The 72,089-nt window shown below is 38.5% G+C and overlaps 4 protein-coding genes across 4 annotated transcripts; 1 reads left to right on the forward strand and 3 right to left on the reverse strand.

Annotated features, from left to right (window-relative positions):
• Window positions 1-16,869: 16,869 nt before the first annotated feature.
• LOC109171181 (uncharacterized mitochondrial protein AtMg00810-like) lies at window positions 16,870-20,346 on the reverse strand. The gene is made up of 2 exons (XM_019320308.1): window positions 19,432-20,346; window positions 16,870-17,028 (listed from the first exon to the last, which is right to left on the reverse strand). The coding sequence occupies exons 1-2, from the start codon at window positions 20,344-20,346 to the stop codon at window positions 16,870-16,872; spliced, it is 1,074 nt and encodes a 357-aa protein (XP_019175853.1).
• Window positions 20,347-23,334: 2,988 nt separating this feature from the next.
• LOC109171182 lies at window positions 23,335-24,042 on the reverse strand. The gene has a single exon (XM_019320309.1). The coding sequence runs from the start codon at window positions 24,040-24,042 to the stop codon at window positions 23,335-23,337; it is 708 nt and encodes a 235-aa protein (XP_019175854.1).
• A 755-nt stretch (window positions 24,043-24,797) lies between these two features.
• Window positions 24,798-26,146, reverse strand: LOC109171173 (sorbitol dehydrogenase-like). The gene is made up of 5 exons (XM_019320302.1): window positions 26,065-26,146; window positions 25,908-25,975; window positions 25,222-25,807; window positions 25,058-25,187; window positions 24,798-24,987 (listed from the first exon to the last, which is right to left on the reverse strand). The coding sequence occupies exons 1-5, from the start codon at window positions 26,144-26,146 to the stop codon at window positions 24,798-24,800; spliced, it is 1,056 nt and encodes a 351-aa protein (XP_019175847.1).
• A 34,573-nt stretch (window positions 26,147-60,719) lies between these two features.
• On the forward strand, window positions 60,720-63,092 carry LOC109171192 (40S ribosomal protein SA-like). Its single transcript, XM_019320315.1, has 5 exons — window positions 60,720-60,984; window positions 61,435-61,697; window positions 61,794-61,991; window positions 62,258-62,456; window positions 62,851-63,092. Exons 1-5 carry the CDS (start codon window positions 60,852-60,854, stop codon window positions 62,946-62,948), a joined length of 891 nt encoding a protein of 296 aa, XP_019175860.1. The 5' UTR covers window positions 60,720-60,851; the 3' UTR covers window positions 62,949-63,092.
• Window positions 63,093-72,089: the final 8,997 nt, after the last annotated feature.

Below are 72,089 nucleotides of genomic sequence, written 5' to 3' on the forward strand. Positions count from 1 at the left end.
ATTTTTTCATTAAAAAATGTAAATTTTAAATTTTGTATTAGTAAATTTAAACCCTTATTGAATGTATTTTTTTAATAATTGTATAATACGTTGCATATGCCAATAATATTTATTAATATGTATATGCAACATGGTTTTTGCCATTTCCCACTCAAATGTGTTTGTCTCTTCATTTTTGATAAATTTTTTATTTTTTTTCTGACATTATAAATCTTTTATTCTTTTCATCATGTAATATTAAATTAGTAGTAATACGTCTCTTCAAGCTACGTTTTTATCTTCCTTTACCATATCTAATCATGCACATATTTAGATAACTTAGAGATCAAATTTACATAATTAAATTGATTTATTTCTAATTATATTTAATGTATATTATAATTCCAATAATATGAATAATAACAATAAATTATATTTTGAAATTTAAAAATATAAATTTTATTTTTTTATATGAGTAAGTTTAAACTCTTATAGGATACATTTTCTTACATGATTATATAAATACATTGTATGTGCGCATGCATAATATTTATTGATGTGTATTTAGGAAAATTCTATAATATAATTCTCCTAATTAACTGCCAACATCAAGGATTTTTACGAGTAAACAAAGAAGAAAAGAATGAATGATCTTAGACATAGATGGGATTGTTAGCCAATATTGAATGCAGATCTAGGTTGAAACTTGAAAGTGTACAGGGCTTTAAGAATCATCTAATCCTCTTGCTTTACTTTGAATGATCGCAGAAGAAGCCTCCATCCTTTTCACTCGATGCTAAATCTTTGTTTTCAACACTAATCTCCCCTTTCACCACCTATTTATTCACCATTAATGGAGTCCTCTCCACATTCTCAATCCCAATCCTCTCCTTAGCCTTTACTGTCAACTTCTTCAACCCATTACAAAACTCCTTCACCAGGCCTAGCAAAACCAAACCAGAAAACAAATTACATGCAGAGAATAGGTGCTTCTCAACCAAACCAGAAAACAAAATCCATCCAAAATTATTAGGATAAAGATAATCACATTTTCAAATTCCCGCGGCTCATCCCCGTCGTCTACCTCCTGTATTACATCTTCAAATGCCACCCAACGCCGCCAATTCACCGGATTCAACCTCCGGATCTTCTCCCTCTCCGCCACCATTGCCTCATGCTCAGGGTCAACAACCTCCTTGTCTCCCGGGGCACCTCCTATCTCCAGTCTCCACCTGCTCTTCGTTCTAGCATCTCAGCTTGTCCTTTTCTCTTTCTTTGATCTCTGCCATTGTCGTGAGACAAAAGATTTGAACTGCATCATCCTTCTAACGCTCGCCGCTGTCTTCCTGGCGTTGGATTCCAGTTGTGAAAAGCCGGACGACTTCACCAAAGCCAAGCATTTCGTCAGATTCTTTTGCTCTCTTTGGTCGTCCTTGATTTCGGCTCTAATACAATACCAATCGAGAGCTGCTATATATATCACTATCTACTTGAATGCAATGACTAATACAAATAATATTATGAAAAATTCAAAAGACACCTTGAAAATCACTTTCTACTTTAATGCAAAGACTATACAAATAATATTATGAAAAAACTCAAAAGACACCTTGAAAATAACATCTGGTCATTACTCTTTATTAACTTCCAGTCTACCTTGGATATATGAAAAAGCATAATAAATAGACTGCTTCTCTAGAAGATTCTTTCCTTGAGCTGAACACAATAAATGCATTCAGACTTGTTAACTTTGTTTGTATCAGTAATTTTACAAATTCATCAAAACTACGTAGTTTTTACTGGGCAGGAAACTGAAAATTATTTTTAGAGTAAATACCCAAAATGGTCCATCGACTATAGCTAAATTCACAATTTGGTCCTCAACTTTCAATTTCACCCAATTAAGTCCTTAACTTTGTAATTTTAACACAATTTGGTCCTCTGTCTATTTGACCGTTTGTTGACTGTGATTTTTGAGGATATATATGTAATTTCATGGTCCATCGTCGGTTTTTTAAGGTTCCGGTTGCATTTCTAGACCGCACTGTTACATTTGAATCCACTATCGAAAGCAATCTACCAAACCCGGTCACCTTCTCCATCCCCCCTTTGGATTCAATGTAGTTGAATTCGTACCAAAGCGAAGAAGACGACGTGTTTCTGAACCGGTGCAACGTCATCCTGGAGGCCTCCACGTGCTCCGACGAGAGCTGAAGGTTCTTCTAGAGATCGTCGATCACGGTCAACAAACGGTCAATTAGATGGAGGACCAAATCGTGTCAAAATTGCAAACTTAAGGACTTAATTGGGTGAAATTGAAAGTTGAGGACCAATTTGTGAATTTAGCTATAGTCGAGGGACCATTTTGAGTATTTACTCTTATTTTTATTTACCAAAAGTTGTGGCTTTATCTTACTACTATATAAACTAGTATTTGACCCGTGCGATGCACGGATGTAAATTAAAAAGTATTAATTGTGTGTATGTTATGTTACAAATGGTGTGAACTAATGCGGTTAAAATTTATAACATCTAAATGAAATATATTTGGGAATTCAACAAAAACCATATGAAAATGGTATGTTACAAATAGTTGGAAGGTGATGGTACTATAAAAAGACTACATTACAAAATTACAAATTATTGAAAACTTCATGATATACAACATTAGTGGTTGATGTAGTAGTTAAACTTGAGTCTTTTAGTATCAATATTTTGAGACCGTCTGGATTGTTAACCCGAGATGCAGCTACGTACAACTGATCGTGTACAAAAACCGGTTTCTTTAGTATTAAACCTACATGAGTCAACGTTTGACCTTGACTTTTGTTTATGGTCATTGCATATGAAAGCATCAATGGAAATTGCCTTCGTTGAAACTTGAATGGCAATCTTGGATCAGAGGGTGACATTGACATTCGGGGGATCAATACTTTTGTACCTTTGTTAGTGGTAGTACACATTAGGCAAATATTTAATTTATGCTTGTTATATTATAAATTGTGTGAAACAATGATGTTTTAATTTATAATTTTTAGAGAACCGAAAAGAAAAAGTATAAATTATTTGTATTTGAGAATTGAACAAAAAGAATTGTTAAATTTATTGTCCAATTGTGTGCAATAATTATAATTAAATTTATTTATTATTTTTAGACATGAGAACATAATAATAATAATTATGTAAATGTTACACAATAAATACTCAAATACAACTTATGTTATTAATAAAAACGAAGTGTTAGAACATTACTAATTATTCAAAACTTAATATGATATACAACGTAACATTAGTGTTATCTTAGTACTTTTTGAATATGATTTAATTTTTTTTTAAAAAAATCAAACATCACATCTTTTCCATTACAACATTAAATTTTTTAATACAATATTACAAAATAGGCAAATTAAGACTATTACCCTTTTCTGTATCAAAGCATAGCAACATTGCTAATAAAATCACATCTATCACAACAACAACAGTAAGCATCTTGGACCAACTTTCCTTTTCAACTTGAGTACCACCACTCATTGACATCTTTACTCTGTCACAATCTCTTTGGACAGATGACATATCATCTCTTAGTTGTTGAGTAATACAACTCAAATCTCTTACTACATTTTGTGTTGCATGCATCATAATCAATTCGGTGGTTGATGTGATATCAAAAAATACCAAAAATTCACAACCATTTTTCTATGATATCAAAATACTCATATAAATTAACCACATAACCAAAAGATTTTTATATCAATAATTGTAATCTACCCTTCCATTGTTGACAACCAAAGAATTTCCATCAACTATTACCACCCACGCATAACGGAGATTTTAGCCCACATTTGCAATACAAAGCAGACTCATATTGCAATTTGAAATTACACCTAGTAATGTCGGATGAAGATGAAGAAAACAATCTAGAATTTGACGAAGATACAATTGCAAAATTCACCAACGCCCTTCCCTATTGGAGAGAACTATCGCAATCTTTGTATCTCTTTTCGTAATTTTTCCTAAGCTTTATAAACAAAATTATTAAATTTAGATATTAATTTAAATTTTTAAAAATATGAAACTAAAAAATAAAATAGAATAAACTCACTACATTTTATGTCTTGATTTTCTGCACAAAAAAAAAAAAAAAATCAAAATAAACATTACTCTCTAAAGTAACAAAAAACGTGAACACCAACTATATTCCAAATTTGATTACAAAATCATATAATAAATGCTATATCATTTAAGCATATCTAACATAGCACCCGATATAATACACAAACGATTTTTATATACCTTTAGATAGTATATAATATATAGTTACCTATCTATTATTATTATTATTATTATTATTATTATTATTATTATTATTATTATTATTATTATATTTAAGTATTATAAAATCTTCATTAAAATATAAATACGACACAAATACTAATATTAAAAATAATGAAATATTGAAATAATAATAATATAAGATAATACGCATAATATATATTATTAATTAATTAATGCATGCTGTGATTTGCAGAAAAGGTGGAGGCAAAAAAGCTTCCACTTTATTATTTTTTTCACTCCACCTTCTCGGCATTCTCACTCACCAGTCACCACCCACCTTTCTCGCCCTCTTTGCTCTGCACCAAATTTGGTCAAGTAAATGGAGAAGAAGAAGATCGACTGATCGAGGAAGGGGACTTATCTATGGTTTCCGATCCGATGCTGGTGGCGGAGCTGGAATCTACGGCGATGATGGCGAGCGGTGGTGCATATATGCGGGCGATCTGATTTCTCTTTTCTAATTTTTTTCTTTAATCTGCTTTGAGGCCGTGACGATTTCTTCTCCCATCCCACTGCATGCACGAAGCAGCGATGGAGCTCCTCCGACGGCGATCTTCGGTTTTTCCGGGGACCAAACTATTGAAGTGGCGAAAGAGGTGATCTGGATTTGTTGAATCTATCGTGTCTGAACAACTCATTTGACACATAGTATTATGTTGCCTGCCTGTCTAAACAACTCATTTAATATCTAAACGGTTAAGAATGTCTGATTGTCTATGAATCTTGGGTTTTTTGTAATCGCATGTGTGATTTAAACTACATTTTCTTCATATCTTCAACATAGATAGATGCATGTTTGATATATCATCATATATGAGATTTTAAATTAGTATTAGCTTCTCCATTCCATGATTTTTAACTTTGATTGTAGTTCATAGTTGTTCACCGAGAAATTTGTGCGATCGCAGTTGGCTTTCATTTTTATTTTTTGTTTTTACTCCTATATATTGATACATACATCTCCGAATTTCTAAAATGATTTTTGAACTGCATCTCCGGCTTAGAGGTGGAAGAAGGAACAGATTCATCCACAATTTCCTTCTGACCTTTTCCTACAAATTTCTTCTCAGAAACTGCAACCCCAACTTTATTGTTATCACATTTCTCAGCTCTCCGCACATACCACTCTTTGTTATCAAACATGGGGCCATTAAGCACTTCCACCTACCAAGCAGCATCATTAAAGTTTACGAATCCAAACCCCTCTAATTTTCTGGCACCATCTTTCACAACTACAACGCTCACTACTGTTCCAAAATGACAAAAAACTTCCATAAGATCCTTTTCGGTTGTATATATAGATAAGTTCCCCACAAAGACATTAGTGAAGTTAGTCATTTGCATATATAGCCTTGGGATGACTGGTGTATATTATTGCTGTCAGATATGTTCTTGCATGTTATTCGAATACAGTGTAAAAGTTGGATATCATATGCTCTCGAATTTTTGTAGAAATATTACTGGCACTTCAATTTATTTCCTATAATTGTAGATGTTGTCAATTACTTCATATCTTGTTGACAGATTGCTCCCAACGGGCTATTTTTATTTTGTTGACAGATTGCTCTCAACGATAAAAGTCTTTTAGAAATTTGTTGTGGAAGTAATTTATTTATTTAAGGCCTATGAGTGGATGATGAACATCTCATGAAATACCATTTAACTATAATAGACAACTTTTTACCTTATTTACAATCTAATCTGCTAAATGCTAATTGGACTTAAAACTGCATTCACTTTTAGTTTACTTACTGTATACACAGGATCTAATGGATACAAATACTGTCTATTGGGAGTATACACAGGACTTGAAAAGCTTAGGTGACACATGCCATACTGTCAAGTAAGTATTGCTTGACTTTCATGATATAAATCTCTTTCTTGTGTATGCGTCAATTGTTTATTAGTTGAATTTACCATAAACCATAAAGTTTTTCACGGGCATTGCGTGATTGGAGTTTAGTGCAGTACGGTACATATAATGAACCTCAAATGTTTGGTTATTTTGCAAAAAAATGTTTCAGCATGGTCAAAATTTCATTTGATATATTATACATCGTTGTATCTAAATCCCATTATTCTATCCTCAACTTGTCTCCAGCTGGAGTTAATGAAAATTTCCATTCTCTCCAACCTTATGATAATTATAGTATTTAATTATTTTTTTTTCTTGGTTCATTAATACTATGCAAGAGTTGAAGCGGAAGGAAGATGCTGCTGCAAGAGGTTCTCTATCCTCTTATTTGAATTCTTTTCCCCTTTGTGCTCCTTTTATTGCTAATATGGGTTAGATCTAAATAAATTTCAGTATTTCCTTTTTTAATTTCCTCAACTTCATTATTTCAATTTTCTTGTTCCCATTTTTCTTCTCATGTATTTTCTATCTTATATAACATGCCTGCAGGATTGTAATGTAAGATAATAAAGCATTAATCTGGGTCTCTTATTTATTTGCTTAATGACTTACAAATCCAAACACCCTTGTTGCTTTGCAGCTGGTATTGTTCTTGAGGGAAGGAATTGGCCACTGGTCTTCCCAATAATCCATCATGATATTGCGAATGAAATACCAATTCATCTGCAGAGGCTGCAATACTTGCTTTTACAACCTTCATAAGTATGCCATATTTTATTGTACTACCTGGGAGTTTCAGTAATGAGGATCTACTTCCTTTGTTTGTTTGTCTGTTTTTTCCCTTTGCCTTTAATGGAACTCTCTTTAATTAGGCTTGCTTGAGTTGCTTTAAACGATAAAATGCTATGCATTGTCACAGAGATTTTTCCTGCTGGATTAAAGATTTTTGTGCTATTTGCATTGCTCCTTTGATCTGCTTAACTGTTTTTTTTTTTTTATGTTTACTCTTATTTATTATTTATTTTTGTACACGCGCTAAGAATATGTTGGTTGTCAGCAAGGCTATTTGCATGTCTCCTATGAAATATAATGTCACTACTGCATGGATTAAAAATGGAGGTTTGTTAATGTTGATTATATCTCAGTGTTTTCATCTGCACCTCATCTTGCATTTGACCAAATGAACTGTTAATACACTTCATTTTTTTTTTTGGGTAAATCTATCAGCTTTAATGAATTGTTACATGAGCCAGTTGGGCATATGGCCAATTCCATTTTTATTTTTTTATTTTAAATTTTAAATCTTGCAGATAGCATTGCCTTGACCATACTAACTTGTGCCCATTCCTTTATCTTCCCCGATGTCATAAGCTTTTCTTTCTTACCAAAACAAAATAAAGGCATAAAAGTTTCGAACTTTGATTTCTAATTTGCATGACAGTCAATACTATTATTTATAGGTGGATGCCTTCGACTTTCGGATTTCTTCTAGATATTAGTTTTTATAATCTAAAATGTAGAATTCCAGTTTATATGAACATAACCCTTCCAATATCTGTGTTACTCAGTTATATTCCATCTTTTCTTTCCAAGTTTAATTTGCTCACATTTACATCAACACCAAGCACCAAGAAAAAAAAAAACAATTTCTGCTCTAGAAGTGAAAGAGGATGCAAAGCGTTACCAAATCTGCAGCCCAACTTTTGCAGCAGTAACTACTGCTGGTCAGACCTTCTTTGTTTACTTTGCAGGTACTATACTTGTTATTGTTTTGTCAAATTGATGAACTGCAACTTTTCATGTGCTTTTAGTCTTTCATGTACTTGTGAAACTCTTCATTTAAACCTTAATTTCAGCCAGACTGCATCCAACCCCCTGCACAATCTTCAGAAATAGCAAAGAAAGTAAAAAATGCATACAATCAAGTGTATACCTTTCCCATCTATGTATATGCTTCTCCTCCACTGATAGTTCCATTGGCTTCCATGTGATCCGGCAATTGCTGGGGAGTAAATATATGAAAAGCTAAGTATATTTCTGCCTTTATTTTGTTTTTTCCATTTAATGTATAATTTATTTCAAAATAGCAGTGATCAAAAAAATTTAACAAATCCTTCACTCTTTACAAATCTACCACTTTCTCAAGCTTGACAATATGCATAAAACAATAGAACGTATAGTATTTATTCATAGAACTTACCTTCTGTCAAGAAAAACTACCTCTGATTTGTGATGAAGCTTTTTTGTCAGCAGACATTGCTAAAGAAAACTTGATTCCCAGAATATGAGATATAGTATACGATTCAATACCAAAATAGTAGAATAGTATTTATTCATAAAATCACCCCCTGGTCATGAAACGACCTATTTTGATTTGCAATGAAGCTTTTTCTGTTTGATTTGGGATGAAGCTTTTTCTGTCAGGTATGTCGTATGCTTGTGTTCATTGGAGAAATTCGAGTGGCAAGAATGAGCATTGTTCTTCAGTATACGCAGGGCTTTAATCTTGGCAGAGTTTGTATTGAATATTGAGATTTGTATTGAATATTATTGAGACTTGTTAGTGTTTGTATTGAAGAGAATGTAATGTATATATAGGACTTTAGATCTGATTTCTGCCATTTCGTTTACTAACAAAAGGTTTCAAACGATTAGTTGCAATTAATTATCTTGAAAAAAAGAATCCGGCTAATGGGTTTAATTATGTAAATAAATTTCGTATGGGAAACTGAAGAGTATAATAGGTTTAATAGAATGTTTTAATATCATTGGCTTAGAAATAAAAAAGATTGGCTAAAATCTAGGGAACTGATAAGGTAACACGTTTTTTAACACAAAGCCTAATAAATTTTCGGCCATCCATGGAACGGCGTCGTTGGGTTTGGGCGAGAATTTTTTGCTCCTATTGTTTTGCTTTAATATATATAGAGACTATATAAAAAAGCCACACACCTTGGGATGCACAATCTTGCCAAAACTTCCCGCTCAAATATTTTGGCTTACAAAAAAAATTTTGTAATTTTTTTTTGGAATTTAATAAAACCTGATGTTTTGGAAATTTTAAATCATTAATTAACTGTCTTAATTTAAAAGGTTATTTGCCTCTTCGTATACTTACATGTGTAAATACAAAGATGAATTTAAATCTTAAATGACTGATACAATCTTCAAAACTAACATTAAATATACATGAGCTTCTATAATCAAGACAACACTATAAATAACCACAGGTCCACAACCTTGCTATACTGCTATATTGTTATTACCACAAAAAAGGTAAGTTAAATTCATAATTCTTCACCGCATATATTTCATAAAGATTAATACAATTTTCATAAAGATTAATACAATTTTCAAATTAGTAATTGCGTATTAATTATCTTGCATTTACATGTTAATTTTTTAATTAAATTATTTAACTTATAAAATTACATTTTTTCATATAAATGTCAAACATTTAAAAAAAAATTATTGCCATATAAAATGTCATAATAATATTACTAATAAATAGTTCATGCATCGCATGGGTATCATACTAGTTATATATATAGATATAGATATATAGATTCCTACATGCATATATTTATTTATTTGATATATATGATTATTCCGTGCATTAGTCATATTTTTCTACAGAATTGAACATGTATTTATCAAATAATTAAATATGCATGATGATCATTTTTGATTAATAGTTCCTATAATGTCCATTGATTAATGGGAGATATGCCTTTGTATATGGCTACATACAGGCATACAGTGTATGTATTAATTGATCTCACCAACAATTTTGATGGAATGGCTTAACCTTAGCTTGTTAAGGTTGCTTTACATTATTGTTTATAGGAAAAAGATTTGAGTTTTTTTTTTTTTTTTTTTTTTTTTTTTTTTTTTTTTTTTTTTGTAGAGATGTGGTATGCTATGCACCTAGAGTGTAAACAAGTAAGTTAATTGCCATTATGGATGCAAAACTTGATGACAACTCTTAATTAAAGATAACAGTTTTATATATGTGAGCACTGTGTACATGTGAGACTTATTGATTCAAATATGAGATCAGAAGTTCAGGCAATTGATGGGGTATTTGGGTGTTACAAGTCTTGATTTACTTGATCAGTATAGTGTGAACACCCTTTGTAATTAAATTATTATTGGCCTACAATGAATTGGTCATTTTAAGATAATTGTGACGATTAATTTTGTACCACATAATGTTATTTCATGCTTATGACAATGTGAGTCATTATAAAGGAGAATTTATTGGTTTGTTTCTAATAGTAACAATTATTTGCTATAGGCCATATATTTTGAGATTCATCTTAAATTTTATTGGGAGCTATGCTCAGATGGTAAATTAAAGCCATTAATTTATACACTTATTATTATATGATAGTCCTTGTAGGATTGTCTTGATCAACAAGTGGTTATAGCATGAATTTTAAACATAGCATTGTCCAGAAGGCAAATTCATAGCACTAGTTATATGATAATAGCACTAGGACAACTTATATGACTAATGTCAAATTAACTTAATTCTGATTTGGAAGTCAATGATTTATTTGTCCAAATTCATGCATATTGATGGTGCTAATTTTTATCATAAAATTATATGGCATGAGTCTTGAATCTCGAATATCTCAAATATGAATATTTAAACAAAATAATAGTGCCTATTTTCAATATAGTTTTACCCAGAAAGTAAATACTTAGAGCACTAATTTTTATTTGATATATTTTGGTCTAAACCTTCGGTTATGAATATTTGATCGAAAAAGATTCATAGAGCCTAATTTGATCCCTGAAGGATCGTATGATTTTACGATCAATAAATTATTGTGTTCCATTAATGTATAAAATGGACGCATGATCTGAGAAGTTAATTCTCGTGGGTCACCCGGAATTATTTGACAATTCAGAATTTACTTCTCTATGTTTAATTTTCACGACGGGTTTTACTTCCCGGATGATACCTTTTGGATGGTACATGAATCCGTTGTACTCTAGTAAGAGTACATAACTAAAATTATTTTAAAATAGTGTGGGTCTCATTGTCATATGTGATAGTCACATTGTACTCCTGTAGTAGTACATGACCAGATTATAATAAGTATTTTGAATGTCATTGATTTTTTTTTAAAAAGACATCAAAATTTTAGTTTTTTTTTTTTTTTTTTTTTTTTTTTTTTTTTTTGTAGGAATGTACTTTATAAGTTCCGAGTCTTTCCTACTTGGTAATATGCTTGGTCATCGAATCGTTTTTAATAAAGGTCTAGAAGATTTTTGGATGACTAATGACTCGTGAAAAGTCTTAAATTTCTATCTTTAAGTGCTATGCTATTTAATCCAAAACATTTTATGATCATGTCACAAAGTAATACATGATATTTTTTTTTGACTAAGTAATACATGATATAGTTATTTAAAATGTTATGTGTTTGAAAGCTAGAAGTAAATTACGTCATAATAATTTGCCCGAAGCAAATTAATTAGTTGTATATATTTGATGACGATGACTTCTCATATGTTTATGAATTTTGAGATCCTGAATGGTCTCACCATCTATACATCTATTTGGCATTAAACCTATTTAAGATGATTGCGTACTCGTATAATTTCATTTAATTAATATGTATGCTTTCTCTATTTGGACATATATGATTGCATATACGTTTGAGTACTTATATGTTGCAATACTTTTAAAATTTTTAAAGAACCAATTTCTTTTAAATTATATCATGAATTTAGGGCAAACATACAGAGTCAGATATTGGAATTTCTTACCCATATATTAGTAAATTATAAAGCATGAGTGAATGAGAAATTACCAAATTATCTATTTTTGGGGATATTTGTATTAATTCAAATCTGACTCACTGCATATCGTAATTATTCCCCATACACATAGTACGTGGTAGAATTAAACATTTCCTGATCTGCGTTTCTAGTCTTAGTATGTAGTCCTTTTTATTGTATCACCACCTCAAGCGTATCTCTATGGGCTATAAACCTCTGTCCGCTGTTTAAATACCTAGAGCCCATTATAGGGGATTAACAAATACGCTGACTACATACTTAATGAAGATTGTTTCTTGGCATTAGGGGGAGATAATAAATTAACTTTTAATGAAATGCCAAGAAATTTCATAGAATGAAAACATCTTCATTATTAAAATTCCATGTACTAGTTAGACTGAATTGGAAGTTCAGAAGATAATCTCTATTTGCGATATTAGCAAATAATCTGCCAAATACATCTATTGATCATACCGATCATAAAAGAGTGACTAGGTCCCATATACTTTTCCCAACTTGGACCAAATGTATCCACCGATACTCCTTGACGCCAGAGGTGTAGGAGATATATCGGTGTAAAAGTTAAGAATCATAATATTAGATCTAGTAAATAAACATTGTCACTCTTGAAATGGTTTGAATAATTATGTCCTGCAGACGTTCGTCCAGATGACGAAAAACCCTAGTAAAATTATAGGTGCACAAAACAAACGTAATACTAGGGATGTGGGACGACCAGATCAAAATATCTTTGGGAAATGTCTAGAATCTGGTTGACTTAAATATTGCCATGAACAATTATAAATTTGGGAGAAATTCTTGAAAAATGTTTTAAGTTGTCGACAACACAATTGCCTTCAAATTGCTCATATTATATGACAATCTGGATCCAGAACTAGTTGCCAGAAGCGCCTAGATTGATTAACGTATAAAGTGAGCAATTAAAGGCATATACAGCTCAACTCGCTAATATATTCCTTTCGTATGCCATTGAGGTATTAACCCTGTAGGTTACAAATGGTGTGGAAAGAAAAAAGAATAATGAGGTGATAAGATATGAAGCGAGTCTGTAGCCTATGGGTTCACGCAGAAACCCTTAATTGATTTTAATCAAATATACTCTCCCACGATAAATGGCATAAGTTCCGCTACATAATATTATTGGCAGAATAATAATAATTTTAGATATGCAGTTAATATTTATTTTGAAAAATCTCAGATGGATTTATAATTCTCGAAATGAGAATTTAAGTGTCATTATTTACTCTTTAAAGGGTTGCAAATGAAGTTAATATCCTTATTGAATGAATAATATGTACCATTGTGTGCTCGATAAAGGTTGATAATGAACTTATTTATTATTTATTATCTAAATCAATATTGATGGTGGAAAACATCAATGAAATATATAAAGGGCTTGATGATGTCAGCCCATATCTAAAGACGGAGTTTTTGAAATAAAAGGCTTGTGAAAGCTAAGTATTATCTCAACTTGAAGATCGAGTTTTTCCATTGAATGAATTTTATACACCAGTTAACCTATTTTTCACCTATCTATATGGTTAAGTATCATGGTTTCGTCAAACTATAAGGTTGTCTAATAATCTCTTGAAGTAGATAAGGAACCGTTTGGACTCGAAGTTCTTTACTTCATTATCGTTGGAGCACTATTTTAGAACCAGAAGTTCCATAATCGCAACAGGCATGATATTTGCAATGAAATAGCTAGCAGAATCTAGTGCTCCTCCTACAATGAAGTACTTGAATAATGATTAACATATCATTCGGTATATTCAAGGTACAAAGACATGACATTTATGTAAGAAACTATGATACAATTTTAATAGGCTACTTGGGTACTGGCTTTTTGTTTGATCCCCGTAATGCCAAGTCCCAAACTAGTTATACAATGAATTTTCCTTAATGTTCAAAATGAGGAGAATAACACTTGTGTTGCACAAATGTTATATGAGCTCTAGAAGATATTTACTCTAGTTATACAATGAATTTTCCTTATTGTACAAGATATTTACTCTAGTGACAATCCAGAAGATTTGTCCAATCTATTTCTACAATTTTTGAAATATATTTTATGCGTGAGATTTGAAGATTGTTATCTTGAGGGGGAGTATTATCTTACATTGATCAATCCTGAAGATTGGATCTTGACAACTAAACGGCTGTACTCTTTTCCTTAGTTAAGTTTTTTTTTCCTCACGGGATTTTTCATTAAATCTAAGGTTTTTAATGAGGCAACTAATCTAAAACAAGAATACACATACATCATGCACTCTTTTTCTCAACTAGATTTTTTCCAAGTGGTTTTCCTAGTGAGGTTTTTAACGAGACGTGAGTATAATATAGTAATGACAATGGGGAAATGTCGCAAAATAGTTGTTTATGTAGACAAACCCCAAAAATCCTGAAGATTATGCCAATTGTGCCTTGAAGGCTTATGATTGTACTTTTTTCCCTTAACTAAGTTTTTTCCCACAGGGTTTTCTTAAGTTACGGTTTTAATGAGGCAATCAGTACAATATATGTTCTTACAAATATCATGTACTCTTTTCTTCAACTAGGTTTTTCTTCCGTGGTTTTCATAGTGAAGTTTTTAATGATGCATGAATATAATTACCCATAAATCTTGCACTCTTTTCTTTGTCTAGGTTTTTCCCACAGGGTTAATGAGACAAGATTATGGCAAAATAATGTTCAAGGGGGAGTGTTGTAAAATCTAATTATGGACATTATTATATCATTAATGATATGATTGGTAATGACTTTATATTTATGGTATGATCTTGTAATAACTGTTATATATATTGATGTAGTGATGTACAGAGTTATGAATAAAAAAGAAATCTCTTTCCTATGTTCTTTATGTTCTTCTTCCTGTTTTTACTGTTCTTCGCGAGCTAAAGGCCTGCAAACAAATTTGCATTACAACGAACAATATTGTCTAATAAAAAATAATAGTTTAATATTTTTAAGGTAATGTACAATTATATCTTTATTAAAACCAGTATTTCACCCGTGCGATGCACGGAATGAATTTGTTATAATATTTTAAGAATATTTGCATCGATATACAATTATATAAATTATAACATTGAATATTATATAATACAATTGAAGAATTGAGTTCGATCGATTGTATTTTATGATATTATCATTGCTTGAATTTGAACAAATAATTACCCAATTAATAGCTAATGTGTATATGTACGAACCGGTGCTGAAACTTTAGAGAATTTATATATCAGTGTCTAGGATTTGTATTAATTAGGAAAATTTGCTCGTTGTCTAGCAACTCAATTATAGAAATCATTTGTTATCCTAATTTATTTGTTTGGAATATATATTTTCTGTGTAGATATATATCGATTTTGTCATCTTCGTATAAAAAGAAAACATAATATCACTAGTTGGAATTACACATTATTGAAAACATCTTTGTAAACGACATTGGTAGTAGCAACAAAATCTTGTCCATGTTTGTCTAGAGCTAACACCTTCAGACCATCAGGATGGGTGACTCGAGAAAAAGCTATGTACAATTGACAGTGATTAAAGACCAATTTTTCAGCAATAACCCAACGTGAGTTACTAGTTGTCCCTAGCTTTTGTTGATAGTCATGGCATATGCGATCATCAACGGGTATTATTTACGCAGGAACTTGAAGGGCAATCTTGTATGAGGAGGAGTGAGAGACATTCGGTGGATAAGAACTTTGGTTCCTTCATATTAGTCCCATTAACTATTCTTGCTTCGACAATGTGATCAGACAATCTTGTGACAAAGAAGCACGTATCGTTGCAAAGACCAATAGAGTGATCTATATTTTCCAATAACATAACAGGTGCACCAACCTTTAATGCCAATGAATGATTAGGAAGCTAAGTCCAGACGATCTCAAACTATTTTCGAATTTAGGAGTGTGTACTTCTGATAGATTTTCACCATCTAATTCTGCCTTACACAAAGTGTCACAACTTAAATATGTTCGACCTTTTGCAATATTCATGTCATACATGTACTGATTGCAACAACTATTAGTCTAGTTGCTTTCGGAATAACGGGAAGAATATGTCTAAAATTGCCGCCCAAAACTACTATATTTCCACCAAATATCTTTTCATCACTACCCGGTATGGCGAACCTCAAAGATCCCTCATGGTTTTATCCAAAGCCTCAAAACAATGTTTGTGCGTTATCGCTGCTTCGTCCAATTTTATCAATTTGCTCCTTATTATAAGCTTAGCAAGGTCACGATATATTTCCCAAAGAGAATGATATAGCAAATCTGGAATGCACCGTCCTGCCACCTGGCAAGAGCAAAGATGCTATTTCACTCAAAGCAACGTTGAGAACAATATCACCGCGCCTCCTTATCTTTGAAGATAACGTTCTCCACACTAACGTCTTGTCTGTTCCACCTTAACCATACACAAAGAACAATCCATCTCCATTAGAATCAATATCATTCATCACAGAGTCGTAGACATTCTTTGTTTTTTTCTTCCGTCAATTATGTTACCTTCATGCTCTGTCTTCAACGATTCCTTGTCATACACCAACTTTTCAGCTATCAACATGTTTTCCATCAAACCCATGCTGCTTTCGTTTCGAATTGGCATTTCTAGAAAGTCCATCAAGCTCTTCCCCCAACAGAGATAGCAACTTCTCTAACTCCACCAGAGCGAACTGTTTCTTATTTGAATTCGATAACACCAACTCTTCATACACCAAAAAAGAAAAAAAAAATCAACAAATTAGTTTATTTAGAAATAATGATAAGGAAATAAAAAAGTCGATTAAATAGATTGGATGCCGATATACCTGGATTTTGCATGAGACGTCGACGCTAAACTTCTGCATCCTTCGCAAGAAATTCCCAAACGGCATTTCACACCACCTCTGGCCTACTGATTGAACTTGAAGTGAGAAGCGTAGCAAACAACCGTTGCAAAGCATACACAGATGCCCAGTAACTCGAGTTAGTAATGCCATCAATGTACTCATTTTCATCATCTAATAATCCATATTCATAACACGCATCCCTAAACTATTTGTGAATTACACCCGCAACAGTATGAATAATATCCTCGTGGTTAGAAGGTTCACGTACCAAATTTAAAAGGCATCTTAGATGGTATAATTCTCCACACCCTGACAAAACATAGAACAATTGTCCTATGGAGAATTCTTTCTTCCTTGGATGTCATTTCACGCAAATCTTGTTTCCAAACAAAGGGGACTCTGCATAAGTCAATTATTCCTTTTTAATACATATTAATTAGTTAATTATTAATTAAAAAATTCTTTTTAATACATCTTAATCAGTTAATTAGAAAAAATCGCACTTTTGGTCCCCCAATTAGTGCCCAAAATGCAATGTGATCCTCACTTTCCAATTTAGACAGAATTGGTCCCTTAATTATTCCACCGTTAGTCAATTTAGTCCTTCTGTGAGTTAATCCATTTAACACCGTTCACAGAAGGACTAAATTGACTAATAGTGGAATAACTGAGGGACCAATTCTATCCAAATTGAAAAGTGAGGATCACATTGCACACGGAGCACTAATGGGGCCAAAGGTGTGATTTCCCCTTAATAAAATTTACATTAGTTATATATATAACTTGTAAAAATTGCACTTTTGGTCCCTCAATTAGTGCCCATATGCAATGTGATTCTCGCTTTCCAATTAGGACAGAATTGGTCCCTCAATTATTCCATCGTTAGTCAATTTAGTCCTTCTGTGAGCTAATCCTTTTAACATCGTTCACAGAAGAACTAAATTGACTAACGGTGGACTAATTGAGGGACCAATTCTGTCCAAATTGGAAAGTGAGGATCACATTGCATTTTGGGCACTAATTGAGGGTCCAAAAATGCGATTTCCCCTAGTTAATTATTAATAACAGTTTTTGTTTTAAAAAAATAACAATTTTTTTTATATTTCCAGTAAATTATTAATAACAATCTCAGTCAAGGGGTTCGTGTCATATATATATTCTCAGTCAATTATTTTTTTTAATACATATCAATTAGTTAATTATTAATAACATATTCTTTTATTTTTTTTTTGAATGCACATATTCTTTTATTTTAAATTAAGTATTAATATTTTTTTCCAATTGGCCTAATTCTCATGTCATCTTTATTCTCAACCAATTATTTTTTCTTAATATGTGTTAATTAGTTAATTATTAATAACATATTTTTATATATATTTCTAGTAAATTATTAATAACAATACCTTTTTCCAATTTACCTATACCATAGTTAATCCGTTTCCTTTTTGAAATAGTTAATTTGGGGACCTTGTTTAATTTTTAGTCAATTATTAATATTCATTTCTTTTTTCAATTGGTCTAATTTCCGTGCCATTTATATTCTCAGAAAATTATTAAGCCATGCAGTTGAGTTTTAATGGAAGTTTGAAATTTAGTAAATTTATCGGAGAATTACAAAACTAATAATGGAGAATATAATTTTTAACGGAAAAAGAAATAATATAATATTGTTGAATAGAAATATGAATTTTAATATTGTTGTATTGTATTATGAATGGGAATTTTAATGTAAAATTGTAATACGTATAGGAAAGTAAAAACAATATATTCTATTAGAATTGTATTACACTATTTTATAATATTAGAATATGAAATAGTGATTTACATCCTCTCAAATACTCTGTCGGGCCGGGGTGTGGGGGCCCTTAGGGTTGGGGAATCAACCTTTTGGGAGAACAATATGAATTTTAATGTAGAATTGTAGTACGAATAAGGAAAGTATGAAACAATATATTCAATTAGGAATTCTATTACAGTATTTTACAATATTACGCAAATCATAATAGTATAGGATTGTTTTAGATGGTAAGTTAAAATGAAGGATTTTGTTTTTATATATAGTATAGATATTCGTGTAATTATAATTATTAGCTTAATTACCATAATAATTATTAGATTTTATATAGTAACATTGATTTTGAGGTAGTTTGGGCGGGAAATTGCAAAAGTAGGATTTTGTTTTTATTAATAGTATAGATAGATTAGTAAGGAAAGAATATATTGTATAGGAATTGTATTACCATATTTTAATGTAGAATTGTATTACCATATTTTACAATATTACCCAAACCTTAGTTAATAATATATGAGTGTTTTGGTCAGAAAATTAAAATGGAGGATTTTGCTTTTATATATAGTATAGAATAAATATGTGGATGGTAGAAAAAAAAAAACAACATGTTGATTTTCGATATGGGCAGTGAAACAACGCAAATCACATTCAAACTGGAAAGAGGTTACACAATAGAGTCCTATAGGAAAGCTACCACTAAAAGCTCCTATCTAATAGTAAAGACTAGTCAACTATAATAATAGCCATAAACAAATAAACCATATAATATAACATTACTAACACACCCCCTCAAGCACAAGGTTGGAGGGCGACAACATTGAGCTTGTCCCGCAGAGCCTGATAACGCGGAGCTGGTAGTGGTTTAGTGAAGATGTCGGCGAGCTGATCTTTAGTTGAGACAAAACTGACAATGAATTCCCCAGAAGCGACCTTGTCCCGGACGAAGTGATAATCGATCTCAACATGCTTTGTGCGGGCATGAAAAACTGGATTTGCAGCTAGGTAAGTGGCGCCTAGGTTGTCACACCATAGAGTGGTTGGTGAGCCAGAATGTAACCCTAGTTCACGGAGTAACGAGACAACCCAAGTGACCTCGGCAGCAACATCAGCAAGCCCCTTGTACTCGGCCTCTGTGGAAGATCTGGCGACAGTACGCTGCTTGCGGGAGACCCATGAAACAAGATTGTCACCTAAGAACACAGCATAGCCACTAGTAGACTTGCGATCGACGGGACATCCGGCCCAATCCGAGTCAGTGAAAGCATGAAGATCGGAAGAGGATGACACTGATAGACGAAGCCCGTAGTCTTGAGTGCCCTTAATGTACCGCAACACTCGCTTGAGTAGAGCCCAGTGGTCGTTCGTAGGAGAATGCATGAACTGACACAACCTGTTTACCGAGTAGGAGAGATCAGGCCTGGTAATGGTTAGATACTGGAGAGCCCCTACAATCCGTCGATACTGAGTCGGGTTCTCAAAAGGTGTTAAGGAGGGCGTGGCCGGTTGTGTTACTGCTGCCGGAGTAGCTAGAGCCTTACAGTCCGTCATTCCCGACCTCGTGAGTATATCTTTCATATACCGCCGCTGAGATAAGATAAGCCCAGCACCAGAAGGCACCATTTCAATCCCTAAGAAAAAGTGGGGTACCCCGAGGTCACGAATCTTAAAGGCTGTTGATAGCTGGCGGAGAAGAGTATCAATCAATACCGAATCGTTGCCCATCATGATCATGTCGTCTACATAGACCAATAAGTAGACCCGGGAGTTGCCCGCTGTATAGTAAAAGAGTGAGACATCGGTTTTGGATGCCAAAAAACCGGTAGATGTCAGAAACTCGTGTAAGCGGTTGAACCACGCCCGTACAAGGAACGTTGCAAGTGGCAGACGTGCCCCGGGTGTGACGGGTCCTCGTAGCCGGGGGGTTGCTTCATGTAAACTGTCTCGGAGAGACAACCATTCAAGAAGGCGTTGTGGACATCAAGCTGTCGCAACACCCATTTGCGTGACACTACAAGAGAGAACAAAATACGAACCGTAGTTGGCTTGACTACGGGACTGAAGGTGTCAAAAAAGTCTTCTCTAGTGACCTGATTGAACCCCTTTGCCACTAATCGGGCTTTGTAGCGTTCAATGGTCCCATCGGCCTTGCGCTTGGTTCTGAAGACCCATTTGCAGCCGATAATATTCATATTCGGAGACGCCGGGATGAGCTGCCAGGTATTGTTATGCATAAGGGCATTGAACTCCTGATCCATAGCATCACGCCATTAAGGGTGACCTACAGCCTGAGAGTAGCAAGTGGGGTCCACAGAGGCATTAAGAGCATAGAACAGCTCGTCATGTCCCCGAGTTTTACCCCTAGTGCGCATGGTATGGTCCTCAACTTCTGTGCGAGTTCTCTTGGTGCGGCCCGGTGGGCGGCCCCGTCTTGCACCAGTCTGAGGTGGTGCTTCTATGGCCATGGGGGCCGGCTGCTGTGCAATCGGGGGTTCATCTAGAACCGTGGTGTTGATAGGGTTCAACACTACGGGCCCAGCTCCCCAAGGGGAAGGAGCGGGGGCCGGAGTTGAATCAACCTGCACAGGAGTCTGCATAGAAAAAGGGAAAAGTGTTTCATCAAAACGCACATGACGGCAGATAAATATCTTTCCCGTCGTTAAGTCCATACAGCAGTATCCCCTAAAAGAGACTGGGTAACCTAGGAAGACACAGGGTGTAGAACGATATTCGATTTTATGCCGATTATATGGCCTTAAATACGGATAACATTTACACCCGAAGACACGAAAGAAAGTGTAAGGGGGTGGTGTTTTATATAGACGGAAGTATGGTGATTCATATGACACGGCAGATGAAGGTAAACAATTAATTAGTTGAGTTGCGGTTTCAAACGCATAATCCCAATATTTCAACGATGTTGAGCTTTCGGCTAATAAGGCCAGACCGGTTTCGACAATGTGTCTATTCCGGCGTTCAACACGGCCGTTTTGCTCATGGGTATAGGCACACGATTGTCTGTGTGTGATGCCTAAGGACTCGAATATAGTGTGCAGGCGACGATACTCACCCCCTAAATCAGACTGAATGGCTTTGATAGAACGGGAAAACCGCCGTTCTACCATCGCCCGAAACAAATTAAATACTTTATAGATATCTGATTTTAACCGTAAGGGGTAAAACCAGCAAAAACGAGTACAGTCATCTACAAATAAAACGAAATAAAGATAGCCCGAATTTGAAATAACTGGAGAAGGACCCCAGATATCTGTATACAACAAATCTAAAACTTCAGAACTTGAAGTATACACTCTATCTAAGGGAAAACGGGAGGATTTTCCACGTTGACAGGCGGAACAAATTTCTGACACCGGAGCTTTATTTGACGTGACCGGACAGTGTTTAAGAACCCGTTGGAGAGCTTGTTTATGAGGGTGACCCAGGCGTTGATGCCAGACTGTGGGTGAAGCTTTGGCCGTTAAGAACGCAACGTGAGACCTAGGCACCAACAACTTATACAACCCGTTTACCGCGGAGCCTTTAAGGAGTATTTCCCGTGTAGTGCAATCCTTCACAAAAAACACATCTTTATGAAATTCAAAAAAAAAGTTGTTTTCGTTAGTGAAACGGTAAACGGATAACAGGGATAATGACAGATTTGGAACAAATAAGACATCTGACATATTTAATAATTTGGAATTTGATGGGATAGCTGTACAACCAACGCGAGAGATATTCAAACATGCCCCATTGCCCACTTTCAACACATCACCGCCAGTGTACGGGTCGGACTGCCCGATCATGTTCTCATCCGGCGACGCGTGGGTGGTAGCGCCGGTGTCCGGAAACCAGACTTCTGGCTGGGCAGTTTCTGCTGGTGGAGTGCCTGCAACGGCCACGTGAGCGTGCGGCGATGGCGGAGGCTCGGTGTAGCGCCGGTTGCAGAAGACGGCGGTGTGGCCGTGACTCCTGCAGATTTGGCAGCGAGGGCTGCCACGGCCACGACCGCCGGAGTTCCGGCCTCCTCGCCCACGGCCGTGATTGTTGCTGTTGTGCCGGCCACCACGTCCGGAGCCCCCATTCGACTGGCCACCACGGCCAGCGTACATAGCGACCGGTACGCCATTCCCGGACTCCATCGCGAACTCGTCTCCCTGGATGAAATCCTGTGCTTGCAGAAGATCTCCTAGTTGGGATAGAGTTAGAGCCGTCGAAACAGTCTCGCGGGGCGGGACGGGGCAAAACACACCAAAGCCCGTCCTCGTAGCGGGACGGGCTAAAAAGCCCGCCTCTTAGCGGGCTTGGAATGTGGTCAGCCTACCCCGCCATGCCAAAGCCCGCTGGCGGGGCAGGCTAGCCCGCCAATCAATTTTTTCGATGTGTTAATTTTATTTTTTTTAAAAAAAAAATCACTGTACAATATCCTTAAAAAAAAAAAAAAAAAAATCACTGTACAGACGTACAGTTCACTAACATAGTAACACTACCTAGTATTGTATTCCTATAAATCTATAATCTTATAAGTTATAACACACTAACACAATTACACAAACCAAAATAACATGTATTAAATACTAAATATATATACAAAATATATATGTAGTAGCAGGTCGCGGGCTAAACCCGTGACCCGCCTGACCCGCCTTGCCTGGACCCGTGACCCAGGCGAGACAAGCTAAAAAGCCCGCCTCCTGGCGGATCAAAATTTGAAGAACCCGTCCCCTACCTACGACGGTACGGGACGGGTCGACTCAGCGGGTAAAACCCATTTTTGACGGCTCTAGATAGAGTCACCGGTGTGCCGGTCACGGTGAGAGCACTCGCCATGGCCCGGAATTCCGGACGAAGACCCCTCAATACGTAGAGCACCTGTTCGTCAAGAGTGAGCCGATGGCCGGCCAGGGACAAGGCTTCGACCAGCATCTTTGCCTTTCCAAGATACTCCGAGGCCGACATGCTGCCTTGCCGGAGCGTCTGAAACTGACCAAGCAGATTGAGACACTTAGCTCGTGTGGAGGACGCCAGCGAGTCGTTAATGGAGAGCCAGACCTCGCGTGACGTTTCCCGGCCAACCGCTAATGGCATGACCTCGTCGGATAAAGACGAGATCAGAAGAGACAGGATCAGCTGGTCCTGTTGAACCCACGCCGCATGCGCCGGGTTGACTTCGGATGATGCGGCCGCGGTGGTGCCGGAGTCGGCTGCATGTGCCGTCGCAGGGAAGAACGCCGATGGACAAACATGGTTGCCGTCAATGTAGCCTAAAAGGCCTTGGCCACGTAAGAATGGAATAATTTGGGTGCGCCAAAACAAGAAATTACGATTGTTTAATTTTATTGAGACAAAGTGATGCGCTGCGTTAAGGGAGTTCCCGGTTGTTTGTGGTGGAGGGGTGGTGGTTACGGTGCGTTCAGAGGAGTTTGTCGACATGGTTAGGTGGTGGAGAAAAAACAGGGTAGGATTCCTAGCCTGACGCTAACTGATACCAAGTGAAACCACGCAAATCACATTCAAACTGGAAAGAGGTTACACAATAGAGTCCTATAGGAAAGCTACCACTAAAAGCACCTATCTAATAGTAAAGACTAGTCAACTATAATAATAGCCATAAACAAATAAACCATATAATATAACATTACTAACATGGGCAATGGCACATTCGAGGTTAAGGCCACCGCCAAAGGTCACGCATTTGGGCGGTGAGATTGAGCGGCAAAGGGAACTAAAACCAGCTCGGCGTTATAAACCATCACGACTGGAAATCAGATCACCCAAAAGTGGTCAGAAATAACCTTAATCTGGTCAGCTCAAACATTTAAGGAAAAATGAAAAAAAAAATTGTAATTCGAGAAGCCATAATGTTCTTAAATTATTTCTAGGCGTTGTTTTACTATTAAAGTATTAAGCTAATGAATAAGAATATAAAGAAGATTTTGCAAATAAATAAATTAATTAAATGGAAAATAATCCATTATTAATAATTTAGATTAAAATTACTGGCCTGTTATTTTACTATTAATATAATTAATCAATACTATTATAACGGCATATGCGTATTCGACTTTATGCAGAAAATGTCAAAATACCTGAGCTTTTATGCCTATTCGATTCATTGACATAGATATAAGTACTCTTAGGACTAGCTAGTCAAGTGTAACTACTACATTAATCAGTTAATCTAAACTCTAAAGATTGAACATGACTTTGACAGCATTGCCACCACGAGCACTGGTTTCAAATGCCTCTTCAACCTCCTTCTGTGTGAACCCAAACCTGTGTGTGATCAGTGGCTTCACATCAATCTTCCCACTCATCAAAAACTCTATGCACTGTGGCCATGTATTCAACAACACAACCATCATCTTTATCTTTAACCTTTAACAAAACACAATACAGATATCTCGATCTAGATTCTACTACAATTAGATATTTAATTAAAAATTACCTTGCTACTGCAGGAGTGAGGGGGATTGTCATTTCGCAGTGGCCCATACCGACGAGGCAAACCTTGCCGCCGGAGCGGGTTGCGCGAAGAGCGGTGGATATTGTCTTATTAAAACCAGCGCAGTCCAAGCGATATTGTCTTATTAAAACCAGCGCAGTCCAAGCTGACGTCGATTCCGACTCCCATGGCGGCCTTGATGTTTTCCACCTCAAATTCCACATCTTCCATCTTGTGTGAAACCTTGATAATCACATCCGCTCCCAATTTCTTAGCGAACGCTAATCGCTGATCGTCGACATCCACAACAGCAACTCTCGGAGCTCCCAAGGCCAGAGCGGAGAGCATGGAGACGAGGCCAATAGGGCCGGCTCCGAACACCAGCACGTTGGTCTCCGGCCCGATGTTCGCCCGGCGACAAGCGTACACGCCCACACTCAACGGCTCGCACATCGCGCCTTCCTCCAAGCTCACGTTCTCCGGGAGCTTGAAGCATAGATCCGCCGGATGCACGATCTGGTTAGCGAGAGAGCCGTGGATCGGCGGCGTGGCAAAGAACTTCATCTCATCGCACAGATTGTAACTACCTTCCTTGCAATGGCTGCACCGCCAACAGCTAACGCCAGGCTCCAACGCCACGCGGTCGCCGGCGACCAGACTCTTCACCTCGATCCCGACTTCTTCAATGATTCCTGCGCATTCCTGGCCGATCACCATTGGCTCTTTCACAATGTAATCTCCACACCTCCCATGCTGAATATATATATATAATAATCAAATTCTATATCAATTAACTGAAAATTAAAATAAAACCCTAAAAACCATAAACAAATTAAAACGTAAGGATGATCACCTTGAGGTAGTGAACATCACTCCCACAGATACCAATTGCTTTCAGACTCACTCTAACATCATGAGGACCTATCATACAACAACTTAATACACCATACGATTAACATTATATATATATATATATATATATATATATATATATATATATATATATATACCAAGGGGAGGGAGGTTGCCAACGCCGAGAAGCCAAGCAGCCATGTTGTTTTCTGTGGGTACTCCATTAGCGCCCTTTCCCATTCTCACCAAATTGATTGCTTAATTTCTCACAGAGATTTAATTTGATGGAGAAGAAGATTGAAGTAGTGACGGTGTGAAGAGCGCAGCGAAGAGAGGGGTATTTATACTTTATAGGGTGATATGTCTGAATTCATTAATGGATAAAGGTATTGTAACGTTTATCCGTTACTATTATTATAACATTAGGATAAGTTATGATAATATTCAGTATTTGATATGTGGTGCAACACTAATAACCTAATAACTAGACTACCATTATGATTAGGAGTCTGGTTAGGGTTTAGGAGACCTAAAGACAATCAACCACAATGATGGCCAGTGGTTATATAAGGTCACTAGTCCTCTCACTGCTCACATTATATACCTCATACACCATCTAGAGAGAGCTGAGTAAAGTGAGAGACAAAATACTCGTTATCTCTGCAGCAGTCCGGATCGTTCAACCGTGTAAAGAGCTATGGCTGGAGGTTAGTCGATCCTATTATCACATATTATATGATGCATGTGATACTTTAGTCTAACAGTTGGTATCAGTCGCCATAAATAATCTCTGCCTAGTTTTTTTTTTTGTTTAATTGCATATAATATTTGCATATGTTGTATACATATTTGTATAATTAAATTACATATGGTGAATATTCTTTGGTTCGCAATTAAATTGTCTGGGCTGCTGGAAATTTGGTTTATTCCGCATTAAGAAATTAAAAAAAAAAAATTGAAATTGGATAATTAATTTTTGGCCTTTTCGCTGCTTCGCCGGAAATTGCTTCTTGTTTTTCGAATTCCGGTGCTGACTTGCGATTATTCAGATGAAGAAGATGGATGATGAATGTTTGGCTTAAGTTAATTGGGCCAGGTCTGGCCATTTGGGCCAGACCTGGGCTCATTTTAAAAAAAAAAAATTAATAATAATAATATTATTATTATTTTTTACTGGGCCTGTTTTGGTTCTGGATCAAATCTGAATTGATATTTGGACTACATCAATTCATTCAGTTTAATATCATCATCATATTTGGACTTCTTCTAATTAAATTATCCAATTGAAATTTTTTATTAAGTCCATTATTAAATTATTATTCAACTTTGAATAATTATTCAGTTTTAAATTTTTCAGTTGAATTTTAATTTAATAATGTTTTTCAGTTTAAATTGTATTAAGTGTTGCAATTTAATTGTGGAGTATTTGTGAGTAATATGCATAATCTGAGCATGCTATTTATCTCTTTATTGCAATAATTATTTGACTGTTATAATTATGCATGTAGAAAAGCATGTTCATTAAGAAAAATTTAGAGCCTTTGAGGTCTGAATTATATGCTATGCATGGTTTAGTGCCTTTTAGGTGAATTAGCGACTTTCAGGTTAGATTATGCATATTATTACTCAATCTTCAGTTATTACTCCATTCGTGTTTTATAAAGTTCCTAAAGCACATAAAGTACATAAACAATTCGTAGTTTTACCCTATTTAAAGCCTTATCCATAGGTGAAACTACTCTTTAGATCTCTCAAATGATTTTACTTCAAAAATGAGAACACATGAATTAGGGAAGTTTCTTGGGGAGGAATACTAGTTCTATGGCCCTGGCTTGAAAGCCTTGTTGCTACTAGTCCCCTTGCGATGCTACTCTGTCTAAGGAGTTGGTTTTTAACCGAGCTTCGTCTCAACCAACTTTCCTGGGAGTATACCTAAGGATTGTCTATTATATTTTGGTTTAATCTGTTTGTTAATTAGGTTTTCTTGCTAATGTGATTATGTTCTTTGGTTAATTAAAGAGTAGCCACAGCATCTTTAATTTTTCCAAAATTACATATTAAGTTTTACTCACATAAAGTTAATGCAAGAATATTGTAATTCACTCTGCGTGATATGGCAAAATTTAGCCCACAGGCAATTTTGTTATATTTGTAGGGTTAATTAGGATGAAATACCATACTATGATCATAATTTGCCCACAGGGATTATGTATCGGCATATAGTTTTGGTAGTTTTGTCATTAAGGGTGGAAAAATTAAAATTGCACCCATTCCGTTTCCACCATTCAGTTTTGGTAAATTCATTATGCGTAAAAATTTAGCCCACAGGCAATTTTTATGGCATCCGAATTTATCCTTCGCATAATTTTACATTGGTAATATTATGTACTTCAGTATCTCTCTCTAATTTTTTATGCCTCGAAAATTCTAACCAAGCATTAATTATTATTCTTTACAGCAACTCATCCTGTCACCCAAACACAAATTAATGTTCCAATCCTTAACGAAGATAATCACAAAGAGTGGAAAGATGCTATTCTCTTGCAATTAAGATTATTAGAGTTGGATTACGCTGTTCTCAATGAGGAACCCCCTGAGGTTACTGAAGAAAGCACTAGCGAAGCCAAGCAGCTTCGCGCACAATGGGAGAAATCCAATGGATATGTGTGCTCTTCATTAAGTCAAGAATTTCCAGAAAAATTTGTTTTTGCTTTGAGGACATTAAGAAAGCGAAACCCTTGCTCAAAGCTATCGATGATAACTTCATTGAATCAAAGAAAGTTTTGGCAATGACTCTAATCATGAAGTTGAGAAATATGCGTCTTTCCACTGTCAAGGGAACGCGTGAACACATTATGCAACTCAGGGATATTGCGGCTCAATTAAAGGAGTTGGAAATCATTCTACCAGATGATTATTTGGTGTTTTTTGCACTTGATACCCTTCCTCAAGAGTACAATCCTTTTAAGATTTTCTACATCACACATAAAGAGGACTGGTCTATCAATGAGTTGATAACCATGTGTGCAATGGAGGAACAAAGGCTTAGCTTGTGGCTAAGCTTGGGTATGTTCCATCTTCTTTTGTTTGTTTCGAATCTAATATGTCAGAAGTTAATACTAATTCTTGGTGGGTTGACTCTGGTTCAACAATCCACATTGCAAACTCTTTGCAGGATTTGACAAAATTGAGACAGCCAACGGGAACTGAGTGTAGCATCTTCTCTGGAAACAAGATTGCATCACCAGTCGAAGCTGTCGAAGTTTGCAATTTAGTTTTGGACAATGGTTTTGTAATGACGTTAGAAAAGACATTTTATGTTCCTAGTTTTTCTAGGAACTTAGTTTCAGTATCTAGACTTGTACCCTTCGGATATTCTTTTGAATTTAATACCAATAATATCAAGTTATTTCATTATTATACTTGTGTTGGTACTGGTACATTGTCTAATGGTCTTTTCCGTCTTAAATTAAAGACTGATTCAGTTTACAATTCTTTACATGTTCAAAACGGCACCAAACGGTGCAGTATTAACGACAATTCCTCAATGTTGTGGCATCGGAGATTAGGTCATATCTCCCTTGAGCGTATTAAAAGGTTGGTAAAGGATGGAGTACTTTCTACTCTAGACTATACTGACTTTGAGACTTGCGTTGACTGCATTAAGGGTAAGCAGACAAACAAGTCAAAGAAATGTGCCAATAGAAGTACAACGTTGTTGGAAATTATTCATACTGACATATGTTGTCCTGATATGACAATACCTGGTCAGAAATATTTCACCACCTTTATTGATGACTTCTCAAGTTTTTCCTATGTGTATTTACTTCATCATAAACATGAAGCATTGGATGCCTTTAAATCATTTAAAGCTGAAGTTGAAAACCAATGTAACAGGAAAATACACATAGTTAGGTCTGATAGGGGTGGTGAATACTATGGTAGATACAATGAGAATGGGCAAGCACCTGGTCTATTTGCTAAGTTTCTTCAAGAGCATGAGATTGTTGCCCAATACACCATGCCTGGTTCTTCGGACCAAAATGGTGTAGCTGAAAGAAGAAATCGGACCCTTCTGGATATGGTGCGGAGTATGCTTAGCAACTCTAAGCTTCCTAAGTCGTTGTGGGATGAAGCACTTAAGACGGCAACGTATATATTAAACCGTGTTCCAACCAAGGCTGTCCCTGAGACACCGTTTGAGTTATTCAAAGGTTGGAAACTGAGTTTGCAACATATGCGTGTTTAGGGATGTCCGTCTGAGGTGAGGATATATAACCCACACGAGAAGAAACTTGACCCAAGGACGATTTGTGTTTTCTTTATTGGATATGCACAATCTTCTAAGGGTTATAGGTTCTATTGTCCATCTCATACTACTAGGATAGTGGAATCAAGGAATGCTAAATTTCTTGAAGATGACTTGATTAGTGGGAGTGATCGGTTTAAGGACTTAGTTCTTTCCTTCGATCATATTGACTCTCAACCTTCTACGTCATCTGGTGGGGTTGTACTTATCCGCAGTGCTCCTTTAGTTCTGCCTGTAGATATACCACCTACCGTTGAGATTCCGCAAACTGTTGAGGATCAACCTTTGGAAGAACCAGTTCAGGACTTACAGCAACCGCCTGAACTAGATTTCGAACCAATGGTTGAACCAACTCAGGATATACAGCAAGATTCTGAGCCGATGCAGACTGAACCGATTCAAGAACTGCCACCAGTTCTTGAAGAGGTAGTTGCCCCGCAACCTGTACAAGGTGATGAGGGTCCAACCTTAAGACGGTCTACTCGGATAAGGCGATCAGCAGTTCCTAGTTATTATGTTTCGTATCTACAAGAATCTGACATAGGGGCAGAAAATGATCCTGAAACATTCTCTCAAGCCACAAATTGTGCACAGTCTGACTTATGGTTAGAAGCCATGAAGGATGAAATAAATTCCATGAAGGACAATGGAGTTTGGGATCTTGTTGAGTTGCCTAATGGGGCCAAGGCCATTGGTTGTAAATGGGTCTTTAAGGCTAAAAGAAACTCATTAGGCAACATTGAGAGATACAAGGCCCGGCTTGTTGCCAAGGGATTTACTCAAAAAGAAGGAATCGATTACAAGGAGACATTTTCTCCTGTATCAAAGAAAGATTCACTTCGGATCATTCTGGCATTAGTTGCACATTTTAATCTTGAGTTGCAACAAATGGATGTGAAAACCGCTTTCCTAAATGGTGATCTAGAAGAGGAGGTTTATATGAAACAACCTAAAGGTTTCTCTTCTAGGGGTGGTGAGCATTTAGTATGTAAGCTTAAGAAATCCATATGCGGTTTAAAACAAGCCTCCCGTCAATGGTATATCAAATTTGATGGGGTAATTTCTTCATTTGGTTTTGTTGAAAATCCCTCAGATAACTGTATATACCAGAAGGTGAGTGGGAGTGAAATTTGCTTCCTTGTTTTATATGTGGATGACATCTTACTTGCCACCAATGATAAGGGGATGCTTCGTGAAACAATTTCTTTCTAAGAACTTTGATATGAAGGATATGGGTGATGCCTCTTACGTTATCGGCATTAAAATTCGTAGAGATAGGTCCCGGGGTATACTGAGCTTATCTCAAGAAACCTATATAAACAAAGTTTTAGAGAGATTTCATGTGCAAAATTGTTCATCTAATGTTGCTCCCATAGCTAAGGGTTAGACTTTTGGAGAGCTGTAAAGAGGGTTCTAAGGTATCTAAGATGAACCAAAGGTTACAAGCTTGGGTTTAGGCAGACGGACAATTTAGATGTTGTCGGTCATTCAGACGCGGACTTTGCTGGCTGTGTTGATTCTCGAAAATCAACTTCAGGGTGCGTCTTTATTATGGCCAGTGAGGCTATCTCATGGAGAAGTGTTAAACAGTCCTTAATAGCTACTTCTACCATGGAAGCCAAGTTCGTTTCCAGTTTCGAGGCAACTTCATAGGGTGTTTGGCTAAAGAATTTTATCTCTGGGCTTAGAATTATGGATTCCATATCTAAGCCATTGAAAGTTTACTGTGACAACTCAGCTGCAGTCTTCCTAGCTAAGACCACAAAAGTGGGAGTCGAATTAAGTACATCGACATCAAGTTCTTAGCAATTAGGAATCGTGTCAAAAATAAAGTTGTATTCTTTGAACACATTCATACTGAGTTGGTGTCAGCAGATCCCTTGACTAAATGCATGCCTTTAGTTAAATTCAAGGATCTGGTTCAGAAAATGGGACTTTTTCCCACTATGGAATTTATATATACATTCAGTTTAAAATTCTTTGGCATTCAGACATTTTCTCAATTGTGTACACCTTCATTTGCTTCATATTGATGAGAAAATGTACTTCAGGGACTTGGAATAAACATAAGGTTTATTTCGTTGGGTTTTGTTTCCTAATTAAGTGCTCAATGGCAGTTTGCATTTGATCATAATGGATACTACTCGTGCTAATGAGAACATATCATTATGGTTGGTGTTTTTCTGTTATTGAGTGGTAGTGCTTGCACCAAGTGGGAGAATGTAACGTTTATCCGTTACTATTATTATAACATTAGGATAAGTTATGATAATATTCAGTATTTGATATGTGGTGCAACACTAATAACCTAATAACTAGACTACCATTATGATTAGGAGTCTGGTTAGGGTTTAGGAGACCTAAAGACAATCAACCACAATGATGGCCAGTGGTTATATAAGGTCACTAGTCCTCTCACTGCTCACATTATATACCTCATACACCATCTAGAGAGAGCTGAGTAAAGTGAGAGACAAAATACTCGTTATCTCTGCAGCAGTCCGGATCGTTCAACCGTGTAAAGAGCTATGGCTGGAGGTTAGTCGATCCTATTATCACATATTATATGATGCATGTGATACTTTAGTCTAACAGGTATTTCAGTCCTTTCAAAATTATCCTTCTGATCTGTTGATAATTTGCCGGGATAAACGATTTCTTGTTTGAATTAAGTCAGGGAACTAACTATTCCATATATACCAAAAAGGGAAAATCTTATCCAAATATGGATAAGGCTATCATTATCCATGCAATACTTTCATACCTGAGTTCTACTTCCAATTCATCAAATTAATAATTCTTGTATTATTCTTCCAAAAGGTTGAACCCCAACCCTAAGGGCCCCCCACACCCCGGCCCGAAGTAATTCTTTTATTATTTTTTCTACATCATGTAATTTCGACGCACTTTTAAAACTGAATCCAAATTTCACATCACATTAAAAAATTATTATTATTCATCAATGTTATTTTTATTTAAACTAGTATTTTCACATGTGCGATGCACGGAATGGTTTATTATAATATTTAAAGAATATTTGTATCGATATATAATTATATAACTTATAACATCAAATATTATATAATGCAGTAGAAAAATTGAGTTAATAATTGTCCAATTAATAGCCAATGTGTAGATGTACGCATCCAGTGCCAACAGTTTAGAGATTTTGTATATCAGTGTTTATAATTTGTATTAATTGGGCAAATTTGTTCGTTGTCTAGCAACTTAGTTATACAAATCATTTGCTATCCTAATTTATTTGTATCAAATATATATTTTCCATGTAGACATATTAACAAATCCATTATGTGTGAGTATATTCAGTATGAGTATGCGTGTAAATTATAGTATAAGTCTCAACTATAACATTAATACAATATTAATAAATAAATAATATAAATTTTATATTCTGTGAGTAACAATTTTTTTTGTGATTATATTCTGTGGAGAACAAATCCATTCTGATAAATTTTTGTGATGTATATTGAAGTATGATTGTCTAACATACAACATACAACATAAATATTAATATTAATTGATATTAATCTAATATCACTAAAATACAGTGACGCTTAAAAAATGTAAAAATGCAATATGTACCATGGAGTCATGAAATAAGCACTCCAGTGTTTGGTGGTTGACGGTTGTGCGTTGATATTCTCTGGACAAATAATAACGCATCAACCGGAGCCTTATATATCTTTTCCTTGTCCTATGAGATAGATCAAAGGCAGTGGCGAAATTTGACTCCATTACTAAATAATAAAGAGAAAGTTGAGAAATAGCATAGAAGAATTAAAAGTATATAATGGTAAAAAATCAGTGAGTTCGTGATCGTTTTATATTCAGTGAATTATATCAAGGAATCATATTAATTTTGAGTCAATTATTAATTTTCATTTCCTTTTCCAATTGGTCTAATTTCCGTGCCACTTTTATTCTTAGTCAAATATTTTTTTGAGTTAATTACCAAAATGGTCCATTGACTATATAGTGTAATTACCAATTTGGTCCTTAACTAATTTTTTTGACCAATTAAGTCCGTCAACTTTAAAAATCTTAACCAATTTGGTCCTCCGTTTGTTTTGCCGTTAGGGTTTCGTTAACGCGGGACCAAATTGGTAATTTCGCTATAGGTAAAGGACCATTTTAGTAATTAATTTTTGAATTAATTTCACTTTTGGTCTCACGACGTTTGAGGTCTTATCACTTTTGGTGCACAACATTAAATTTTTTCAATTACGGTACGTAACTTTGTTATTTTTATCAGTTTTGGTTTTTTTTCGTCAAATTGACGGTGAAATGTTGCCGGATTTTATATTTTAGAGACAAAATCGTCATCTCAGGGCAATATCTTCAATATCTAAACAAAAGAAAAATCATATTAAGAGAAAAAAGAAGAGTTTGCCAATCGTCGACGCTATAAATCCCATAGATATATGTTTAATTTCTGCTTGTCTTTCGCATTATTCTCATCGATCAAATACATATAGTTGTGATTTTACAATGATTTTTTTTAGATACTGAAGATGTTTCCTTGAAATAAAGATTTTACCCTAAAAATATAAAATCCGACAACACTTTGTTGTCAATTTGTTCGAAAGGACCAAAACTGATAAAAATAACAAAGTTTGGAGATGCTATATATCAGTGTTTAGGATTTGTATAACTTGAACAAATGTACTATTTGAAAAAAAAAAAACAAATATATAATATCATCGGTTCGAATTACACATTGTTGAAAACCTCTTTGTAGACGACATTGATAGTAGTAACAGCATATTGTCCATCCTCTTCTAGAGCTAACACCTTCACGCCATCAGGATGGGTTACTCGGAAAAAAGCCACGTACAATTGACCATCATTAAACACCGGGTTTTTTCAGCAATAAAAAAACATGACTTAGTGTTTGGTAGACCTGGCAATTATCCACACGACCTGTTAACACGACACGAAACCGGACACGAAAATAACGAGTTAGTGTTTAGTCTTAACGTGTCCCGGGTTCTTAAAAGGTTGACCCGTTATGGACTTGTCATGATTCGTGTCTTAACGGGTCAACCCAATAAACCCGTTAAGAACCCGTTTACACGAATCTGTTTATAACCCACCAAGAACCGTTGTTATAATTGATACTGTTAATTATGTGCAAGCAAGATAAAATACTCGAGACCGTTTAAAGCGAATAAAATACTTTATTGATCACGGTAAAGGCCCTAAGTACAATCTACTTTGTTGCTCTGAGTACCGACTGGGTGCGGTCGGGATTCTCTAACAACAACCTATCGATCGTCCAAAAGTCCCTTACACCGTAGCTACTGTGGGTATTTATAGCCGTTATACCGGGGACAAGACTCCAGCCGTTCGGCATGTCCTCCACGTAGCCACCACGTGTCACCCTTCCGGGTGCCCCTCCTGTCGTCGTGAAGAGTCGCCACGTGTCCTCTGTCAGCTCTCTCGCCAAAGGGCTACCACTCGGTGGTTGACACCAGCGCTCGGGCATTTCCCAACGCTTCCCGACCGGGGTCTTCGTAAAAGCCCGACCTGCTACCTGCAAAGACAGAAAGACAAAGGCAAAGGCAATCCGGTCGTGGTGGAGTTTATGTCGGTCGGGATATTCCCTACCAAAAGCCCCCCAACCCGGGCCTTTTTGACCATCCGGGAAAAAACGGGACGGGATGAAGAAGCCCAACCGTCAGCCACCAAACCGACCGGCCAGCTGTCATTCCCTCCCTCGCCACGTGTCGGCCACTGCCGGCCTCGGAATCAGTGCGGGTCGTGTCACGCAAGTGGACTGGTTTCCCGCCTAAATGCTCTCCTATAAATAGGCCCTTGAGGCCTCCATTTGAACTTTCCTCAATCCATTGAAGCAATCGGTACCCTCAGAGAGTCCCGAGCATTAGTTCAGCGAACCGGTCGAGCAAAGCCAAACTTCAAGTTCTCTCCAAAGTACCAGCAATCGGTAAGCTCCTGCTCCCTTAGCTTTTTACCTTGTTTTTAGCTTTGAGTAGGAGTAGGATAGAGCTAACATCGAACTAACTTCACGACCCCTGTACTAACCCCGACCGACCTTTAGGTAGAACTAAGCATGTCAGACTCAGATAGCCAGAACGCTTCAGTCGCAGACTACGACAACACGGTCGAGCAGAGTAGCGAGGAGGTGGACATCATGTCCTACTCTCCAGAGGTCGAGCAACGACCGCAACATACACCCGACCGAGCCCCCGAGCCCGCAAGGTCATCGAGCTCGTCAGGGACCTCGGGGTCGAACTCCAGCGGGTCGGGGAGTGACGAGACGTCCACGAGCGGACGAAACTCCCCAGACGAAGGCGTTAGGGAAACGCCCACGAGGGTAATAGGGGATTATCCTCGAGCCGAGCCTGAGGGCGGAGAGCGGGCCAACGAGGCCGAAGCGGATGAAGAGGACCCGACCGGGCCGGCGCCGCCGGGCGGGGACGGGTTTGAATTTCTCAACAGCGAGAACGTCGAAGGCCAGAGGAGCTTGCTGACAAAAGGAGAAGCAAGCAAAATCGCGGCAACTCTTGCTGGTCGGGTCGAGTTCGACACCAACAGGCAGCTCGGAAATATCATCGAGCGGCACCAGGGGAAGTGGATTGGGTTACACTACGATTCGCTGATGGCCCCGATCACGTTCCCCTTTTCCAGCCTCCTGACCTCATTCCTGGGCTACTAGCAGGTTATGCCCGGGCAGATTTGCCCGAACGCGCACCGGATCATCGCGTGCTTTCCCCAAATCTGCAGTCGGCACGACGTATCCTGCACGATGGAGCTCTTCAACTTCGTCTACCAAGTGAAGGTGCTGGCGGCTGCGCATGGGGGAGGATTTCTGATGATACAATCTCGAGCGGACAAATGCTCGATCGAGGGGCTGCCCGGGAACAACCGGGGGTGGAAAAACCGGATCTTCTCGGTGAAATACGATCCGTGGATCCTCCCGGTCGAGAGGGCCTGGAGCCAACGTTTCCGAAGACAAGTCATCCCAATCGAGACCCAGGCCCTTATCGACGCCGTCACTAAAATCTCGGGCGAGATCTACGAGTACCACATTTTCAAGACGCCCGAGTCCCTCGAAGCGGCTGACTTGCCCGAGCCCGTATATAATATACGTTACAAGTGCAAGCCCGAGCCCCGGGGCGTTACGATCGCAAAGATGCCCGCTCGGGGCAAACGAAAGGGCAAAGGTGTGACATCAGCCTTTTTCTCCGAACTCGAAAGCCCGACTGGGCCTTTAGCTCGACCTAACCTACTTTGTTTTGTTTTGCAGAAATGGCCGGTTTTGGAGACGAGGACGTCCCTCTGCGCCCAGTGGCCAAGATCTCCCTTGGCAAGAAGAAGGGCCAAGCTAAGCCGGCCGGGGAGGAAGAGATCCCGGTTGCCCGACCCATCGGGGCGTCGACCGTCACTACGACCGAAGGCTTCGTGGTGGACGCCTCAGAGGTCCTGGTCGCCCGAGTGGCGGTCGGGAAAGGGAAAGAGAAGGTGGCGGAGAAGACCGCCGCAGAGACCGGGGCCTTGAAACGGCGCCGGGAACAGCACAGCCCGACACCCTCGGGCGGGGGCAACAGAGGCGGATCCTCGATCCTTGCTCGGATCGGGAATGCCGGGTCGGCCAAGGAGGACCTCTCCAAACTGACCCCGAGCCAGGTAGCCGAGAAAATCGGCCACGACTTGGCTGAGGTAAGCACCCTTCCATCTCCTAAATTTTCTTCTAAGTGACTCCGCCCGGCTAACATTTGATCGTGTTGTGTACTGCAGATCTCCCGAGCGGCCCAGTTCCTTCAACAGCGGGCCCTTCAGGCCAACGAAGCTGAGGCCTTGAAGAAAGTCGCCAACCGGCGACTACAGGAGATCCGAGAGCTGGAGGCTCAGCTGAAGAAGGTCAAGGCTGAACGGGACCTCTCCGAGCAAGTCGCCCAGCAGGCGATCGGGGAGGCAGCCGAGCTCAAGGCTCGTCAGAACGACCCGGATAAGCTCGCCCAGCACCTATTTCAAGATACCAAGTCGGGCGCTCGCTTTCTTCAGTCCGTTCGGGGCACTGAGGTCGGGGAGAAGCTGATATGGACGTTTGGCCGGTGGGCTTACAAAACCGGTCAACGAAAGATGCGTGACCAAACCAAGAAGATCATGGAACAGGCCCTTGAAGGGGATGATCTTCAGTTGGTCTTGACCACACTTCCCGACGACGTGGCCGACCCGGGGCCAGCACCTTTTGATCCGAAGGATCGGGCTACGGCGAGCGGAGCTGAAGCCGCCCCGAGCGGGGAGGGAGCGCCGAGGAAGGGCGATGCCGAGGCGAAGAAGTAGAGTAGGTTTGAGCTTCACTTCTTTGTAACTGACACCGATCGGGAGCCCGGTCCCGATTTTGTACCGGGCACGTCTTTTAATTAATAAATTTCCTTTTTTGCAAAGTTGCATCGTTCGTTTCGTGCTTTTACACCTTTGCTTTTAATTGGCATACACTGATCGTAACCGCACACCGATCATAGCCGCTCGACCGCCCGGCCTTCAGGCCCGGTCTCGCAATACTCAACCCTGCTGACGCTCGACCTTAGGGCCTTACGGCTTGGTCGCACGGCTTGGTCGCACATCTGACGTTTCGTCGTAAAATGGCCGACCCGATCGGGTTTACCCGAGCTCTAGGCCTTGACGAAATTTTGAAAATAGGTAAGCCCCCGATAGCCGAGTTTTCCCGAGCGATGGGCCTACGGACATTCCCTTATCCCAGCCCCCACACTATTGTGCTCTCATGGCACGAGTGAGTGCAATAGTGGGCAAGAGGTGATCAGATCGGGGAATTATGCTGTGTGCTCCTGGCTTCCCCGATTAGTGGCGTGACTCGCCTGTCCGCCGATGTAGAGCGCATTTGACCGGTCGATAGAGTCGCCCGGTCGATCTGCGTGCACCGAAGGTAGAGAAAATAACCGACCGGGCCGCCGCATGCAAGCGGTCGAGCAATCACCGATCGTATATACATTAAAACCTTCCCGCTCGCAGGCGGTTAAACAAATATTTACAAACATTGAAATTTAATTACAAACGACGATCGGGACCTTCACGCAGGTCAAGCCCCACTTCGTCCAAAGGTTACAAAAAATAGGCTTAATGCCTAAACATAACGAGGTGCTCGGAATTCCAAGTTCCCTCGATTACCCGACCGGTGGTTGTCTCCAATCGGTATGTACCCGGCCGTATGATTGCGTTGATGATGTACGGCCCTTCCCAGTTCTGAGCTAGCTTTCCGCCCTCTAAAGGTTGACTGGCCTCCCTTCGTCGTAGGACATAGTCTCCAACCTGAAAATAACGAGGGTTGACCCGAACGTCTTTTGAACTCTTAACACGCTTCTGGTATTCGGCCATCCGCCGAGCGGCTAGCTCTCTTTTTTCTTCGACCGCATCGAGGTCCACGGCCATCGCATGCTCATTCTCCTCCGCATTGTAAGTTCTCTCTCGATCGGTCGGGATCCAAGCCTCGATCGGGAGTCGGGCTTCGGCTCCATAAACCAGGGCGAAAGGGGTCTCCAAAGTAGCTTCTCTCGGGGTCGTCCGATAAGTCCACAACACATATGGCAACTCATCGGCCCAACTACGACCAGCCGAATGTAGCTTCTTTTTCAGACCTTCCAAAATCGTCCGGTTAGCATTCTCCACTTGTCCGTTTCCCTGCGGGTAAGCCACCGACGACCGGACGTGAGTCGTCCCGATCGTGGCCAAAAAGTTCTGGAAGTATTGGCTTACGAATTGGCGACCATTGTCACTGATGAGATGTATGGGCACGCCAAAGCGGGAAACTACATTGCGCCAAAGAAAACGAGCACATTGCTGAGAGGTGATCGTGGCTAAGGGCTCGGCTTCTATCCACTTGGAGAAATAATCAATGGCGACAATCACGAACCTTCTCCGACCAGAGAGCTGAGGGAAGGGGCCCAAAATGTCCACCCCCCACCTAGCGAAAGGAATGGCGGTCGTGACTGGCTGGTAGAAGGTTGCCGGTCGTCCAGGCATCCGGGCGAACAGTTGGCACGTCTCACATTCCCGAGCTAACTTTTCACAGTCTAGCTGGAGGGACGGCCAATAGTACCCGATCAGCATGATACGACGGGCAAGCGATCGGCCTCCTTGATGCGAAGAACAAATCCCCGAGTGAAGTTCCTTCATGACTAAATCGGCCTCAAATGCGGTCAAGCAACGCATAAGAGGGCCTCTATACGATCGCCGATAGAGACGACCGTCAAGAACTTGGAATCTCAGGGCTCGCAATTTGGGTTTTCGAGCACGTTGAGGGTCATCGGGAAGTCGACCGTGCTCGAGGAACTCCTTCAGATCAGTGATCCAATTGTCTTCTACCGGTTGGATTGGATTGACCGGTAGACGATGGATGCTGTGTCTCGGGATCACCAAAATCCGAGCTATCTTCGACATGTGTTCCGGGGCGTCTTGAACCAATTTAGATAAGATATCTGCGTCGGCATTATCCAATCGGGGTATGTGTCGGACAGTGTACCCCCAGAATTGAGCAAGCTTCTCCATGGCAAGGTCTCGGTACAGTTGCAAACGCTCTCCATTGACTTCATAATCCCCGAGAACTTGCCCGACTACGAGCGCAGAATCCGTTTGAGCTCGAATGTATTCAGCCCCCAAGTCCCGAGCGCACTGTAAGCCATTGACAAATGCTTCGTATTCGGCTTCGTTATTGGTCGGGTGGAACTGATACATGAGAGCAAAATAAACCTTGAATCCTTCCAGGCTCGTGACCACCACTCCTCCTCCTGCCCCTTTCTTGCTACTCGACCCGTCAGTAGCCAACGACCACCACTCAGCCTCGGGATCCGCAACCTCGGGAGGTCGGGTATCCCGAGCGGTGCACTCGACCAAGAAGTCAGCAAGAGCCTGACCTTTAATTGCTGGTCTCAGTCGGTATTCGATCGCATACTGGGTCAGCATTAACGCCCACTTGACTAGGCGACCTGATGATGAAGCAGTTCGGAGGACTGGCCCGATCGGCTGATCGGTCAACACGCGAATTGCTCGACCTTGGAAATAGGGAGCCAACTTCTTCGTGGCAATGTATAAGGCGTAGACGACCTTCTCTAGCCGGGAGTACCGGAGCTCGGGACCATGTAGCGCGTGGCTTACATAGTATACCGGTCGCTGGACCCCTTCCGGATGGATTCGGCACAACACCGCGCTTACTGCACGATCGGACACGGCGAGGTACACGTCTAGCTCTTCTCCGAGCTCTGGCTTTGAGAGCACGATCGGTGACATGAGATATTCCTTCAGCTCATCAAAAGCCGCTCGGCATTCTTCGTCCCAGACGAATCCGTTAACCTTCCGCAATACCTTGAAGAAAGGTAAAGCGCGCTCGGCTAGCTTGGAGAGGAACCGGCTAAGGGCTGCCAACCGACCGGTCAATTGCTGGACTTCCCAAACAGTGGAAGGTGGTTGCATGTCCAGAATCGCTTTTACTTTGGCCGGGTTGGGCTCAATTCCTCTTTTGGTCATCATATAGCCGAGGAACTTACCGGTCTGAACCGCGAATGTGCACTTGGTCGGGTTCAACCGCAACTAGTACTTCCTCATGATCTGGAAGCACTCCCGGAGGTCCCGAGTGTGGTCGGATCGGTCCCGACTCTTGACCAGCATGTCATCGATGTAAGCTTCCATCGTTCGGCCCAATAGGTCGGCAAAGAGCATGTTGACCATCCTCTGATAGGTCGCTCCTGCGTTCCGGAGGCCGAACGGCATCACTCGATAACAATACAGCCCGTCCGGGGTCACGAAGGCTGTCTTGCTCTCGTCTTCATGGTGCATCATGATCTGATGGTACCCCTTGAAGGCATCCATGAAGCTCATTAATTCGGCCCCAGCCGTCTCGTCGACCATCTGGTGAATGCTCGGTAAAGGATACGGGTCGAGCGGACAGGCCTTGTTGAGGTCCGTAAAATCGATGCACATCCTCCATGCTGGGGGCTTAGGAACAAGAACAATATTTGCCACCCACTCGGGATAGACCACCGGACGGATGTGCTCGATCGCTGCCATCTTTTTGACTTCTTCTCTAACAAATTCGCGGCGATCGGAGGAAAGGTGTCGTGTTTTCTGCACGACCGGCTTAGCTGCGGGATCGATGGCCAATTTGTGACAGATGACCGATCGATCGATCCCGGGCATGTCTTCAGGCCCCCACGCGAAGATATCAGCATACTCCCGGAGTATGGCCAAAACTTCCGCTCGAAGCTCGGGGGTGAGGGCTCGACCAATCTTGATCTTCCTATCCGGGCGGTCCTCGGACAGGGGAACTTCTTCTATTTCTTCGGAAGCCTCAGGTTGTTCCTTCCGGTCCTTAGCCTCCTCCTTGGCTATGGTGTTCACCCGGGAAGATGGACCAGAGTCGCGTCTATTAACCGCTCGGGTGTAACATTTTCGGGCGGATTGGACATCGCCACGGACCACTCCGACCCCATTGGGGGTGGGGAATTTCATGCATAGGTGGGGCATAGAAATTATCCCACCGATCTTCATAATGGCGGGTCGGCCCAAGATTATGTTATGGACGCAATGGAGGTTGACCACAACAAACTCCAGCTCCGTTTTGATCGACTTTGGAGGTGCGCCGATCTCGACCGGGAGCGTTATTTTTCCCTCGGGGTAAATAAGTGCCCCTGTAAATCCTGACAGTGGTACACCGACCGGAGTCAGCTCCTTCCTGTCGAAGCCAAGCTTGTCAAAGACGTCCAAGTATAGGACGTTCACACTGCTGCCCGTATCGACCATAACCCTCTGGACGTCCGTCCCCTTAACGTCGATCGTGACCACAAGCGCCTCCATGCCGTGGTCACTGCTGGTAGGTTGGTCTTCGAGGGTGAAGGTTATGGGTTCCATTTTTTGCCTCTTCCCGGTCTCTCGGGAATCCACTATTGCGACCGGGCAGTTTGTCCTTGGTCGGGAAGTGTCTTCCAGCCCGCCGAAAATAACGTGGATGGTTGGCTTTCCAGCTGGTCGGCTACTAGACGGAGGGTCAAGGTCCCGTCGGTCATCGCGACGATCATCCCTTCGATCATCTCTTCGGTCCTGACCTGACCGATCGGAGCGGTGATGAGAGCGTCGCTGTTCCCTTCGATCGGTATTCCTCTTAGGGTCCTCTCTCCTTCCCACACACTTGTCCAACTTTCCGAGATTGAGCAAATCTTTCAATAGTTGGAGCAAGTGGGTACACTCTTCAGTGTCATGCCCAGCACATCGATGGTAAGCGCAATGCTTACTCTTGTCAGGGCCATCCCGATCGGGATGGGGAAGCTTGATGAGGTTGCATGACTGGGCATACTGCATGGCCTCCGCTGCGGACCGGTTCAGGGCCGTAAACTCACCAGTCCTGGTGCGGGATCGGGGGTGGTCATCACCCGATCGGTGTTCCGCCCGGCCGGCCGGTTTACGAGATGAAGAGCCAACCTCCTGCGAGCGCTTTACGGCGTTCGCCTCGCCAGCGTTGGCATAATCTGTGACCCTTCGAAGGGCCTCCTCATACGTGGCCGGGGGGTGCAGAATGAAGTCCTTATATAAATGCCCCGCCCGGAGAGATATGTGAAGCATATGGGTGGCGGTCGCGTCGTCCATAGGCTCGACCTCCCCGACCGCCGCCTTCCACTTGACGAGGAAATCGGTTAGGCTTTCCCCTTCCAACTGCTTGGCCTTCTCAAGATACATGTAGGGCTTTCTCACTACTTTGGAAGTAATGAACTTTATCACAAACTTGACCGCCAGGGTGTCAAACCTGTCGATCGAACCCGGCTGTAGAGTTCGGAACCACTCCGCCGCTCGACCGGTAAGGGTGGAATAGAAAGCCCTGCACATCACGGCATCCGACACACCCTTCAGCGTCATATTGCTGTAGAAATCGTTGACGTGAGCCTCCGGGTCTGTCCGGCCATCATAGCTTTTCTCTCCAGAAACCTTTAAATCGAGCGGGTACGGCTGAGCCATTACTGCCGCCGTGAAAGGCGTTTGGTGCAGGGTCGGTTGTCCGACCGGGGTTGCTGCAGGGTGCGCATTTCTGAATTGCGCAAATTCCGCCTGGAGATTATAAAGTAATCCTCGGGTCTCGTTGAGCTCAGCGGCTTGAGCGGCTTGGGCTGTATCCCGAGCGCGTCGCCGTCGGTGAGATCTTGACCCGCTATACCCAGATGAAGCCTCCTGGCTAGCCTCCTGCATGTGCACGTCTTCTTGGCCGCGATTCGGGTCTTGGGGTCCCAAACGCTGGCGCATCTCCGGTCGAAGACGATCAAAAGCTGCCGCTCGGGCAGTTTCTTCGGGGTCCTCCGCTTGAACGGGAACCTCGACCGCTTGCTGGGCCTGCACTGGTGCCTCCATCGCATCAGCACCCCCCGACCCCAACCGCGAATGAGCCAAGCGTCGAGCCCGAGAAGCGGATCGACGCTGCGGCTCTACCTGTGCGGTCGGTTGTACTGGAGGGGCGGCGGCTGGAGCTGTGTAGGCAGGCGTATATGGTGGATAGCCAACCGGGGGAGTGTAGTACATCGGTTGGCCAGGCCAATACCCGTAAGGTGGAGGTGGGGCCGGGTATGTATATTGACCGGGATACATCATCGGCTGCTGCTGATATGGCTGACCGGGTGCTGGGTATCCCGGCTGTATGTAGTTCACCGGTTGTTGGGCGACCGGGTATGTGTTAGATGGGTGTGGCGGTGAGAGATTGAGATTCAGCTCTACTGTTTGGCCCTGCTGTTGGGTAGCATGGTGCCCAGATGAGCTAGCTGCATCCGCCTGGTCGTCGGCGAAGTTGTTTTGAGCCCACGGATACATAATTGGAAAGGGAGCGGTGCTCGTCAAGACGTTGCTTTCTCGCACGGGTCCCCACGGACGGCGCCAAAATGATACTGTTAATTATGTGCAAGCAAGATAAAATACTCGAGACCGTTTAAAGCGAATAAAATACTTTATTGATCACGGTAAAGGCCCTAAGTACAATCTACTTGGTTGCTCTGAGTACCGACTGGGTGCGGTCGGGATTCTCTAACAACAACCTATCGATCGTCCAAAAGTCCCTTACACCGTAGCTACTGTGGGTATTTATAGCCGTTATACCGGGGACAAGACTCCAGCCGTTCGGCATGTCCTCCACGTAGCCACCACGGGTCACCCTTCCGGGTGCCCCTCCTGTCGTCGTGAAGAGTCGCCACGTGTCCTCTGTCAGCTCTCTCTCGCCAAAGGGCTACCACTCGGTGGTTGACACCAGCGCTCGGGCATTTCCCAACGCTTCCCGACCGGGGTCTTCGTAAAAGCCCGACCTGCTACCTGCAAAGACAGAAAGACAAAGGCAAAGGCAATCCGGTCGTGGTGGAGTTTATGTCGGTCGGGATATTCCCTACCAATAATGTTATTTTACTTATTTAATAATCTATACTTCTATACTATATATAAAAACAAAATCCTTCATTTTAACTTCCCGCCCAAAAAACTCCGATCCATTACTATTAAGATTTGCGTAATGTTGTAAAATATGGTAATACAATTTATATTCATACTACAATTGTAAATTAAAATATGGTAATACAATTCCTAATATAATATATTCTTTCATACTTTTATCTTCCTAATACAATTCTAGATTAAAATTACTAAATCCAATAATTACACGAATATTTGTATAATTTCAATTAAACATGGGTCATTGAATTTTTTTTATAATTACAATTAATTTATTATATATATATATATATATATATATATATATATATATATATATATATATATATATATATATATGTTCCGGATCAGGTGAGGACCTATCCTTAGGTGAGGACGTGAGGACTAATCCAGATCATCCATTTTGAGTGATCTAAAGGCTACGACAAAACAAAAACGCGCTGCCCAAAAAAGTGAGAAACAATGTAAACATCCAGTGCTGAAACTTTGGGATTTGTATATCAGTATTTAGGATTTGTATAACTTGAGAAAATGTGCTATTTGAAAAAACAAATATATAATATCACCGGTTCGAATTACACATTATTGAAAACATTTTTGTAGATGACATCGGTAGAAGTAACATAATATTGTTCATGTTTGTCTAGAGCTAACACCTTCAATCCTTCAGATGTGTGACTCGGAAAAAAGCCACGTATAATTGACCGTGATTAAACACCGATTTTTTCAGAAATAACCAAACATGAATTAGTGTTTGACCTTGGATTTTGTTAATAGTCATGCAATATGCAAGCATTAATGGGAATTATTTACGCTAAACAATAGGCTTACTTGGCATCCAAATCATCACCCAATATATTTAATATAATAATTTTAAGAGATTTTTCTCTGTAACAATAAAACTTTGGGAAAATTGCACTTTTCGTCCCTAAGTTATATGGTAATTGTAGAATTCGTGACTGAGTGTTGGTTATGCTCACTTTTCATTCCTAAGTTATCATTGGGGTTGCACTTTTTGTCCCTGAGTTATAGAGTAATTGTAGAATTCGTCCCTGAGTGTTGGTCATGCTTACTTTTCGTCCCTAAGTTGTCATTGGCTTTGCACATTTCGTCCCTGAGTTATACTAAAATTGCAAATTGCGTACATAATCACTACTACATAAATGGTATACTACGTCACTTAATAGATGAAGGTTTTTTAAATAACCACCATCTAATATAATTTGTTATACTACATCACTTAATAAACAACGATTTTTTAAATAACCACTGTATATACCTTAATTAATTTTTTACGTCATACACTTTAAATAACCACCGATTTTTTTTTTTACACATACACGGCGATTTTCAAAGTGTCGTGCGTGTTGAGGGGAATTGGAAAATCAGGGCAAATTATACCACATTCAAAATACTTGCAGTTAACTTATTGGGTTAGTGAAGTAGTTGATAGCATTGGTTGATTGTTGAAAAATTTTTAGTAAATTAGCAGTCAACTGATAGCTAATTATATGCAAAATGACTTTCTTAAAAAGCTAATCGAAAAAACTGTTTTGAGATCTTTTTGAATTTTAGATTTTAGAGAAATAAGTTGTTACAAAAAGCTACTATGTTACCAAACAGGGCAAGTTCACCTTGTATTGTGGAATCTAATTCAAAATGACATTCAAATTATGTACATGCAGTTAACATATATATAACTTCAATTAATTGATTATGTACATTTAAATAAATTGAAGGTACATAATATGTTAATTGTAGTAGGTACAAAATTTATTAACTGAATATACACAATATGTTAATTGTATGTAATTAATATATTAATTGTAATATGTAAGTAATTTATTAATTGCAAGTACATAATATGTTAACGGTATGTCCATGGTTGTAAAACACGGCCTAGGCGGCGCCTGCCGCCTAGGCGCCGCCATGCCGTGCCGTTTTTTAGTGTAGTCGGCCATTACTCGGTCAGCCGCCTAGGCGGCCAACTCGGCTGAGTCGGTCGATTTCGTCCGATTTTGACCGATTTCGTCCGATTTTGACCGATTTCGTCTGATGTCAAACTACAAGTTCGCCACTATTTATTTTTATTTTTTTTGGCGTCCGCCTAGCGCCGCCTAGGCGCTAGGCGCTGCCCGGGCGCCCGACTAGCGTCTAGCGCCTATTGTAACCATGGGTATGTCTATAATATGTTAATTGTAATGTGTACATAATTTATTAACTAAAGAATAAAGATATAGCTATTTCCGCAGTTTGATGGCTAATATCATCCACGAATGTCAAAGGTGGATGCTTTAAGTCGTGGCAAGTTTGGTTGAATCATGTGTATAGAGAACAAAATCGGGTGGCTAATGTGTTGGCTAAAAAGGCACTCACTAGTGCCCAAGGTCTCGTTGTCTTCAAGCAGCCGATGCCTGACGTGTTCAAACATTTTTTACGAGGACTTGCTTGGTGTTCCTGATGGACGAGTGGTTCCTACCATGTGTTAATTAGGGTGTCGCCCCTCCATCTAACGATAAGAAAAAACTAAAGAGTAAAGATACATAATAGATTAGCTATATGTATATAATATGATGTTGTTTATATTAGAGTCCACAATGCAAAGTGCCTAAGTGCCAAGTAGCTTATAGTCAATGATACCTTTATAGCTCTCCTAAATGGGAGGTCAGAAAGTTTGAACTCCAATGGAAACATTGATTCTTTGTGCTTCAATAGGTTGAGAAAGTATGATAAACAGATACTATATTGTAATAGAGACAGTAATACTAAAAAAAAATGTTTTAAGGTGGATCTAAGTCCATGCTAACATTATTGGGACATGGACGTTCACATAATTACATACTCATACGAAATTTATTAAGGGTAGGTTGTGGAGTCAATTTTTGGAGGCAAATTATTGTGTGGACCATGGTCTAAAATGACATCGTTGAATTTTATATGTTAGAATAATGTACATTATGTGTTAGAATAATGTATATTATGTATAAGATAATGTGCTTTATGAGTTTGAATAATGTACTTTATGAGTTAGATTAATGTACATTATACTTTAAAACTAGTTTTTTTACATGCATTGCGCGAATAGTATAATGTCCAATGATTATTTTTAAATAAGTATTTCGAAGTATATCAATGCAATATTATATAAGAGATGTTCATCCCTAGGTAATTGAATGTTGAATTTGTTTATTTAAATCGTAATTCAAAGTATATAAATGCAAGATGATATATGAAAGATTGATTATAATTGTCACTACAAAATAAGTTTTTGCAACTTTGTTATAAAGTTATTCTAAATACTTAGTCTAAAAGTGATAGTCTAAATAAATACTACTTTTGGTTTAAATTTCTCTAAGTCTTCTTAACATCCTTTTGGGTAGCATTGTCATTGTCTTCATCTTTAGTACATGTCCTCTTTTTTTTTTATTGGTACGTGTGTCAGGTGAAATTGGGATACAGCTGGTAGCATAGAGGGCATCATCATTCAATGAGATTATTATGGTGTAGGAAGTTTTAGATTTGCCTGTGTATATGACTAAGATCTTAGTTGTACTATAAACTCTTTATCTTACAAGCTTCTGTTGATATTTGGTTGTTGTAGTTTTTCCCCTACATGTTTCATATGTTGTGAGAAGTGTGTCGTAGATTATGATGTAAAAGTATTGAACAAAATATTAATATTTATTATATTTGTATAAAATACTTGGTAAATAAATAAATAACATATTTTGTATTATAGCTTTGATAATTAATAAAATAATGTAAAAAGAAGACAATGGACAATGTCTTGAATATAATTAATTAATGAATTTGAAGGTAAGGTAATCTTTGGATTGTATATATAAAATAAAGGTAATATAACTAATGAAATTATATCTCTTTATAAATTTTTATAATGAATAATTTTTTTGAATAAAAGAATTATAGACATCTAGTTCAAAATTAATTAAATGCATATGGATTATTTGTTGTTGTAGTTACTAATTTATTTAATTTAATAAGAGTAATAAAGTGACGTACATACTTTTCATTCGCAACAATCAAGTCATTGATATTTTTTTTCCATTCGTTGTTGAGAAAAATTGTTTTGGGAGTTTGTTAATGACAATTGCTGTGAATGGATGATGATAATACATAATTTGAAATATATGATTAGTGATTACAATAGATATTGTTATAATAACATAGTAAAAATTAACTTACAAATTTCTTTAGAAGTTTTCATGCATTGATAAAATTCTGAGAATGATGTGTAAACTTGTTCAATTAGAGCCAGTGGAATGTGAACGTTGTTAATTTTTTGGAAAATGGTCCTACTGTTTTAGAGTCCAAGTGTAATTGTAGTTTTTATCAACAACTTTGTAGTTAGTTGCGTAGGTCGGATAATGATGTAAGAACAATATTGTCTAATAAAAAAATAATAGTTTAATATTTTTAAAGTAATTTACAATTATATCTTTATTAAAAGAGTTAATACCATATGAGGTCCTCCGAGTATAGTGGTTTTGCCACGTTTAGTCCTAAACTTTCAAATTGACGACCATATGTGGTCCTTCGACTTTCAAATTTATCCATTCGTGGTCCAAGTTAACCACCCGTGGTCCTTCAACTATTAAATTTTAACCAACCATGGTCCTTTCAAGAGGACTGCGGCTGATTAAATTTCGAAAGTTGAAGGACCGTGGATGGTTAACTTGGATCACGAATGGTTAAATTTAAAAGTCGAATGACCACATATGGTCAATTTGAAAGTTTAGGACTAAATGTGGTAAGACCATTATACTCGGAGGACTTCATGTGGCATTAACTCTTATTAAAACTAGTATTTCACCCGTGCGATGCACGGAATGGATTTGTTATAATATTTTAAGAATATTTGGATCGATATACAATTATATAAATTATAACATTGAATATTATATAATACAATTGAAGAATTGAGTTCGATCGATTGTATTTTATGATATTATCATTGCTTGAATTTGAACAAATAATTACCCAACTAATAGTTAATGTGTATTGTGGGAGATATGTCATCGTCTACCCAAACGACAGTCGGTTCAAAGACAATCGCGTTCTACCGTACATCCAGTAGAGTAAATGTATCTTTATAAGGGAAGGTTCAAAGGGTATAGTGATCCCTACCTATCCTATGCAGGGATCGATCGTTGAACACAGTTGTTTTCCGATTTCAAAATACCCTGAAAATCAATTTTTCATTCATGTGGGGGATTGTTGGAAAAAATAGCATAAATTGACATAAAGTGACATTTTAAGTAGCTGTTTTGTGGTACAAATATCAGTGGGATCCACTTCCGATTTAGGTCGGGTCAAAGTGGATTCGGGTTCTTCGTAGTGAGACAAAGAGATTGATATATCGTACGCTCAAAACGGATAATGGGTGAATTAGATATTGATTCTCAAAGTAAACCCATTTGAGTTGGAAAAATGAAGGGAAAAAGTGAAGCTTTTGTCCCACATTGGTTTGGGAAGAGGATTTGCCCCACTATTTATACAAGAGCCATTTTTAGGCTTATTGAATTGTATAGCATAGAGGTTTTCTCTCGCGCGTAAGGGGGGGTGCAAATCAATCCCAAAATGAGATAAAAAATGCTTGGTAATCTCGTGACCAGATGCTATACTACTGGTACGTGTATTTTTTTCCAGCTCTCAAAATTTCTAAGCTTTGCTCTTGTTGGGTGCTCAAACGTTAAACCGTAGCACGTTTTATCCTGGGAAACCTAGGCTACAACGCTCCTAGCACTTGTGGGAGGTAGCAAATAAGGTTTTAAGGAAAAGAACGATTTGTTCAAACTCGTGCTAACCACTATCCAATATCATCCACCTTTTCCTTCCCAGTTTTCTGTCTTTTCCCATATGTACGAATCCGGTGCTGAAACTTTAGAGAATTTATATATCAATGTATAGGATTTGTATTAATTGGGCAAATTTGCTCCTTGTCTAGCAACTCAATTATATAGAAATCATTTGCTATCCTAATTTATTTGTATAGAAGATATATTTTCTGTGTAGATATATATCGATTTTGTCATCTTCGCAGAAAAAGAAAACATAATATCACTAGTTGGAATTACACATTATTGAAAGCATCTTTGTAGACGACATTGGTAGTAGCAATAGAATCTTGTCCATGTTTGTCTAGGGCTAACACCTTCAGGCCATCAGGATGGGTGACTCGGGAAAAAGCTATGTACAATTGACACTGATTAAAGACCAGTTTTTCAGCAATAACCCAACGTAAGTTACTGGTTGTCCCTAGCTTTTGTTGATAGTCATGGCATATGCGATCATCAACGGGTATTATTTACACAGGAACTTGAAGGGCAATCTTGTATCAGAAGGAGTGAGAGACATTCCGTGGATAAGAACTTTGGTTCCTTCATTAGTCCCATTAACTATTCTTGCTTTGACAATGTGATCGGACAATCTTGTGACAAAGAAGCACGTATCGTTGCAAAGACCAATAGAGTGGTCTATATTCTCCAATAACATAACAGGTGCACCAACTTTTAATGCCAATGAATGATTAGGAAGTCCAGACAATCTCAAACTATTTACGAATTTAGGAGTGTGTACTTCTAATAGATTTTCACCAACTAATTCTGCCTTACACAAAGAGTCACAACTTAAATATGTTCGAATTCTGAAGTATTCATGTCATACATGTACTGATTGCAACAACTATTAGTCTAGTTGCTTTCGGAATAACGGGAAGAATCTGTCTAAAATCGCCGCCCAAAACTACTGTATTTCCACCAAATATCTTTTCATCACTACCCCGTATGGCGAACCTCAAAGATCCCTCATGGTTTTATCCAAAGCCTCAAAACAACGTTTGTGCATCATCGATGCTTCGTCCCATATTATCAATTTGCTCCTTATTATAAGCTTAGTAAGGTCACGATATATTGCCCAAAGAGAATGGTATAGCAAATCTGGAATGCGCCGTCCTGCCTCCTGGCAAGAGCAAAGATGCTATTTCACTCGAAGCAATGTTGAGAACAATATCACCGCGCCTCCTTATCTTTGAAGATAACGTTCTCCACACTAACGTCTTGTCTGTTCCACCATAACCATACACAAATTAAAGAACAATCCATCTCCATTAGAATCAATATCATTCATCACAAAGTCGTAGACATTCTTTTTTTTCGTCCGTCAATTATGTTACCTTCATGCTCTGTCTTCAACGAGTCCTTGTCATACACCAACTCTTCAGCTATCAACATGTTTTCCATCAAACCCATGCTGCTTTCATTTCGAATTGGCATTTCTGGAAAGTCCCTCAAGCTCTTCCCCCCACAGAGATAGCAAGTTCTCTAACTCCACCAGAGCGAACTGTTTCTTACCTGAATTCGATAACAACAACTCTTCATACACCAAAAAAGAAAAAAAATCAACAAATTAGTTTATTTAGAAATAATGATAAGCAAATAACAAAGTCGATTAAATAGATTAGATGCCGATATACTTGGATTTTGCATGAGACGTCGACGCTAAAGTTGTGCATCCTCCGCAAGAAATTCCCAAACAACATTCCACACCACCTCTGGCCTACTGATTGAACTTGAAGTGAGTAGCGTAGCAAACAACCGTTGCAAAGCATACGCGGATGCCAGTAACTCGAGTTAGTTCCTTGTCATCATTTAATAATCCATATTCATAACACGCATCCCTAAACGATTTGTGAATGACACCCACAACATTGTGAATAATATCCTCGTGGTTAGAAGGTTCACGTACCAGATTTAAAAGACATCTTAGATAGTATAATTCTCCACACCCTGACAAAACATAGAACAATTGTCCTATGAAGAATTCTTTCTTCCTTGGATGTCATTTCACGCAGATCTTGTCTCCGAACAAAGGGGGACTCTGCATAAGTCAATTATTCCTTTTTAGTACATATTAATTAATTAATTATTAATAACAATTTTTTTTTCTTTTTTAATACATATTAATTAGTTAATTAATTAATTATTATTCCCAAAAAAATTAATTAGTTAATTATTAATAATAGTTTTTGTTTTCAAAAAAAAAATAACAATTTTTTTATATTTCCAATAAATTATTAATAACAATCTCAGTCAAGGGGTTCATGGCATATATATTCTCAGTCAATTATTTTTTTAATACATATCAATTAGTTAATTATTAATAACATATTCTTTTAGAGGCACGGCAAAAATAACATATTATTTTTTAATATTCTCAGTCAAATATTAATAACAGATTTCTTTTCCAATTTATATATACTATTGTGCAAACGGTCTGACCATTTCCTTTTTTATTTAAGTCAATTTGGGATCATTTTTAATTTTAAATTAAGTATTAATATTTTTTTTCAATTGCGCTAATTCTCAGGCCATCTTTATTCTCAACCAATTATTTTTTTTAATATGTATTAATTAGTTAATTATTAATAACATATTTTTATATATATTTCTAGTAAATTATTAATAACAGATACATTTTTTCAATTTACCTATAATATAGTTAATCTGTTTCCTTTTTGAATTAGTTAATATCGGGATGTTTAATTTTCAGTCAATTATTAATATTTATTTTTTTTTCAATTGGTCTAATTTCCGTGCCATTTATATTCTCAGACACTTATTCAGTCGGGCAGGTGAGTTTTAATGGAAGTTTGAAATTTAGTAAATTTAACGGAGAATTACAAAACTAATAATGGAGAATATATTTTTTAACGGGAAAAGAAATAATATAATATTTTGTTGAATAGAAATATTAATTTTAATATTGTTTTATTGTATTATGAATGTGAATTTTAATGTAGAACTGTAATACGTATAGGAAAGTAGGAAGCAATATATTCTATTAGGAATTGTGTTATACTATTTTATAATATTAGAATATGAAATAGTGATTACATCCTCCCAAATACTCTGTCGGGCCGAGGTGTGGGGGTCCCTTAGGGTTGGGGAATCAACCTTTTGGGAGAACAATATGAATTTTAATGTAGAATTGTAGTACGAATAGGAAAGTATGAAACAATATATTCTATTAGGAATTCTATTACACTATTTTACAATATTACGCAAATCTTAATAGTATAGGATTGTTTTAGGTGGGAAATTAAAATGGAGGATTTTGTTTTTATATATAGTATAGATATTCGTGTAATTATAATTATTAGCTTAATTACCATAATAATTATTATATTTTATATAGTAATATTGATTTGGAGGTAGTTTGGGCGGGAAATTGCAAAAGTAGAATTTTGTTTTTATTAATAGTATAGATAGATTGGTAATTTTAATCTAGAATTGTATTAGGAATAGGAAAGTAGGAAAGAATATATTGTATTGGAATTGTATTACCATATTTTAATGTAGAATTGTAGTACGAATAGGAATTGTATTACCATATTTTACAATATTATGCAAACCTTAATTAATAGGTCGCGCAGGTCGGACAATGATGTAAGAACAATATTGTCTAATAAAAAAATATTAGTTTAATATTTGTAAATTAATGTACAGTTATATCTTTATTAAAATACATACAAAAAAAATATTAATACCATAATTACATAAATCATTTCAATAATGCAAAAGCATAATTGAAATATGAGTTAATTTCAACAATGGTCCTCCGACTATTGTGATTTTTCAAATTTGATTCTCGTCTTTTAATTTGGACAAAATAAACCCTTAACTATCAGAAGTGTTCCATCATTGGTCCTTCCGTTAACTAAGAGTTATATAGACGTTAAGTTAAGGGGTAAAAGGGTATTTTCCTAGTTATCTTCTTCAATTCTCCTTTCTATTCAAACCACATCTTTAACTCACATTTAGCCCATGAACCACCGTCTCTCTCTCCCTCTTCCACCAGCAACCCCACCACCTTGAGCCTCTGTGTCTCTTCCATTCTCTCTCTCTCGGCCAACAGAGCAGCAGCGACAGTGGCGGTGACTGGTGCAAGCAGCACTGCACCGGCGACAGCGTGGAGCAGTGGTGAGCTTCCTTCTCCGACATAGCAATCTCCAGTCTGACGTGACCAGAACAGTGTAGCAACTTCGTTCTCCTTGGCGGTTTTGGCCTCCAATTTGCTTTGTCACACTCTATAAACAGATCATATGTATTGTTAAGCCTATTTTTTCCATATGAAATTGAATTATATAAACAAGAGTTGATTTACTTTTGCAGCCTCGAAGAGTTGTCTAAATTTAGGACTTGCTTGAAGTTTGCTTAAAGCACTACTGAGTTCACCAACAGGATAGCTGGGCCGTCGAGTGTGGTTGTTGGTAAAGAAACTTGCTTGTTGTCATTGAGGATGACAATGAGGTTAGTATTGAGAAATCATGCATTGTTCATCGCCTCGTATGCTTGTCCTGCTGTCATTGCTCCATCTCCAATCACTGAAATCACATTATTGTTCTTCCCCAATAGGTCTCTTGCTACAGCCATACCTGCCAAAAAAATTTCAACCATAATCTAATCAGCTTCAATATTCAGTCCCCAGCTCGTCTACAATTCGTTTTTTACATTTTAGCATTGTTCTCTCTCTCTCTCTCTCTCTCTCTCTCTCTCTCGGCTAGCAGAGCAGCAGCGACAGTGGCAATGACCGGTGCAAGCAGCTCTTCACCGCCGACATCACGGAGTAGTGGCGAGCATCCTTCTCCGACGTAGCAGTTTTTCCGGCAGCAAGAAGGCGTCCTCCAATCTGGCGTGAGCAGCTTCATGCTTTTCGGCGGTGTGACAGCTACAATGGATCCAGCGAAGGTAGCTTCATGCTCTAGTTCCCTCTCGACGTTGCAACAATGGTTAGCGAAGGCGGTAACCAACAGTGGTGGCGGCTGGATCTCCCCCGCGAGTAGCTCTCTCAACGAGCTTCCGGTGACCCTTTTTTTTTCTCGACGAACAGAGCAGGTAGCAACGACGGACTCTTCTTGACGTGCTTTCCGGCGGCGCGGCGGCTACAATGGACCTTTCCGGCTGTGACGCAACTGGAAGCATACTAAAACCGTAGAAGAGGAAGGAAATTACAGTTGTATGGACCTAGCTAATAAAATGACCATTTTAGCCTCTACGTTAATGCCTAACTAACTGAAAGTAAATGGAAGGACTAATGTTGGAACAAATCTGAAAGTCAAGTATCTTTTTCGTCTAAATTAAAAGACGAGGACCAATTTTGGAAAATCATAATAGTCAGAGGACCATTGCTGGAATTATCTCTTGAAATATTGATTTTTGTACTAAATAATCGAAAGAAGATTAATTAAATAAAAAAAAAAAAAACTTAACCTATTTTTTTTAGAAAAATGCAAGAAAATGATTTTCAAAGTTCATGATTTATAATCTTTGATGCTCAACTTTGAATGCTATGTATTTAGTCGGACTAATTATTTGAACAAAGTTTATTTTAAATTTTATATTATATTTTAACATATTCTTAGTGTATGTTTAACAATCGAACCAACTTTGATTGAAATGAGATTCGAACGTAAGACCTTTCTTATAGAAACTAGTTTTTTACGCGCATTGCGCGATTGGGATAATGCCCAATGTTTTTTTTAATAAGTACTTTAAAGTATATCAAGACAGGATTATATTAGAATTGTTCATGCATAAATAATTGAATGTTGAATTTGCGTATTTAAATAGGTAATTCTAAGTTTATAAATGCAAGATAATATAGTCAAGATTGATTATAATTGTAAATAAAATAATTGTATAGATATGGTTGAAACCAAATACGGGACATAAGGGAGGGCAAATAAAAATTAGTGCATAAAATTTTAAATATATACTAATATTGAAGATCTAATTGTTGATTGTCAAACAAGGACATTGCGAGGTAGTTTTCCACTTCAATTTGTTGTGTAATTTGAATTTTTTTTTGTAAATAAATCCTCCAAGTAGTTAATATTTTTTTTTTTGAATGCCTCCAAGTAGTTAATATGATTGGCTTAATTATATTTTTTTTATTTTTTAAAACAATTATTATTATTATTATTATTATTATTATTATTATTATTATTATTATTAAATATATGTATACCCTTAGGTCATTTTACATGTTAATCTAAAAAGCTAATTTTTTCAAATATCTTTTTATCAACCGTTGATATAATTCGCTGGTCAAATCAGCTAATATAATCTGCTAACGCTAACCGCTAACTACTGATTGTCAAACAAGGACATTACGAGATAATTCTCACTTCAATTTGTTGTGTGATTTGAAAACTCTCTTTGTCAACAAATTCCTCAAGTAGTTAATATGATTGACTTTATTAATTATATTTTTCTTAATTTTTTCATGTTATTAATAAAATACTTGGTAAATAAATATATAACATTATTTTGTATTATAACTTTGATATTTAATTAAAAAAATAGTGCACAAAAAAGATAATATATACAATGTAGTGAATATAATCAATTGATGAATTTGAATGTAAAGAATTTTTACATTGGAGAAAAATAAAGACAATATAATATAATAAAATTATTTCTCTTAATTAATTTATTGATAATGAATAATTTTTTTTTAATAAAGATATTGTAGGGACAATGTAGCGAATATAATCAATTGATGAATTTGAATGTAAAGAATTTTTATATTGGAGAAAAATAAAGACAATATAACAAATGAAATTATTTCTCTTATTTAATTTATTGATAATGAATAATTTTTTTGAATAAAAACATTGTAGATATATAATTCTAAATTAAAGATCGAAATGCATATATATTATTTTTTATTGTAACTACTAAATTATTATTTAATTTAATAAAAGTAAAATAAAGTACTAAATATGACAACTTTGATTGGGATGAGGTTCGAACTTCGAACTTAAGACCTTTCTTATTCAAAGAAATGAATAAGTTAACTGTGAACTAACAAAAATTATCGGTAAAGATAATATATAACGGAAAAGTTAACAGATAATCATATTCTTTAAGGATAAATTAGTAAATCTTAAGAAAAAATTAAAATCTGATCAATCTGAGTCATTCATTTGATTAAAAAACTTGACCACCATTTTTTCTACCCATTATAGGTCTAACTCTCTTGGACTCTTATTAGTATATATATATATATATATATATATATATATATATATATATATATATATATATATATATATATATATAGTAGATTAATGAGTAAGTTAAGAATAGTAAATAGTTAATGGAATATTCTGTTACTAAAGTTTATACTAACGGAATGTAAGGTTATTAAGGAAAGAAAATAATATAATGGAGGGTAAATAAGGAAAATCATAAAAATATACTAAAATCCAAATAATATGAACCATTCATTTCAAGAAACAATTACACCAACATCTTTTTGTTCCTATTAAGGGCCTAACATTATTGACTTTTATTAGATTTGTATGTATTGTAGATGTAGATAATATACATTGTAAATTATAAAAATATATGTTGCAGCGGGTGACATGAAAAAAGGTACACAAAATGATGCTATTTTTTAATTGTGGTCCACGCAATAAGTATTGACTTTTGGAACAAGAAACTAAAATGCAAAATTATACTGTGGACCCGCGGTCCACAATGTATTGTGGTTCAATCTTCAAAACGCTGCCATTTCTTTTAATGAAAAGAGACGGCACATGATCTACATCGTTTCGCACTGTTCCGCATAAAGTAGCATTTGTTTGTATAACATTTTCAGTTTCATTTTATATACACTGTAGTTTCATTTCAACATAACTACAGTTACATTTCGATATAACTATAGTTTTATTGGACAATATACACTCAAATATGTGAAACTGTTATGCAGTTTCATTTCAACACAACTGCAGTTTCAGTTCAACACAACTGCAGTTTCAGTTCGATATAACTACAGTTTCATTCGACATTATGCACTCAAATATGTGAAACTGTTATTCGTTTCATTTTATATATACTATAATTTCAAAATAACACAACTACAGTATCATTTCGATATAATTACAGTTTCATTGAACAATATACACTCAAATATGTGAAACGGTTATTCAGTTTCATTTTGCATACACTACAGTTTCACTTCGACACAACTACAATTTCATTTCAATACAATTACAGTTTTATTTGATAATATAAAAATAATTGGTGAGACAATTTTATTTTAAATACACTGTAGTATCATTTTGTAGTTACCGCACTAAAAATGCGTGCTCCGTTAAGTTTTAATGGCGGCCGTTTCTTTACTTTTTGGACCATGGTCCACAATATAACAACAATTATACTGTGGACCGCGGTGCAGGTAAAAAATGGCGTCATTACAGTTAATGGAGCGCGCATGTTTGGTGTATTAATTTCCAACTGAAACTACAGTGTATCTAAACTGACATTGCCTCATGTATTATTTTTTTTTATTATCAAGTGAAACTGCAATTGAAATGAAATGAAACTGTAATTGTGTTGAAATAAAACTGCATTGTATACAAAATGAAATTGAATAACATTTTCACATATTTGAGTGTATATTACTCAATGAAATTGTAATTATATCAAAATGATACTGTAGTTGTGTTGAAATGAAACTGCAGTGTATATAAAATGAAACTGAATAACATTTTACATATTTGAGTGTAAATTGTGCAATGAAGCTGTAGCTATATCGAAATGATCATGTAGTTGTGTTTTAATGAAACTATAATGTATATAAAATAAAATTAAATAAAATTTTCACATATTTGAGTGTATAAATATCGAATGAAACTGTAGTTATATCGAAATAAAACTGTAATTGTGTTGAACTAAAACTGCAATATATACAAAATAAAATTGAATAACAGAGTTAGTTTTTGCGGAACGGCGTGAAACAGCGCGAAACAGGTACCGTTTCTTTTCATTAAACAAAACAACGTTGTTTTGAAGCTCGGTGCGTAATTGATTATGCACCGCAGTGCACGATATAATTGCTGGACTAAAACGTTTTGGGCCGTGTATTTCAGTGAGACTCATACCTGGACTTGGACTGAAGCTCAGCCCAAACACATTTCGACATTGTTTTAACCGTTAGTCGACAGGCGCATTTAGGGTTTTGTTGTCACCCTTTCCTGGAGTCACACATTTTCCAGCTCCGTGTCTCTCGCGGGTTGTAGTCGTCGGAGCTCGTCCGAACATTCAACTGTGATAGCGAAAGGCTTCCGACAAACAAACAACAATGGCGCTGTCGACAATGGCGCTGTCGACGAAGGAGTCGGACATTCAGATGATGTTGGCCGCCGAAGTCCACCTCGGCACCAAAAACTGCGACTTTCAGATGGAGCGCTATGTCTTCAAGCGCCGCAATGATGGTATGCCCCTACATTCTCTCCACGATTTTTGGATACTTTTTTTTTTTTAAAAAAAAAACAAATTAATTTCGGTTATTTCTGATGATAATTAGATACTCCGTATTAGCATTGCTTACTACTCTGTATTTAGATGTATATGTTCTAGATTTACTGATTTATTGGATTATTGACGTCTGCTCATTTTTCGTATCCATGCATTATACTGCATATCTGGATAGTAAATTGTCTCTATATATGTCCATTTTATGCATATTGTTTATATTGAATATTGAGTTTTTTTGGGTACATATAAAGCGATAGTGATTGTACTTGATACTTTCTGTTTAGAGTCACTGTGATATCAGATGAAGTACAAGTTCTTTGGTTATATTGAATATTGATGGAAGATGATACTAATTGAGGAAGAAGAGAAATGAATCTGTCTTACTGAGTTAATATTGTTATGATCAGGAATTTACATCATTAATCTTGGAAAAACATGGGAAAAACTTCAAATGGCTGCTAGGGTAATTGTTGCAATCCAGAATCCTCAAGATATTGTTGTGCAGTCTGCTAGGCCTTATGGTCAGAGAGCAGTGTTGAAGTTTGCCCAGTACACTGGAGCTCATGCCATTGCTGGTCGTCATACCCCTGGTACTTTTACCAATCAACTTCAGACATCCTACAATGAGCCACGTTTGCTCATTCTTACTGATCCAAGAACTGATCACCAGGTTGGGTCCCCATGGCATTGTTAAACTAATATGCTAAATTGATTGGAAATCGTTTTACTGTGAATCTTAATTCTAAGAACATTGAATGATTTGCAGCCCATCAAGGAAGCTGCCCTTGGCAATATCCCCACCATTGCTTTTTGTGACACGGATTCTCCAATGAACTATGTTGATATTGGAATCCCTGCCAATAACAAAGGGAAGCACAGCATTGGTCTTCTTTTCTGGCTTTTAGCAAGGATGGTTCTTCAGATGCGTGGAACTATTCCTGCTGGCCCCAAGTGGAATGTTATGGTAAGAATCTGAAATGTATTAATTTCCTTACTTCTACCTTTTAGGTGTATTTTGGGTTAAATAATTGAAGGGTGAAGTGAAGATGATGGATTGATGCAGTTCTTATTTGGATAATAATGTATTTTATGATTTGCTATGTGGGGTTCTTAGTGATGTTAAGAAAGGGAGAGGGACAGGACGTCATAGCTTATAATATGATTGTTGTTGTTTCAGAAGTTTAAAGATTGTGTTTTCTAAAATTATATTCTAATCTTTCCTGCTGGCAGCCGGATCTCTTCTTCTACAGGGAGCCTGAAGAGGCCAAGGAAAATCAAGAAGAGGAAGTGCCAGCTCTCCCAGAATATCCAGAGTATGGTGCCACCCTTGGTGGTGACTGGTCAAGTAGCCAAATTCCCGAGGCACAATGGTCTGCAGATGTACCACCCCCTGTTCCTGCAGCTGCTGGTGAATGGTCTGCTGATGCCGGTTAGTTCCCCTTTATTGTTAATATTATCTCCAAAGATACATTTATATATCACTCTATAGTTCATATGGTTGCCAACTGAAATACTCAATAATACTATTCTCTAGCAATGTTTCGGGCACATTATATAAGTGTTGTTTGCGATGTTCTACACTGGATTTGTTTCAATCCATGCTTTCAATGTGGAACCTAAAATTCACATATGTTTACATGTATATGTTTGTATTCATTTATTTCTATTTTGATTCCAATTCTTATTTACAACCAAACAAAGAGATTTCCACCAAACCCTATTACAATTACCAAGTATTTAATTCCAATTACAATTTTGATTTAAGTGTTTTCTTATTTTTCTTCAAATCCTTTCTAATGTACTGTGCATTGGACCGGATTTAGGTGCTGTTGGAGGATGGGATAGTGCAGTTGCCCCTCCGGTGCAACTCTCTGGTGAAACAGAAGTTCCTGCGATTGTGCCTGCAGGCTGGGATCAGTAGTTCCGAAAGAATTTGATACTTTGAACTCCCATTATTTATGAAATTTTTGCTTTGGTGTTTAGACAAAAACCAGAAAAATTGTTTGTTTAAAGATGCTTTAATTTCGTATTTATGAAACTTTTGCTTTGGTGTTGTTTTGTGGAAGATATGGCATATGGGTTCCCAGTCCCTTTTATTTTTTTGGAATGCCAATTTACGTAGATACGGGGGAGACAAAACCCTTCTTTTGGAGTAGATACAGGGGATTTTTTTAATCTGATGATGACGAGTGCATTGAGGAAGAGGACGAACCTAGATTACCCCAACAAGGGGAAAAAAGTTGTCTTCAACGGCCACAGATTCAGTCCTTAATCATCAAAAAATATGGGGAAGAACACCAAGTTTAAACTCTTGTGGGATGAGTTATTAACCCTTCGGCCATTGCCTACTTGAACTTGTGCAAGGAAATGTGACTGAATGTTTGGATAAGATTCAGGAGTATCATCAAGATGATCAAGTCACCAACTCGCTTTTCAAAGGAATTAAATGACTGTTATGTCGACATTAAGTCTAACGTGATTGCAAATTATACCGTGCACTAGGGTGCACAATGCATTGTGCACATTATGCACCCTGGCTCAAAACGACGTCGTTTTGTACCTTTTTCACATGTTTATTGTTAACCTCTAAAAAAAAAATCGTATTTCGAATGTACGGAATTGTATAATAGAAAACAGAGAATTTTATATCTGAAAACATAGAATTTTATATCGAAAGCACAGAATTTTTATAACTGAAAATTCCCATGTTTCGAATGTACAGAATTATATAATAGAAAACACAGAATTTTATACCTGAAAATACAGAATTTTTTTTAAAGGATAAAAAAATGAGGAAAGATAACCAGTGTATTTCGATGAATAACGAGCAGAAGAGTACAACCTTATATAAAGGAGTTCAGCACAGCACTAAAATAGGTGGAACAGCTAGAAAGAACAATACTCCCCCTCAAGCTGGCGGGGTGCAAGGGACGACGCCAAGCTTGCAACGGAGCTCGGTGAAGCAAACAGCAGAGAAAGGCTTGGTGAAGATATCAGCTAACTGGTCGTGAGTGGAAACAAAGTTGACCTTTAGGGCGCCGGTGGTGACTTTATCTCGGACAAAATGGTAGTCCACTTCAACGTGTTTGGTCCTTGCGTGGAAGACAGGATTGGAACACAAATACGTCGCCCCAAGGTTGTCACACCACAAAACAGGAACAGCTGTTGGCAGCAAACCCAGGTCTCAGAGCAGGGACTGAATCCAAGTGACTTCTGCCGCAACATCTGCTAGGGCCTTGTACTCTGCTTCAGTGGAGGAACGAGCCACGGTGCGCTGTTTCCTGGAAACCCAGAATAGAAGATTTGGGCCCAAGAAAACAGCATACCCACCTGTTGACTTCCTATCAACGGAGCACCCAGCCCAGTCGGAGTCGGAGAAAGCATGCAGAACCGGAGCGGTGGATGGATTAATACGGAGGCCAATGTCTAATGATCCTTTGACGTACCGGAGTATGCGTTTGAGTGCGACCCAGTTGCCCTGTGTCGGGGTATGCATGAACTGACAGAGCCTGTTTACCGAATAGGGTAAGTCAGGTTGGGTGATCAGAAGATACATCAATGACCCCACTAGTTGACGGTAGGGAGTCGGATCATCCAGAACATCTGAGTCATTGTGAGCAGCCTGTGCGGATACAGAAATGGGTGTGGCAAATGGTTTGCACGAATCCATTCCCGCCTTACGAAGTAGCTCGGTCATGTACCGTTTCTGTGAGAGAACCATGGAGTCTGCCACATCAACGGCCTCAATGCCTAAAAAGAACCTGGGTTTGCCGAGATCACGGATACGGAACACAGTAGAAAACTGGTCCAAAATAGTCGGAATCACGGCTGAGTCAGTGCCCATGAGTAAAATATCATCTACATATACAAGCAGATAGGCACGTATGGTCTCTGATTCATAAATATATAATGAGACGTCGGTTTTGGAGGACCTGAATCCAATTCGGACCAAGAAGTCATGTAGGCGAATGAACCAAGCCCGAGGGGCCTGTTTAAAGCCATATAACGATCGTTGCAACTTGCAAACATAATCCGGGCAGTTCGGGTTGGCATAACCCGGGGGTTGTCGCATGTAGATGTCCTCATTGACACGCCCATTTAAAAAAGCATTATGTACATCCAGTTGGCGCATGATCCAATTGTTAGAAACGGTGTAGGCAAAAAGAACCTGAACCGTCGTGGGCTTGACTACCGAACTGTATGTGTCAAGATAGTCTTGCTCGGGTATCTGGTTGAACCCCTTGGCAACCAAGCGGGCTTTATAGCGCTCAATAGTTCCATCAAACTTCCTCTTGATACGGTAGACCCACTTGCAGCCAATGACATTCATGTCAGGGCGTGGTGGAACGAGGTGCCAAGTTTGATTCTGTAACAGTGCGTTAAACTCGGCATTCATAGCATCGTGCCACTGTGGTAGGCGAATAGCCTGTGAGTGGCACGTGGGCTCATCATCATCAACAGAAGCAATTAAGGCTGTGGGGCTCTTTCGTTGAGCATATGTGGTAGTCCGCAACCTCATAACATGCGTGCGAACTGTGGGTCGCTGACGGCGCCGTCTTGTCGTAGTCGTGGTGGACGTCGAAGGTTGGTAAGAGGAAGACGCAGGTGCAGCCGTAGAGGAGGAAGTTGGCAACATACCACCTGGATTTTGGCCACTCGTCGGTGGACTCACCGCGGTGGACTCTGCCTACGAGCCATGCGTCCGGATTTGAGCACACCCCCAAGGTTGACTGGGCGCCGGAGTTGCTACAGTTGTGGTCCTCAGCTGTGAGAACGGAAACACCATTTCATTGAAGCGGACATGGCGGGAAATGTACACGTCCTGATTGTATATCCAGACACCTGTAGCCATAAAAAGATTCAGGGTATCCAAGAAACACACAAGACTTGGAGCGATAGTCCATCTTGTGCTCGTTGTAAGGGCGTAAATAGGGAAAACATTCACACCCAAACACACGCAACATCGTATAGTTGGGATGTTGTTGATATAGTTGATAAAACGGACTCGTGCCATTCGACACAGGAGATGGAAGGCGGTTAATTAGGTGAACCGCCGCCTCAAAGGCGTAGAACCAATATTTCCTGGGAACTTGACCGTGGGCTAACAAGGCGAGGCCTGTTTCCACGACATGACGGTTCCTGTGCTCCACACGGCCATTTTACTCGTGTGTATGAGGGCAGGATTTCTTGTGTTGGATTCCTGCGGCTGCAAAAACCGAACTTAACTTAATGTACTCACCCCCCATATCCGATTGAATACATTTTATCGAACGGGAGAATTGTTTCTCAACTAGTGACCGAAACCTAGTGAATATATGATAAACATCTTACTTGAGGCGCATGGGATAAATCCACATGAACCTCAAGAAGTCATCTACGAATAGTACGAAATATTTATGACCATCAACTGTGGGTACGGAAGATGGTCCCCAAATGTCAAAAAAAATTAAATCAAGAATAGAATGACTCGAATTTGGAATCCGTGACAACGGGAAGCGCGCAGACTTACCCATCTGACACGGTGTACATAATTTATTTAATGACCTACAAGAGCCTACTACTGGACAGGCAGGCAAAACCTGCCTCAGAACTTGAGAATGCAGGTGACCAAGACGTTCATGCCAGGTCATCGGAGAAGCTTTAGCTGACAAGAAGGCAACTGGACTCGAAAGATTTAATGTGTACATCCCGCCCGTGCTAGGACCTTTAAGTAGAATCTGCTGAGTAGTACGATCCTTCACAACAAAATAACGCGGGTGAAACTCAAAATACACATCATTATCCTGTGTAAATTTTTGGACAGAAAGTAAGGATGCATGTAATTCAAGTACATGTAACACGTGCTTTAGAAACAGAGACCGAGACGAGAAATTTAATGAAACTGAACCTGTATTCTGGATTGCCAGACCCGTGCCATCTCCTACCTGCAGCGACTCACCTCCAGAGTATTGCTCTACCCCAGCTAAGCCATCGACGTTAGGTGTGGCGTGTGTGTTCGCACCCGTGTCTGGCAGCCAGACATTGGAGAAGGGAGCTGAAGAGTGATCGCTTGGTGGTGGCGTGTACGCCATATGAGCTTGAGGATGGACACCGCCTTGTGCATGGGCTTGACGCTGGCTTCCGGCATCTTCAAATCGCTGGTAACACATGAGGGCAGTGTGGCCTGGTATGTCACAGATTTGGCAGTGGATACTGCCCTGACCTCGCTGACCTCTACCGCGTTGACCCCTGTGATTCTGTCCACGGTCGCGACCGCCATCGTGTGTGTTCCTGGGAATCGACGGCGTCTGGTGCGCGAGTAAGGCCGATGGTGGCTGAGCATGTGGTGCAGTTTCTTCTGGATAGAGATAACTATGGGTGTTGAGCAGGTCCACGACCTCCGGGATGGTTAGCGGTTCGCGTTTGGTGGTGAGCGATGCAACCAGCGAGCGGAATTCCGGACGTAAGCCTCTGAACAAGTGCAGGTTGAGTTCGTTGAGGCCTATCGGCCGGCCGGCCTGAGCAAGCTGCTCCACCAGGATTTGAGCACGGCTAAGATATGCCGACGTCGAAGAATCGCCCTGATGAAGCCCTTGCAGTTGCGTCAGTAGGCTAAGCATACGCGATCGAGACGTAGACCCCAAAGCTGTCTCGATCGCAACCCACACTCCTCTTGCCGTTGACTGACGGATGGCGAGGTAAAGAACTTCATCGGCGAGGGAGGAGAACAACATACTCAATATTGACTGGTCTTGCTGAACGAAGTCGTTGAAGAGGGAATAAACTCCGGCGGGCAAGGATTTGTGCCATCCACAAAGCCATACAGATTCTGACCTCTTAAGAATGGGATTAATTGCGCTCTCCAGAACAGGTAATTCGTGGCTGTCAGCTTTATAGACACATAATGATGTGCTTGTTGTAAGACGTTGGGTGTCCGGCGATCGGATTGTGTCACAACCTGAGTCGCCGGATTAGAGGAGTCACCGGGAGTGGGGTTGGTTTCATTCGTATCGGCCATAGGATCGAATAATGGTCGTCTGATACCAAATGAGGAAAGATAACCAGTGTATTTCGATGAATAACGAGCAGAAGAGTATAACCTTATATAAAGGAGTTCAACACCAAAATAGGTGGAACAGCTAGAAAGAACTAGAGACTCTAACAGAACTATAACAAACCAATAATAATAATATAGCTGGTCCAATAAAAAAATCCCCTGTTTCGAATATACAGAATTTTATACCTGAGAATACAGAATACAAAACGACGTCGTTTTGGGAGGCACGAGGCGCATATTGCTATGTGCGCCCTGGTGCACGATATAACGATTGGCACTATTGCTAGCGATAAGTTCATTAGCCCAACAACATGAACACCAAGGTGGTTCGGTGTGGGCACAAATTAAAGTAATCCTGCTATCTTTCTTTCTAGTGGACGGAATGTGAAGAATAAAGTCAAATGTGGGATGGGTTTGCATTTAATGAGTTAGCTTTGTGAAGAATAAAGCCAAATGTGGATTTGATTTCATTTAATGAGTTAGGTTTGCGTTAAATGTTTCCAACAAGAATGGTAAATCTCTAGGCACATACAGTTATGATTCACTTAGGTTATAGGCAATTCCTCTTCATTGTAATATATTCCATCCCAGTAGATAGCAAAGTATTTTAGGGAGAGAAAGAGAGTTATATTGTAACTCCTATTGTAATATCTTTTTACCAAACAGAAAATTCTTCAAAATTGCTTTATTGTGTGTATGATTTATTCTAAATCTTACACTAGAAATTCTCTTAATATTTCCCGTCCAAGTTGCTATTGTAATTAGATACTTTCAACTCGTATCAATCCTAACGAGTGGTATCTCCATTCTGGTAAAGTGATTGAACATGTCTAGGAAAAACTCTAGTTAAGACTTGGGTATTTAAGTAGTCCATTTGTGAGTCACCTCTCTTCCCCAAAATTATTTTCATGGTGTATTGTTCACAAGGCTATTAGTAATGTTCTATTGGATTTCAATCAAGAACACCACTCACAATGACATCAAAGTATGAGATTAAAAAGTTCAATGGGAATAATTTCTCATTGTGGAAAATGAGAATGAAAGCAATTCTCAGGAAAGATAACTGTGTAACAACAATTAGAGAAAGACTAGCCGATTTCATTGACAATGCCAAGTGTGGCAAAAAACAAAAAAAAAAAAAACAAAAAAAAAAAACACGACAAAAGAGATATGGGATACTCTCATAAAGTTGTATGAGACCAAATCACTGCACAATAAGATCTTCTTGAAGAGGAAGCTATACATTCTCAGGACGATGGAGACATCCTTAGTAACTGACATTGAGTTATAAAATAGAAGTGAATGAACATGCTGAAATTTTACTCCGAAGTCTACCGGATTCATATGATCATAGTCAACAACAAGGAGGTACTTGTCTTCGATGATATTGCAACTGCAGTTCTTGAAGAAGAAAGTCAGGGCAAAAACAAAGAAGATAAAGTTGGAATTGCACAACAAAATCAGCCATTGACAGTAACAAGAGGAAGATCAAAGGAGTCTGGCTCTAGTGGGAGTCACAACCGAGGTAGATCAAAATCGAGGAGTAAGAAAAATGTCAAAGTGTTTTCGCTATGGCAAAAAGGGGGCACTACAAGAGTGAGTGTTGGCAGCTCAAGAAAGATGAGGCCAAAGGCAAAAGTCCTGAGACATCAAATGCTCAGGGTTGTGTTGTGAGTAGATTGGATGGAGGTGAAATTTTATTTAGTGAAGCAACAACAATTGTTGAAGGTAGGACAAGTTTAGCTGATGTTTTGCTCATAGACTCAGGACCAACATGGCATATGACCACTCGAAGAGAATGGTTTTATGAGTATGAACCTAACTCTCGAGGATCAGTGTTCATGGGACTTAGAGATTACTGGTATTGGTACTATCAAAGTAAAAATGTTTGATTGTATGGTTTGTACTATCCAAGAGGTCCGACACATGAAAAGCCTGAAGAAAAATCTATTGTCTCTAGGATAATTAGATAGCCATGAATGTAAAATTCATATTCAAGATGAGATCATCAAAGTAACCAATGGCGCGCTTGTTGTGATGAAAGCTGAAAAGAAAGCAGCCAATCTATACATGCTTAAAGGAGAAACACAACTACAAGGAGAAACATCTGTTGCATTAGACAATCTGATAGAGGAATCAACAATGATGTGGCATAAAAAACTTAGCCACATGTCGAAACGAAGTCTAAAAATTCTTACTGATCAACATCTTCTTCTAGGGCTAAAAAATGTTTCATTACCTTTTTGTGAGCATTGTGTTACAAGTAAGCAACATAGATTAAAGTTCAAGGGCTCTAAAGCATGAAGCAAAGCTATCTTGGAGCTAATAACTTCGATGTTTGGCAAGCACCCGTTATATCCCTAGGAGGTGCAAAATATTTTGTATTCTTCATCGACGACTACTCTAGGAAATATTGGGTATATCCAATCAAGCATAAGGTAGATGTATTTGAAGTTTTCAAAATCTTCAAAGTGTGTGTGTGGAACTTGAATCCGTGAAAATGATCAAGTGTTTGAGGTCAAATAATGCATGAGAATATACTAGTGATGAATTTGACTTTACAAGAAGGTATTAAATGACAGCTCACAGTGGCATATACTCCACAACAAACTGAAGTGGAAGAGTGGATGAACAAAACCATATTGGAAGGAACAAGGGCAATGTTGAAGACTGCAAATTTGGCAAGTTCATTTTGGGTTGAAGCAGTCAAAACCACATGTTATGTGATCAACCAGTCACCATCAACCGCAAATGATGTCTTGTGCAAATAAGGTTGCTCCAAAGGTGGCGGCTCCAGTATCCGGTCTGAACGCATCATCGAAAAAGCATCTGGGCCGTACGGATGGTGCCTCGGCAGGCGGACTGTTCTACTACTGCACTTGCCGAACGTGAATCTGCCTCCAAGAATGGTAGCTTCCTTGCACCTGTCTCCCTAGCTTCCGCGGCAACAGGAGAGATCCCTCCCATACTGCAGCGTTCCTCGCACGCCATAGGTGGTAGAGAACCGCTACAAGAAGATCAATGTTATCCTCAGTCAAACAAGTCATTGCATTTCTAAACCACACAGGAAAAGTGTTGTCAACAATGGTGGTGATGGGTAGATGGGATTCATTCCAAACCATCCTTGGAAAGTCACACAATAAGAGGGCGTGCATAACATTTTCGTGAACAAGGCCACACAAAGGGCATGAGGGGTCTACATAAACTCTCTTTATAATCAGATTCGAGGTGGTAGGAAGAATATTAGTGATAGCTCTCCATAAGAAAGTCCTCCACTTTGGAGAAATTTTTAATTTCCATAGAGTAACCCATTTATCAAAAAGTCTCAGTGGTACTATCAAAGTCTCCCACAATATGCCTGTAACAACTTTTAACTGAATAAATTACATTGGGGTCATCTAACCAATACCACGTATCTTCATAATCAGGGCTTACAGGAATCCTAGAAATGCGATTCACATCCTCGAGTATAAAAATATCAGTTAGAATTTCCTGATCCCAGGTATTAGTAGTTTGATCAATTAGGTCTGAGACCAAAGAACCATCCAACTTGTTAGGCATAACCGTTTGAATCAAGGGGCAGGGGTCACCAGGTTGTCCCCATATGTGGGTGGAATTACCATTACCAATCATCTTTCGTACACCACTACCAATTAGGGCCTGAGCAGCCATAATACTACGCCAGCAATGACCGGGGGAATTTCCCATAGAAGCCTCCAAAAAGGAAGTTCTTGGAAAATATTTGTTTTATATACTCTAGCTGCCAATGAATCAGGATTAATAAAAAATCTTCAGGCTTGCTTGCCCAGCATAGCTACATTAAAAGCACGAAGATCCTTGAAACCCAGCCCTCCAAATTTCTTAGGGATACAAAGGCAATCCCAAGTCTTCCAATGAATACCCCTTTCATTGCAAGTACTCCACCAATACCTATTCATAATCCACTCAATAGATAAACAAACTGACACAGGAAGCAAAAACACACTCGTGAAAAAAGTAGGCATAGCTTGGGCCACACTTTTCTAA

This window comes from Ipomoea nil, unplaced genomic scaffold (assembly GCF_001879475.1).
Source record: "Ipomoea nil cultivar Tokyo-kokei standard unplaced genomic scaffold, Asagao_1.1 scaffold3400, whole genome shotgun sequence".
In the NCBI taxonomy this organism is placed as follows: Eukaryota; Viridiplantae; Streptophyta; class Magnoliopsida; order Solanales; family Convolvulaceae; genus Ipomoea; species Ipomoea nil.

Excerpts from the sequence above, each read along its gene's own strand:
- LOC109171181 (XM_019320308.1), bottom strand. The coding sequence starts at position 20,346 with ATGATCATGATGGGCAACGATTCGGTATTGATTGATACTCTTCTCCGC. Across the intron at positions 17,029-19,431 it reads CTCTGCGGGACAAGCTCAAT|TTTAGGGATGCGTGTTATGA; the intron begins GTTGTCGCCCTC and ends ATTCACAAATAG.
- LOC109171182 (XM_019320309.1), bottom strand. The coding sequence starts at position 24,042 with ATGTCGACAAACTCCTCTGAACGCACCGTAACCACCACCCCTCCACCA.
- LOC109171173 (XM_019320302.1), bottom strand. The coding sequence starts at position 26,146 with ATGGGAAAGGGCGCTAATGGAGTACCCACAGAAAACAACATGGCTGCT. Across the intron at positions 25,976-26,064 it reads TGGCAACCTCCCTCCCCTTG|GTCCTCATGATGTTAGAGTG; the intron begins GTATATATATAT and ends GTTGTATGATAG. Across the intron at positions 25,188-25,221 it reads GGGAGTCGGAATCGACGTCA|GCTTGGACTGCGCTGGTTTT; the intron begins GCTTGGACTGCG and ends TAAGACAATATC.
- LOC109171192 (XM_019320315.1), top strand. The coding sequence starts at position 60,852 with ATGGCGCTGTCGACAATGGCGCTGTCGACGAAGGAGTCGGACATTCAG. Across the intron at positions 60,985-61,434 it reads CTTCAAGCGCCGCAATGATG|GAATTTACATCATTAATCTT; the intron begins GTATGCCCCTAC and ends TGTTATGATCAG. Across the intron at positions 61,698-61,793 it reads ATCCAAGAACTGATCACCAG|CCCATCAAGGAAGCTGCCCT; the intron begins GTTGGGTCCCCA and ends AATGATTTGCAG.